Raw genomic sequence first — 72,089 nt, forward strand, 5'->3', positions numbered from 1 at the left:
ATTACAAACAGTTTATTACCATCCAGTCTGCAATCACTTTCATTCCATTGGAGAACTGGTAATTGCTTACGTCCTTTCTACATCAAAGGAGATAATAAGATGAGTATCATCAGCAGATGATATATTTTCAAATCCAAAGGTACTAGCTATGCTAGCTAAAGAGGCCACATAGATGTTAAACAGGGTGGGGCATAAACAAGAGCCCTGTGGTACCCCCTTATCAATCTGCTTGGTTCAAGAATTTTGAGTGCCCAGAGAGATAGTCTGAGTTCTAGTTTCTAAGAAATCTCGGAACCACTGGAGAGCTGTAACAACAATTCCAATCTCATGCAATGTTTGAATCAGCCTTGTGTGGGACACGGTATCAAAGGCTGCAGATAACTCCAGCAACACCAGCATGGATGGCATACCTTTGTCCAGGGAGAGTCTTATAGAATCAGTAACCGCAACCAAGGCCGTCTCAGTACAGTAGGAGAATCTGAACCCAGATTGCGATGGGTCCAAGATCTTAGTTTCCCGAAGATAGGCTGAATGCTGGATATTTAATAGAACTTCCAGTGATTGCCTAGGGGTGGAAGCAGCGAGATATGGCAATAATCTGCTTGATAACTAGGATCAACATTGGCCTTCTTTTGTATAGGTACAATTTGTGCGGATTTCCAAGCAAGGAGAATCTTGCCTGTGTCCACAGAGAGATTAAACAATGCCCAGACAGTTGGAGCAATCTGGTGGGGGAGTAGGGCTGTAATCCATGATGGACATAAATCTAAAGATGAGCCAGATTTGTCTTTTTCCAAAGCCTTTTGAATCTGCTCAAGGAAGAAAGGTACACACTTTTCCAAACTACAAGCACAGTTAGAAGGAGGAGCATTATAGGTTAGGATGTCAATGCTGACCATTGCCCACAGTATTCTCCTTGCTCCCCGCTCTCTAATGCGAACAGGAATCTTGGTGAAAAACTTGAAAAGGTAAAACCTCAGCTAGATGAATTTGGGACTGTATACGACCAGCGCGCCATCACAGTCAGCCTGGACATTTGACTTTGACCCCATCCAGCACAACCAGATAGCCGTGGTTGGTGCTTTATGCTTTTAGGTGCTGTTTTTCACTTAATATATAAAGTATAAAGGACACCACACCAGTTTAGAAGAATACATTATCTTTATCTAGACTAAACAAGACCAAAAGTACACATATCCAACATACAAGTATTAAGAAAAAAGTATTTTAAAAGGATATTGCACAAATAAGCTTGTAGAAACCAAATAGCACCAACTGGGGCTATTGCGACGTAGTGACAGCAATAAATCCAAAGCGCGGCACCGACAGCGAGGAGCGCAGCGTCGGGCACAGAGTCACACAGACCTCCAAACAAACAGTACCTTGGAAACAAATTTTGTGACTAGGCACAGCGCTGAGGAAGTGAGGCGTCGGTGCCGATGTGGAGGCCAACTCCCTGGCTGCCTCGGGGGAGGTGAAGCATTGTGTCCCCGAGGAGGCAACATGTCGTGTCCAGGACAGGGGAAGGCAGTTGCGTCAGCGGTGAGGTGTCAGTTCTGGTGACCATGCGAAGTCAGTGAGTTTGTGGAGTCACTCCCGGCAGTAAACGGCACGCGATAACAGGATGCACGTACTCGTGATGACGGAATCGGTGCGAGCACTGGTGTCGGGCACAGCCGATAACTGCAGGTGTTGGCAGGAGTCAAAGGGCATCGGAGATGCGGAGCAGGCCAGGCGGTGCATCGTTCACTTCACGAGCCGTGCCCCGGGCCTCGCTGCAGGTCACGGCATCACAATGGCGTTGCTGACGGTGGTGGAAACAGGCTTTCTTACTTCTCTTAGGTTTCCATCTCCCAACAGCAGGAACAACCTCCAGAGGCCCAACACTGTTACAGTTGCAGGTACCTCTTGGCAGGTCATAATTCCCAGCAAGGAAGTTCAGGGGAGCTGGGGGTGGAGTCTTTGTGTCCCTGAGACTTAAAAACAGGAGGCAAGCTCTACTCAAGCCCTCGGAGACTTTCCTCAAGCAGGGGACACAGCACACAGCAAAGTCCTTCTCTTTCCCTTGGCAGAAACAGCAACTGCAGGCCAACCCCAGACACACAGCAAGGGCAGTACTTCTCCTCAGTTTCTCCAGCTATTCTCCTTTGCAAAGGTTCCTCTTGATTCCAGGAGTAGTCTAAAGTTCAGGGGTTTTAGTTCTAATACTTATATCCCAAAATTTCTTTGTTCTCTTTGTGCAGAGAAGCCCTAGGCACAGTCAAAACCAGTTCTGTCGGGGAGGAGCCAAGCTAGCGACCGTGATGGCCGCTTAGGCTCTCAGCTCCGCCGACCTTCTTATCCTGCACGCTCATCCTGCACCTCATCCTGAACCCGAGTCACAATTTCGCTGCGGGGAAATGATGCTGCCTCCGGTGGTATGCTCCCGTGATTTCTACCAGCCGTAGGACCGGAGAAATGTCCTCGCTCGGTCTCCGGCCCTGAACAGCCATGGAACCGGGACTTTGGGTGAGCGAGATGGCCGGCCCCTGACGCAACCACAGTGGCCATCTGCTGCGGGGCGGAGTCGGCCTGCCGGAACGAACGGATTGAATTAAACGCCTTTGCCACAGCTAACCAGCTCGCCAAGCAGATCGAGTGCTTGCGTTACACCGTAGACCCAGGTGCTCATATTTCATTTTTTTCCTGCCCGTGTACCGCTCGGACACTCCTTTTCTTTTTCCCGATGTTGTTGTGGGCGACATTTTGGGCATCACGTGGGCTATGCCTGGGCACTGAGGACTCTAGTTTGTGATAGCCGTCCTGGCGTTTGTCGAGTCTGCTTCTACGCTGCTGTATACAACGCCATGGAGTCTGCCGCTCCTCTGGTCACGGCTCGACCGTATTTATGTGGGCGACAGGATGGTGCCCGGCTGGATGCTCTGGAGCGCAACGTCCTGTCTGCTGAATCACAGCCGGCCGAGGAACTACCTGCGAGGTGGAGTGCTGCGGCTCATGATTACGGAGCAACGCCAGAGACTGGGGATGTTATGGCGGCGCTTGGTGCCCTGCGTGTCGCCCTTGATTGCACAGCCCGCGACCTGGGGAGAAGGCTAGATGCCCTGACTTACGCTGCGAGACACACTATGCGGGATTGTCCTCGGGTGCAGGACACTGGGCCACGCCTTGCACCCGGGCGGAGTGTACTGTTTGCTCCGGCGGACATGGAGATGCTGAAGTACCGAGACCACACAATAGCTACTGGGCTGCTTGCTACCGGTAAGGAGGGGCCCCAGGGTTTTGGCCCTGCACCGTGGGTGGGGACTCGGCTCCGGATGCTGCTTCCGACATTCCAGCTGTGGATCGATGGGATGCCCCTCCCTCTTCTCCTGGAATTGGTCTTACTGTGCCAGATATCATGCATTGGGGACTTATGGTCGTGCAAGGAACTTTCCCACACTGATTCTGACTGCACATTGTTGTTTCCGACCGGCTGTCAGGGGCAGTCCGCCGGTTTATCCTGGTCACCCTGGTCTCCCGAAGTACCCAAAATGGCGGCTGGCCAGCTGGACTCTGTATGTTCAATTGATCGCACGGGACAAGGCTGAGGATGTTTCGGTGCTTTCTGGTGTTTGTTTGGCTGGTGACAAAGTGGGACACGTTTATAATGAGTATCACGACTAGCGTCATGTGGCACCGTATGACTTGCATTTCCATATGTTAATTGATTGTTATTCCCGAGATTGATCCGTGTGAAAATCGCAACAACTCATTTGTACTGGAGGGGGTCTTCGAGATGGAACGTGAGGGTTTGGGCTGAACTTGATTGAACAGTGATGCAATGTTTCTTTTGTCTTTGCTGGGTCATATCTATGGGAGCGAGGGCCAGACGTGGTTCTGAGTGTTTGATTTCTTTGTCTGCTGTGTGCGGGACGGGTTTGATGCCTCTGTGGTGCCGGGATTCGGGCGGGATGGTCCTTTTTCTGCTTGCTACTCCCCTACAAACTGTCTCTTGATTTGCTATAACTTGCTTCACGTTACGGTACGGGGTGTCTGCTTTTGGCCGGGGGACGGGAGTCCGGGAGCTCGTACTGATTTGTTATACTCTCCTCCTCCAACATTTTCCCTACCTTGGGGTGTAGTTTAATGGGCGACAGGCACGCTGCTAATGGGGTTAGGTCGTAGCCATCTGCAGGGGTGTATGGTGGGGGGCTGTGTTTTATTTTTTTATTTTTCCTTTGTTATTTTCTATGACCATTCTATTTCCCCTTTCCTTTCTTCGCAAGAGCTGTGGCGTATTCTCCTGATTCTTGACTGAGCGTATTCGGTGTCACGTGTTTGTTCCGTATATCCTGTACTCCTGGTGGGCGGGTGCTGTTGATGGGTGTCTGCTGTCATTGCTATCCAATTGCTTGCTTCTGGTTCGCGCTGCATTTGTTTTTTCTGCTGGTTATGGCTGTACATTATTTCGTCCCTTCATTTGCCCATCTACAGCTATGTTGTATTTCGTCTCCTGACACCTGATATGTCTATGTATATTTTCCTCTTGTGTTATAATAATAAAAAGATTTAAAAAAACAAAAAACTGTTCTGTCCTCTCTGGTGCAGCTTCCTGGCAGGAGGTGGAGACAGCATTGTGGAAAGCAGACCAGCCCCATTCAGGTGAAAGGAAATCTCCTCCCCCTACTCTAAATGAAGGCCAGGCATATTCAACCCAGCCCTGACTCATCAGGCTCGCTGAAGCCACTGCTCCTCCCCACCCTCTGACAATCCAAACCTAGACAGTAAATCCACAACCTAGCGGAGGCACACTGGATTCCAAAACAAACATAAACTACTTTCTAAAAGTGGTGTTTTCAAACACAGAATGGAATAATCACCCTCACTAAAAGATGCATTTTAACATTCTGAGCCCAGCCATACTAAACTTTATTTTCCCACCTTGTTCCCAGGGGCAGTTGTGTTTATAAGATGTTATAAACAAACTCCCCATTCCCTCCTATGGGAGCAGGTAGCCTTGCAACAGTGAAAAACGAAATTGGTAGTAATTCACTATCAGGGCATGCCACACACATCAGGGCATGTCCTACCTTTCACATACACTGCAGCCTACCCACAGGGGTGCCTTGGGACTACTGTAGGGGTGTCTGACGTGAGATAAGGGAAGGTTTAGGGCCTGGCAAGTGGGTCCACTTGCCAGCTCTACATGGCAGTTAACAACTGCACACAGACACCGTGGTGGCGGGTCTGAGTTACCGTTTCAGAACTACCCATGTGGGTGGCACAAATCAGTGCTGCAGGCCCACTAGTAGTATTTGATTTACCAGACCCGGTACACTCAGTGCACTTTAGTAAGGACTGACGAGTAAATCAAATATGCCAATCAGGCAGAATCAATCACAATAACAATTTACACAGAGAGCATATGTACTTTAGCACTGATCAGCAGTGGTAAAGTGCCCAGAGTCCTAAAACCAACAACAGGTTAGGAAAAAATAGGAGGAAGAAGCAAAATGTTTGGGGATAACCCTGCAAAAAGGGCTAGGTCCAACTTGTAGTAATCAAGATACAAATTTAGGTAGAAAAGAAAGGTTGTAAGATAAGGGATCTAACAGTCCTGAAGAAAGCCATCAAAGACACAATATCCGGCTGAAACATGTCGACTTCTCTGCATAATGGAGGGGTGAATGGTGCATAATCCACCCGCTTCACCATCCACTGGTATTGAGATACCTTTTAGCCCTGACAAGGGAAACCAAGAATAAAATAGATATTGGGATATCCCTCAGTTAGTTTTAATTAGTTTGTCTGCACTTATTTCCTTTATGATTCCGACCTTTTCTATATGTCTGTATTGTCTCCCCCACCCTATTGCTCCTCCTCATGTTATTGGTCTGCGCAGAGCTCTGTCTGGCAGCCCAATGAAGAAGCACGCCACACAGGGTGAGGGCAGTTTTTCAAAGAATTGTACTTTGCCAGTTTTACCTCTCTTAAAAAGTGATCTATACTCTCCTACTTCTCAGTGTGTGACTGCTTGTAAATAAGCCCCATTATGTTTTAAAGGTACTCTTACCCATCTTCAGATGGATGGAAGGCTGAATCAGACTCATCAGGATTCCTTCAAACGAGTGACCTGCAGATGACTGCATGTTTGGCATCGAGCATTCAACTCGCTGAGCTATCCTGTCAGTTTGGTGTGATTTATGAATCTAAGAAGGTTAAATGTGAACTATCTTCTGGCCACTAGAAAGACTTTACTAGCATGCCTTGGAATAGAGTTTATTTATTTTGGAGTTTTGTTCAGCTCAGCGCTTCAAACTAAAGGTCCTCAAGATGCTTTTACCAAACACTGGCAGCTGCAACAAGCATGCTGGCTGTTCATTTCATACACTTAATGCACGAGAGATTTATAACACCCGCCCACGCAGGAGGTGAAAGGGCGCCATAACAGAAGGGACATGAGGTTTTTTAAAATCTAGTGGGCAGTGAGTATTGCAGGTTTTTTTTGCAGTTTTTATATAGCGCACACTTGACCCGAAGGTATTGGAGCGATTTACACAAGGACACGTTCATTTTTTGGTAGGCATTCGGATTAAGTGATGTGCCCAGAATCACAGGATGTTGAGCCAACGCCGAGACTCGAACCTGGTCCCTAAATTACAAAGTCGGCAGCTCTGGAGAGTAATTACGCAGGTTATTACTAGTGGACTGAAAGCTGAATTAGAACATTGGAATGTTGGGAGCTCCATTGAAAACAATGGAGTGCTCCGGGCTTATAATGGCTGGTATAAGCCTGGAGCTCCAACATTCCAATGATTCTTTGTTCACAGCTCTGGCTATGAACAAAGGCTTCAGGGAACCTGAGGGGATTCCAATCCCCTCACGCTCCTAAAAGGATTTGTTTTTTTTGTTAGAACATTCTGTCCTCTAGTGACAGAATGTTCTAATAGCCTTATAGCCCTTCGTAGATGGGCTATACCGCTATTAAAGTCCCTCTCCCTTGTTAAAGGCCCTCGCCTTTGGCTCGGGGCCTTTAACGCTGGAGAGGGCCTTTAATAGCCGGTATAGCCCTCTACGGCGGGCTATAAGGCTACATTAGAACATTGGAATGTTGGGAGCTCCATTGCAGACAATGGAGTGCTCCCTGCTTCTACGGGCCGGTAAAGGCCCGCGGAGCAACATTCCAATATTCTACAAAGGCTTCTCGAAGTTCGAGGGGATTTATAGCCCCTCGACCTTTTGTTAGAAAGTTCTGCCCTCTAGTGGCAAAATGTTCTAATAGCCTTATAGCCCTTCGTAGCAGGGCTATACTGGCTATTAAAGTCCCGCTGTTTCGTTAAAGTCCCTCGCCTTTGGCTCGGGCCTTTAACGATTCAGCGTGCCTTTAATAGCCGGTATAGCCCGCTACGGGGGGCTATAATGCTATAATAAATTAATTACTTTTTAGTTAAATCGCGGGGGTGCTTCCCCAGTCGCTTCTGCAGGGTGTCCCTTGAAAGGCCTGCCCTGGAAAACTGCCCACTCTGCCCATGCCTTGAACTGAAACGCCCATGACTAATCATAAACCGAATGGCTGGACGTTTTGTTTTTTTAGGCGAAATAACACAGTAAATCATACCGTGGGGCTGAGACAAGGTGAGATACCAACCCTGGCCGTTGTTTTCGACTTTCTTCAGGGGTAAATAAATCAGAACTCAATGTCATGGACATCACCGCGTCATGCATATTCAGTAGTTCATTACGGAATAATTGCAAATTAACACATCACCTTCATGAATATTGATGCGAAACACAATTTGGCGTCGCGAGAATTAATTCTACACACAGATATCACATTTAAATATTCACTTCATCATAATTAAATAAATTATCAATACAAACCGTATGTAAATATATTTAACTCTTGTCTTCCTCGTACCTGCGGCCCATCAATCATGCTGATGGCTGCGAAATGGGGTACATCCGTTTTCGTATTTTTTGTTAGCAGATTAATAACCTTGACTTTGACATTCAAAAGTTTGTAAGGAGAGCGCGCGTTCGCATAGGCAAGAAGGAGGTGAGAGAGCCTGGTCCATTCAACTAATGCAGAGGATAAATGTTCGGTTTACAAAGTGCTATATTTTCAGGCGCTAGACTACAGAAACTGTAATAGCGAGGCTGTGGTAGTTGGCTCCATTTCTCTTTGCTGCTTAAACAACATGTACATCGGCGTTGTTTTATCTTACCTTTCTTAATTTTCTACAATAATTAGTGCAATGTGATTTGTTTTTTAACTTCTCCTTCATTCTTTTATGGTTGTTTTATACATGCTGAATAAAGTTTCTTGATCTGAACAACAAAATACATTGTTTTTTTGCTGCCTCAAAACAGCTTTCACCATCACCAACTAAAGAAATAGGGCAAAATAGCCCACACATATAAAATGAAACATGTTATGATATTTATTTAATTGCTTGGCAACGCGCCTGCTTGTGACTATCACCATCTCGTAACTTTGATTTCCTGCAACTGTAAAACCCTAAGGCAAACTGCCTACATCATAAACAAGCATTGGCAAAGCCAGCAGGTGTGTTTTTAATGTGCTACGGCTTGCAGCGTAAACACACAGCGAGACACATGGTAGGAAGCCAGCAGGAATGGACAGTCAGATCTGTAGTTGTAAAATCATCCTTCACGCGGTGGAGCACGAGCATTGGCACGGACAGTGGCCAATAGCTCTAGGTGAGACTGGGATAACCCTGAACGTGTGTACCAAAATCTCATCCCACTGACTCTGAGATGCTGATCGAAGGAAGCCAGTGGATGAAAGAGGCAGACCCAAAGCCCATTCTATATATATTGTTAGCAATAGGTTTGCTTGAAAGCTTCTCTGTCAAAAAACAGATCCAAAAAATGTCTGCACAGATCTAAACTCCACAAATGTGTTGACTGTAAGTTTTTTATTCGAAAGCGTGGCTGAAATCAGTCCATCTGCGCATGTAAGACACTGACCGGCAGAAAAGGTGTGTTGCTCTGCAGACCTTGAGGTTCTCCCAGTGACTTGTGTGGGGACCGTGCTCCTTGGATACTGTGGAGTGGATCCCTCTCGGTATCTGGAGATGAACCACAGTTGTTTAAGGTGATCCACCTTCTATTGCAAGCTGTGACGTGTCTTCATTGAAACAACGGATTCCCTAAGGAAAAGAGGAGGGGGATTGAGAGATATATAGGAAGTCCAGGGCCTGTGCTCCTTGGTTTATGACACAATAAAAAGATTAGGGCCACTTTGGTGGAGATCTTTTGTTGGTATGCCGTATGATGAGTGCAAGGTGGAGTCTAGGTGGGGTGGTATGTCATGTGTAATAGTGTGGATTAAAAATGATCAGGGAGGCCTACTTTTAACAACCGTACTGCCCCGTTAGATTAAAAACCTTTCTAAGTAGATGCATACCAACAGAAGATCTCCACCAAAGTGATCCTTCGGGGAACCCGTTGGGCATTGCAGCACCGGCCCAACGAGGGGCAACAGCCCTTTGATGAAGCATGACATCCATTTGGGTTGTATGCGGGCAACATGAAACAGTCCTGCTGACTGCCAACTTAGAGATGCCCCTTGCTTGGACAACCTGTCCGTTAGGCACAGTTGCCCTAATTTTTTGATTGCGTGATGTGTCTTCTACACATTGTCTTATCGTCTTAAGCTCTGAGCTCAACTGACCCCATCCTTTCAGGACTTTTTGAACATTTGCCTGATGTTTTAGGAAATGTTCAGAAATATGCTGTTACAGTAGATATGGGAACTGACAATAAAAGTGATGGATCAAAGGGTGGAGAGAATAACACCAAATACTTGTCCTCCGGGAGTCAGTTGAAAGAGGACATTTTTAGCCACATGATCAACTTGGGAGGTCATGGACTAAACTTTTTCTAAACATGCTGCTACTTACTTCACTCTAAGCCAGTTTCACATTCTAATTAAAAATGTTCTGGATATGAAGAAAAGAGGCCATTTTACCAATATCAATTACTTTTTAGAAGCATTCATTTGATGCCATCTTGTCCTTGTTAACTTTTTGAAGGTGATTAAATATTTTCTAAGCTTGAGTCATGGGTCCTTCTCAAGCCTTTACCATTAGATTACATAATCGGAGAAGAACTAGAAGTATATGTACTGTCTAGTGTTCTCCAGCAAAGTGAGTGAGGTGACCATTGTGGTACTCCACGAGTCAAAACAGAAGGTGTTCCACAAAGGGTCTCAGGCTTGACCACATGCACTCAGTATGCTACAAAAGAGTAAAACCAGCTACTGAGAGTACCTGTGGCTCCTCCAATATCTTGTAACTCAAGCAAAATAGTGGAACTATCCACTGCTTCAAAGGCAATAAAAAGAGGAGGTAAATTAGGCCACCGTTCAATGAGGATCGACATGCTAATCAGTTTGTGCCAGAAAAACACAACCACAGCATCTTTCTTCTATAAATAATCTAAATATATGTTATGGAAACTTATACAAGTTCCTCCCCTCTTTATAAGTGACCTTGGAGGTGGAAACAAGCCTAATTTTGGGATTTTGGGGAATAACATGCAGGAATCAGGTTTTCCACAGTGATACCCATGTCTTTTTGCTGACCAGTATTCGAGTAATTTGGGATTACCACAGTACTGTTAATGAGGTGGTAATGTCATAGCATTGACTGTGCTCCTCTGCAACCTCTGGATGTATGATCAGTCCACTAACACATTAGCATGCTTCCTCAGTCTGCTCAGTGCTTAATTTGAGATGGTGGTTTCCGGTGCTCGGCACCGGCACATAATTGTCAATATTGGCACTAATGATGGTCTGCCACATGATGGCTCTGTCTGTCTAATTTAGAAATGAGCACAACATCAGTGATTTATTGATACAATACACATGAAAAAGGACTAGTGCCTGCTGCGAAAGCCATTCTAATTGCCTTGGGGGCCTGAAATAGTCTGATTTGTCTCACCTGTAGGAGTGTGGTATTTAGTTGTGTTAGTTCTGTCATTGGCACTGCTGACAGGGGCAATGGGTAGTGCAAGCTGCCAGTGGTGCAGCAAGAGGGGGTCGGGGAGGGGTGGTGCGCCCCGGGCGGCACAAGTTTTTGGTGCAGTGCCCCCAGCTCTTACCTGCAGCAGTGAGGGGTGGATGTCGCAGGAATCGCCAGCACACCCACCCCCCTGCTCTTACAAGCGGTCGCCGGGCAGCAAACGCTGGGACTGCCATGGGTGGCACAAAGGCTAGCTACACCACTGGAAGCTGCAGTTGCCTCCTGATGAGGGCCCTGAAACCTATTTTTTTACAAATTAGGCACTGGCTCACATGCTGCGTGGGTTCTTATTCTGTGCTACTAGAGTCCTATTTCCAGTCGTGCACTTCTCTGGAGCTCCTGAAGGATGGGATTTTCTCTTGAAGCATCTTTAGGTATTGCCTGCATGAGTCACAGTGTTTGGCTCCCAGGCCTATAATATTTGATTTGCGTCAGTAAAATTTGATCTGTAGGTGTGCTAGTGCCTATTAATCTGCAGCTTGTGTTATTACCAGTGGCAGTAGAAGATTTCTGTGCTTCGAACTGAACAGTGTGCAGTGCTGAGCTATAAAATTGGTTCCACACTATGGATTCTGTATCAACTTAGTTCATGTTCAATTGGAGAAAATCTTCTAATTGGATTGCTGTTGGGAGTCACTTCCTCTTTCATCTGCAGAGCTGCAAATTGAGGGGCTTATTTACAAGCCCCTTGGCGCAGCCAGAGCATCACTTTTAATATGGGGAAAAGTGACGTACAGGCGGCTCAAGGGGCATGTAAATAAGCCCCTGAGGGCCAGATTTTCAAAAAATACAGGTACCACAGCGCAGCACCCAAAGAGGCCGCGATGCGTGGCAGGGAGGGAGCAGGAGAGAGCCATATCTACAGAGATATACCTAGACAAGTTTAAAAGCTTTCCCCACGGTGAACAGCATTTACAACGAAACTTTTACAACGCACTACCATTACGACGCAACTTTTACAACGCAAACTATTACAACGCATAGCGCTTGGGGGCGCTCTAGGATAGGGAATGGGTTAATTTACTATCCAATAACCTTCCCTAGTGTCCAAGGGGACTGGAGTTGGAATAGTAAATTAAACTATTCACTACCCAGCGCCCAAAAGCATTATGCGTTGTAATGGTATGCGTTGTAAAAAATGCGATGTAAAGGTAGGCGTTGTAAAAGTATGCGTTGTAACATCATACATCCTTTCCCCACTGTGTATGTGTGCTGCACAGTGCAGTACGCATGCAAAGTGGGAAAAGAAAGGAGAAATAAAAATATTTCTCCTGTAAGGACCTCCTTTCCAGTGACTTTAACGTATGGCCATAAACCCTGTCTACAATTCTGTGTAGAGTTTTCCGTCAAAAGGAGAGAGTGGTTGCATGGCAACGCCCAAGTACCACCCATGCAATGCCCCCTTGGAGCTAAGTGACGCAAAGCAGTGCTTTGCCCTGCTTTGTGCTACTTTTAGGGTACTTTACAGCGCCAAACAAGTTTTGTGCTGGAATGTTATTTCCCCCCAAAAACATTTTGTGCTGGTTAGCATCACTTTTGTGACGCTAACCCAGCACTAAATGTTTGAAAATCTATCCCTTAGTCTGCTATTGTTGTATTAGGGGAAACATCCTTTACAACGCAACTTTTACCACGCAGTGCTGTTACAACGCAGGTTTTACAACGAAAACCATTACAACGCATTGCACTGGGGGGCACTCTAGGATAGGGAATACGTTTAATTTACTATCCAACACCCTCCCTAGTGTCCACGGGGACTGGAGTTGGAATAGTAAATTAAACTATTCACTATCCAGCACCCCCAAGTGTAATGCGTTGTAATGGTATGCGTAGTAAAACCTGCATTGTAACAGCATGCGTGGTAAAAGCATGCGTTGTAACGTCGTACATCCTTGTATTAGTGTTTGCTCTTGAGCCGTGCAACTTTTGATCACCCTGGCAAGTGGACTGCCAGCCTGCCCAGGTGGCAAAAGCTCTAGCTTTTACCCCTCCTGAAGAAGACCAACACTCCTTACATAGATTGAGAATACTACATGACTGTTTTGGGGCGTTACTGCATATTATGTATTATATAATTATATCCCCCAAAGCAAAAGATGTGTGTTAAGGAAAATGTCAACATCCTTGACACACAGAAAGTTTCCTCCTGCACAAGAGGTCCATTGTAACTTATCTCTGCACAGGTCCGCCATGACACACCTGATGGAACACGGCAGGGACAAGCATTGACGGTCCTGCTGCTCTCAGTAGAGTGTGATGACCCGGTGATGGCACGCCATCATGTCAAGGCTTCCCAACCTTACAGCCTCCTGAGGCTTCGCACTCAGAAACCTTGAGGTTCCATTAAAAGGGGCAGGGAACCTGGAGGGGGCCCACCTGGACATCTGTCATGTCCTGGCACGAGCCCTCGCATCCACCAAACTGTAAACGATGCCCTAAAGAACGACTACATGGATGAAACAGAGAATTCAGGCACTAGACAAGAAGGTTAATGTCAGTAGTAGATTTGTAGGGTGCTCAAATGCAGATGTATTATCTTGCGTGGAATTGCAACCTGGTATTGAACACTGTTGACGTATGTAGAATTATTGTAAATGTGCCTGTATATGTACATTTAATTTTTTGATTTCTCTGCAGGAAAATTGTGTTTCCATGTGGGAAACCATTCCACCCACCATCGTTAATAATGATTTAATATTCCCTTCCCATTCTGATCCTGAAAACAAACTAACTCCTACCTTAGCCGCAAGTAAACATACAAATATTTGCAGGGCAATAAACGACCTGCAGATGTTATATTACGCTGGTTTGTAGAGCACACTGTCATACAGGAGGGTATCCTGAGGCTGAGCAGGTGTGATCCTAGCCAAACCTAGGGCCTAGTGGGACTACTCGAAAAGCCAGGTCTTCTGCTTCTTTCAGAGTTTAAGAAGTGAGGGGAGGCTCTTATGTGTAGTCGCAGGTCGTTCCACGCTTTAGGAGCGATGTAGGAGAAGGATCGACCACTAGATCTGGTTTTCTATATGCAAGTGATATGCACAAGTAGGAGTCTGAACAGGCAGAGGTATCTGGAAGGTTTGTGAAAGCAGATGCGATTGCTGAGGTATGTTGGGTCGGTGTTCTTTAGTGCCTTGAAAGTGTGGATGAGGAGCTTGAATTGTGCTAGTTTGTGTATGCGGAGCCAGTGGAGCGCCTTGTTTCTTCAGCACTTAAATGTTCTCTACAAAGTACCTTTGAAAAGGAGACATTCTCAGTTAACCTCTGTGGCGGTGATTGTTGAACCTGGGGATACCTTTTTACTCATTGATAATGATCTTGTTGATGAACTGTGCAGTGGCAACAGGTCTCCAATCTTGGGCAACTCTTCACAGACGGATGTATGACATTACAACGCATGCTTTTACCACGCATGCCTTTACAACGCGGTTTTTACAACGCAAACCTTTACAACGCATAGCGCTTTGGGGTGCTGGATAGTGAATAGTTTAATTTACTATTCCAACTCCAGTCCCCGTGGACACTAGGGAAGGTGTTGGATAGTAAATGAAACTTATTCCCTATCCTAGAGCGCCCCCCAGCGCAATGCGTTGTAATGGTTTGCGTTGTAAAAATTGCGTCGTAAAGGCACTGCGTGGTAAAAGTTGCGTTGTAAAGGATGTTTCCCTTCACAGACAGATGTCCTTATGACATGCACTTGGAGTGGAAATACCTGCATTTCAAGTCTGAAGAAGCCAAGTTCACACCATGCTGGACAGCCTAGCTCACTCTCCTTCGGGTCTCAGCAACGTAAAATATTTTCCACAGTTCTGAAGTATGTCCACTTAACAGGAGACAGCTGAGCAGCTGCCTATGGTTCAGTCCTTTTTCACTCCACTGGTGCACATAGCTCCTTGAAGTCAAACAGCGAAATTGAATTCGCAGTCGCATCTTATATTAAGAAACAGTGATGGCTTGACCTGACACAACAGGCCACACAGTTGCAATCTTTGAAGGAATCTAATAAAAAAAATAATCTTTATTTGCTTTTTTACGGTTTACCAAACATACAGATAACAATAAACATATATGAGGCAGGGATCACATAGTTGCAGCATATTCAATAAGTAGTGTAGCACATATTGCTGAAACATTTGAGTTGATTCCACTACAAATTGCATGCATCAGAAAAGTTACAGAGTTATATGTTCTGTATATATTGCATCACGTACAGCTGTCAATAGAAATGTACTTTTAAATCCATTGGAGTGACACTGTGTGCATTCTATCCCGTTTTAATGCTGCATTTTGTCCATTCATCCAACCTGCATTTCACACGCATTCTGCATCTATTTGTTCTATTTGTGAGTACAGGGTAAAGCAACATTTGATACTATTTATAATCAAACAATCAAACTAAACCATCATCAGAATATCATACCTGGGTCGATATATGTATCGGGTATATGCTACCATTTCGCTGCAGCTGTGTCAAATTCGTTGTCCAATCTTCTGCAATGCCCAATGGAGTAGGCAGCTAGACTTCCTCTCTTATGGTGTTTGTACATCATGGGAGCTGTCCTCTCCAATCTTTGGAGGAATCTCATGAGCACAAAATGCAACTTACTGTAGGTCAATCAAACCAGTATTCCAAAAGATGACCAGTAATTTGAGTGTCCTTGGTAATGGCAGGTATCTTTTTATTTCCTTTTTTTTTTTATTTTTTTTATTGAGATGGATCAGAATAAAAGAAGGAAATATACACCTTTACAAATATCAACAGGATAGGAACATGGTAAAATCAGACATTAGTATTACGATTCTGCAGAACTATCTATACATAAATACATCCTCTAAAACCTCCGACTCTTAGCAGGCGTTCAATGGACTGAACAGAGGAATAGCCTTTTAAGACAAATTTACATTCCACACCAACAGAAGTGGCTCAGAGTCTATTCAAATTGTTCATCTCATTTTTCTCCACTTACTAAGAGGAGCCCAGATCCTTTTACCATACTCTTTCCTTTTTTTGCCTTTAAAGCTGTACAGACATTCCTCGATGTTATGAGTCCCGAGCAGTCTCGTGAGCCACATCTGAAAAGTGGGAGCTAGCGAATCTTTCCAGGCCGCCGCAATCAAAATTCTAAAAACAGCAACACACAGAAAGATAAAAGCTTCGGCTTCCTTTACCACTATAAGGTTTTCATCCCTGCCAATCAGAACAGTAGAGGGGATAGAGGAATTTGACACTCTAGCAGCCCCGATAAATTTTTTTCCATTTCTGTTAAAACTGGCTTAAGATTCTGGCAAGAATAAAACATATGCAATAGATCCGCTGGGCCCTAATTACACCTTGGACATCTATCAGTATCTCTTTTACCCCATTGAAACAACTTCGCGGGGGTATAGTACAGGTTAAACACCATCTTATAATGTTGTGCTTTTAAGTTGGTTGCTCTTAATACTTCTCTATTCAATGCCAGAGCATAGTCTACATCTATGTCAGGGTCCCCAATTCTTTGAGCCCAGGCAGTTTCCACTTGTCCAATATCCTCTCCCAAACCCTGTAAAAGGTATCTATACCCTATTTTGATCTTCTTGCCCCCTTTCATTATGTAGTTCAGAATCGGATTAAGCTCTTGGCTAGAGATCCTAGGTCTTTGTGCATTCAGTGTTTGCTCTAATTGTTTATATAGAAACCAGTGGTTCGTGGGGATACCATATTTTTGTTGTAAGACTTCAAACCCTAAAAGATCCTCCTTACACATAACATCCCCCAAACATCTAATACCTAGACTCTTCCATAAGCCGCTATTTCTGTTCTGTCCAAGATGCATGAATGGGGTTGAGTTCCAGAGATCTATTGTAGCATTGATCTTTGGGATCTTGAGAAATTTCAGTATCGCCTTCCATGTACCCCACGCGCTTAACATCACTTTGCTTTTACTTCTTTTAAAAAACAACACATTGATTTCACGTTTTAAAATCCCCCTGGCCCTTTCACCAATTAATAATTCATAAATTGTGGGGATTCTGTGGGAACCTGGCGGCCTCTCAGGAACATCATAATACAATAGATGATTCATATGTAACATTAAGCAAACCCAGTGGTAAAGCCTTAAATTAGGTGCGGATAATCCTCCACCCTCTAATGGTGTTGAAAGTCGGGCTAGTGATCTCCGAATTTTGCCATATTGCCATAAAAATTGTGAAAACACTGCTTCCATTTTTTTCATCAGACCTTCATCAACTAATAACGGTATAGCACGAAATAAATACAGTAATTTTGGAAACATTGACATTTTCAAAACATTTACCCTTCCGATCAGGGAGAGATGTAATACATCAATTCTTCTCAGCTCTTTATCTATTGATGTAAGTAAGGGCTCGTAATTCTCCTGGATAATTTTGCCTACATTTGCGTTTATTTTTACTCCAAGATAGACCGCGGAGTCCACATACCTTTGATCGCTTTTATCAATGTTATTTGTGCAGATTATTATCGTTTTTTCCGTGTTAAGCTTATACCCAGAATACTTCCCGAACTCCTGAGCTAGATGGTTTAATTCCTGTATTGCCGTTTGGGGATTAGTGGTAACAATTGCCAGGTCATCCGCATACGCCAATAGCTTAGTAGTATGCCCGTGGGAAATAACAGGAGAAATTTTATCAGATGCAAGAATCTTCCTAATTAAAGGGTCTATATAGAGTGAGAAGAGTATGGGGGAGCAGGGGCAACCTTGACGGGTGCCTCTTCTAATCACCACCTCGTCCGATTGGAGTCCCATTGTAGTGATTCTGGCTACAGGATCCATATACATTGCTTTAATTGCTTTCCTGCATTTCTCCCCAAAGCCCCTTCTAGCCAACACCTCACACATAAAATCCCAGACCACTCGGTCGAAGGCCTTCTCGGCGTCCAAGAGGACCATGGCCATGTCTCCACCCGCAGCAGCCATAGCATCAAATAGTGAGATTGGCCGCGCTGTATGTTCCGTGGTACCCCTCCCCGGGACAAACCCATGCTGCCAGGGTGAGACCAGCTGACCGATAATCCGTCCCAGCCTTTTAGCCCATACTTTGGAATATAGTTTGGTGTCCGCATTTATCAGCGAGATCGGCCGATATGAGCTGGGATTCTCCTCCGGTTTTCCCTTCTTATGGAATATTACAATATTGGTCTGTTTCCAGCTATCCGGGACCTTGCCTGAGCAGATTATTCCATTAAATAAATCCTCGAGCAAGGGAAGGATTTCATCCCCTAAGATCCTATAAACTTCTATTGGTAAGCCGTCTGGGCCTGCCGCTTTACCCGATGCCAGTTCGTTCAAGGCGATCTTTATCTCCTCCGCTGTTATATCCCGTTCCAGATGGACCCTATCCTCCTCCTCCACCCTTGGGATTGGGGGGCCCTGCTCTTGCCCGGATGGTACCACCCCTGGCTCTTGGTCATAAAGTTTCTGATAGAATTTCTGAAATGCATCCATTATTGATTCTGGATCTGTATACTCGACCCCATTATACTTGATCTTACCAATTTTGTTTCGATTTGATTCTTGCCTGATGCGCAGCGCTAACGCTCTTCCAGCTTGTTCGCCCGTCTCGTACCTCCTTGCTCTATGAGTTTGATACTCACATATCTCCTTCTGCGTGATTATTTTTAGAATCTCACCCTTGATCCGAGCCATGTTTCTAACCGTCACCCCACTATCTTTACCTAACACTATTTCCTCTATATGATATCTCTCTACCTCTGCTAAATCTGATATGAGTTTTTCAACCTTACTTTTATCCTCTTTCCTTAATTTTGCTGCACAACTAATCGTCTCCCCCCTTAATGCAGCCTTGAAGGATTCCCAAACTCCATTTCTGGAAGCGCTATATCTATTACACTCAAAAAATTCCTTCGCCCAATTTTTAATATGGCCTACGAACCTGTCATCATTTAATAATTTCCTTTCAAAGGTCCATCTTGAGGTTTTCCTCTGTACATTAGGAACCTTATAAGTTAAAATCAAAGGGTTGTGATCGGAAACTATTCTCGGTAACTTGACTATATTAACTTTATCAATCTCCCCAGCTGTGACAAAAAAATAATCCAGTTTGGAATATTTCTGTGCCGGGTGGGAAAAATATGTATACCCTCGGTCTCCTGGCACTTTTTCTCCCCATACCTCCACCAAACCATGGGACTGAATCAAGGAGCCTAACGCTCTGTTTACTTTACGTTTACGACCCAAATAATTACTCCCCTGGTGCCAATCTGCTGAGATATTCATATCACCACATACTATCATCGGGGTAGACCAATTGGCCAACTCTTCTTCCAATTTAACATAAACCATTGGGTCATCTTCGTTAGGACCATATATCACACATAGTGTGAATCCCTGGTTCAATTCCACTAATACCCATCTGCCAGACCCATCTGTTTTGGAGCGTTTCACCCCGCCCAGATTACTTTTTGCTAGAATAGCCACACCTCTGATCGTAGATGATTGAGATGAACAAGGTATACCCATAAATTTCCAAAAGCTTCCTTTTAGCCCAAGGAATATGGGTTTCCTGGATACAAACTATATCTATATTATTTGATTTAACCAAGTGGCTCACCCTTTGCCGTTTCTTCCAGTCGTTTAGGCCACCTGCATTAATGGTACAGATCCTAATGTTTGACATTATTGAGACGTTTACTTTTCCTATATTGACTCTTATCCGTGTATCTAATAACAACCCGAATCATACTCCTTTCCATCTCAACATTTTTCATTTTTTTAATCCACCCTTTCCTGTATCTGTTGTATACCGACATCAATCCCAATTCCATCTCAAGGTTTTTTTAATTTTTGTACCCCCCCCAGACTCCCTCACTTCTCCCCGCCTCCCCCCTCCCCTCCTCTCTTCCCCTCTCCTCCCCCCCACAACCCCTCTGAGCCCCCCCTCCCCTCCCCTCTTCTCAGAGGCGCTCAGACCTGTAGGTCTGTGCACGTGATGGTTCGCAGTGATGACCGAGGAGATTTTTTCTGAATACCACATCATAGTGCCTGTGACCCCTATATTTCCCCACATATCAACCCACAACATACCTCCCCACACCACACCTGTGTATACCCTACGTTTTGTTGCATTTGTTACTTTTTGTTAGATTTACATTTTTAGTTATGTCTGCCCAGGAGCTAAACATGACAACTATTAAACGCCTCTATATAGTGTACTACATCCCCTGTGTGTTCAGATATTCCTTTGCTCTCACTTCGGACGAGAAATACAATGTTCTTCCGCCGTTGATTATTTTCAGCTGTGCTGGATTGATTAAATATGCCTGAATACCCTTGTCCCGAAATGGCTTAATCATTTGTCTTAGTCTCCAGCGTCTCTCCACCGTCACATGACAAAAATCTGGGCTGACAAAGAAGGAGAAGCCATCAACATCCTTTTTTCGATCCGGTCTTGCCCTTTCTGAAATTGCCTGCCTCAGGTTAAAGTTTCCGAGAAATACTAAAATTGCTCTGGGCTTATCTCCTTCTTTAGTGTTTTTATTAACTTTGAAGGGGACGCGATGCGCCCTCTGAATCTCCTTTGTCCAATCCCATCCCTTCAACTCAGACAACGCATGTTCAAACAGCTTAACCACGAAAGCTCTCATGTCTGCCTCTTCTGATCCTTCCGGTATCCCAATATGCGGAGATTGTTCTGGCGAGATCTATTTTCCAACGCCTCCAGCTTCCATTGCACGTCTGTCAACTGCTCCGCTTGTTGATCTACTTTGCCGGAAGCAGCCGCCGCCTCAGTTTCTGTTGAAACCACTCTTTCTTCCAAATTGGTGACCCTCTCTCCCAGGTTTGTGCACACCTTAGCCAGCTTTCTTACTGCGCCTAGTATTTTCCTGACCGCAGCCTGTGATTTGCGGCTTTCCTGCCGTGCCTCTTCCCTATGTACAATTATCTCCTGGTGTATTACCTCCAACAACGACATCTGTGCAGCTTCATCTCCTGGGCTCCCAGACACGGACTTACTCGTCGTATGATCACGCTTATGTCCAAGAATTTTTGTGCTTATATTGGCCTTCACAGCAGTAGTTGGGGGGTTGCAATCTTCTTTCTCCGACTCACTATCAGTAGCTGAGCCGCTGGCCTCTTGTTCAAGACTGTCCTCTTCTTCACCTTCGTCTGTCCATTCTCCTCCCTCAGAGACTGAGTAGAACGCCTCACTAGGGGCTTCTTTCTTGTCACCTGTACTCCCGCCGGCCTTTTCTTCCGGCGCCTCATCAGATCCCAAAGGGGCAATATCAGGTTCCAGGTTAGACGGAGCGATGGTACCAATCTCAATGAGGTCATTGCTCTGTGCAGTCATGTCCACTTTCTCCGCAGCAGGATTACTGTTTTTAGAATTGCCAACCTCCCCAGATAGCACCTCCGAGGCCTCATTATTACCATCCTTATCTTTCGTTACCTTTTGGAAGATGTCGGAGATTGGGGTGGTGCCGCTATTAGCTTTGGCCACATATTGTTGCTGCCCTTTTCTCTTAACAGGGGATATCTGATTTTTTTTCCTAGCGCCATCTAGCTCCTTCTCCGCCACTGTCTCTGCCTGCTCTGCTGTAGCTTTCCTCCTTGCAGCCGCTTTAGCGCTAGCAGACATCTTGGGAGCCATGATCTCCCTCCTCCTCTCTTTGTCCCCAAACTCCTCCTTACCGCCAGAGCTAAAGTCCCAGTCTCTCTCCACCTTTTCGGATGCCAGCTCCAGTGCCACCCGTGCTCTCCCCTCCGTTTCTCCGCCCAGCTTCGTCTGCTGGAGTCTCCACAGCCTCCGCCGTCGCTCCCCTATCAGCAGGCTCCGCCCGCTGACCAGAGCTCGCCCTTCCTGCTCGAGGAACTCCGTGAACTCCGCTAGCAATCCTGCTCCCACTACGCGTTTCAGCGTGAGCCTCCTAGCGGTCTGCGCTAGCTCCCGGGTGAGCCGCTTGAGCGGCATACAGCAGGTACAAATCATGCGGCGATTCTTTTCTTTTTGCCCCGCTTTTCCTCTTTTGCGAAACACTCGTTTTCAGTGTTCACATCAGGTGGGTGATGCGGGTGATGTGGGGTCTACAGCCAGGTCCATACGCTATACCAGCATCTCCCCGGTCCCGCTGCTGCCCGGCCGTCCTAAGCGGCCGCCATCTTGCCTCCAGTATCCTTTTATTTCCACTGTAGATATATATCAAACCCAGGTAACAACCAATCACTCAGGTAGCTTCAGGGATCAGCTCTTCTTGACACAGCTGGTCATATGATGCACATATATATCTGGTACACCCCTGGGAATAAGGTGTACCATTCATGAGAGACTAGCCTGATTTTATCAGGGAGAGACAGTAAGCAGTCTCCCCACTTTGGGGTGCAGGCAAACTCACCTGGACCCAAAGATTACCGATCACTTGTCACAGGCCGTTAGCTATGTTATAGCTTGGTCATGGGATGGTAGTTCAACTTGTTAAAAGGAGTTCCGCTCTGGGTGAACTCCTGCAGTCAAGTAGAATCTCAAATTGTGCAAGAGAGAAAGTCAAAAATAACATAGAATACCTGTCAGTGGACCTCTACATGGGTCACCTGAGCAGGAAAATATACCTGGGGGTGCATTATGGAAGTGCCCGGGAGCCCATGGGCATGTGTGCCCACTTTGTGCACCCCAGGGGCACTTTGGTATTACAGAAGGGGCAGCAGATGCTTGTACATCCTGTTCCATAATACCAATAGCACTGGCGCACATACAGGGCAGTCACTTCATCAAAAGGGCATTCCCTCATTTGCATGTGGGCGTGCCCCATGCAAATGAGGGAATCTATTTGTCTCTGCGCCCCTGCCGTATTACAGACGAAGGCACAGAGGCAGGGAAGCTCTCAGGAGGTGCACTGACAGTTGCCCATTTAAATGGTGGCACATTGTCAGTGCGCCCCCTGATAGCAGCCCTCTGGAGGGGCAAAGGGGGTCACATGGACCCCCCCAGACATCACCTTGCAGGCTGGTTCAGTCATTCACTGCACCCACCTACAAGTGAATCTCTAATCCCCTTTAAAAATGCAGGTGGGTTGCAGCCTGCATTGTGAAACACTGAGTGGCTTCAAACCAGCTGCTCCATTGGGGGCAGCGCATTCAACCTAATAGGGTGCATTTTCCTTGATTGCACAGGTGCACCTTTTAAAAGGTGCGCACGGTGCAATCAAGGAAAATGCGCTGCATGTAAAATACGGACTCTGGTCTGCCCAAATGAAATATAGGTTTTGATCCAGGGACTTCAGTTCCTAGGTAGTGCATGGCGCCAATGAAGAAGGCACTCCAAAGTTCTCTGTAGATGTTGTTGACACTGGCAGAAGACTGCTTCATCCTTCAGGAGCTTTGTGGGTGTGGAGCAGGGAATGACAATCACCTCTTTTTCTGCAGACAAATTGCACAGTTTAAAGCTTTTACGTTTTTTTTTTAGGTTTTTATCCATTTATTGGTTCATCATACAACTTTATTATGTAATTATATATGTGTGTGTGTATGTGTGTGTGTGTGGCACCTAATTTGTAAGGGTGGTAGCAGGGGTTGCACATAGGCAGACATTTCGGGGGACTGGACCTTTTATTTTCATCATTAAACCTTGGCCCAAACCTTGAACCATAACTAGTGAGTGAAAGACAGCGGAAAGGGAGGGACAAAAGGAAGAGACATAAAGGAACAGCAAACCCTAGCATATGTCAGTTCCAGTGTTCAGACCATCCAAGCTACGTGTTGGTCTGTATCTCCTTGAAGATGCATGTATTTCTGTCTCCACTAAAACTCAGAGAAGAGGCATAGATATATACCCAAATATTCGAAGAGAAGATGCTCTACTCTTCTATCTCCAGTCCTCATATATTTGGGGAAAGGGTTTGTTTGTGAGCATTACTGTACGTTAGGCAAACAGGAAGGTTAAAAATACAGCACTGTCAGTGTACATGCATAAAATACATTGGCATTGGCTGTGGGACAGTGGCAGATGGGGAGTATAAACCTATGGAACACCAGCAGCAGGCTCCTAAGTAAAAGTGTGGGTCCTTCTATTTTTACAAATTGAGCACTATGTGTACGTGTAAGGTATATGTTACTGAATCTGCAAATGTGGGTCCCTCTTTTCGGTGTTTTTGAAGCAGTTAAGAATCAATCTTTGCAGAATTTGTTAAATGACAATTCACCCACCTTTGTAATATTGTCCTTGAATACAGTCAACGAATGTAGGCATAAAATGATCAAGGCCACTGGGGTTATGCGGCAAAGGAGGGCCTAATTGAGTTGAGAAATGTTTTAGAAAGAAAAAAAAGGGCAATTTAGTGTCGGAATGCGGCACACTTTATGACAGAATTACATCATTATTTTCTCATTTTTCCACTTGTTAACACTGTGCTGGCATTGGTTGCACCTCATTAGTTCCAGTTTAACACACAAATATAGCGATAAGCAACAGAAAGGTGACCAGTACAGCTTTGCTAAGGGCCTTCCACTGCACTGCAACAACTCTTTTAGTAACTTTTGAACCATTTGAGCTCTGCAGATTATGGAGCAGATGGTGGATTATGTGACAAATGTGGCAAATCTATAATTATGCAAAAAATGCCACAACTGCAAGTCACATAATTCCGGTGACCCTGAAAATAATACACTTGGTAATTACGTAATCAAGGGAGTTTGTCCACAGTAGGTCATACTGTAGGTAACAAGAGGTACACTTGCTGTTAAATAATCACAAGGAACTTGGGGGGGGGGGGGGACTTGTTTTACTTAAGTAACTATGATTATCGCATAACCTGTACCAGGGCTAGACTGGCCGGAGTGATCATCGGGAATTTCCCTGTAAGGCTGGAAAGTTGGGGGCCGGTTTAGCAGCGGTGGTGGCCAGTTTTATTTCTGAGGCCGGTTTTGCAGTGGTGCTGCAATAGCGGCCTCCATTAACAAAAGCAGCACACTGGCACAGCCCCACCCCGGGGGCTGGTGTGACAAAATTTCCAGGGCTGCTTTGCATTCCTAGTCCGGCCCTGCACCAATTCACTCATGAACTGATGTGTCAGTACTCACTCAGACTGAAGCCTTAGTGTGAGTCACTGCTAAAGATACGAACGGGGGGGGGTGGGGAGGGGGGGTTGTGCTCAGAGAATAGTTTCCAAAGGATTTTGCAAGTACCCCATGGACTTTTTTGACCTTTCTCTTATTTTGTAGTATGATCTATGTCCTAATAGACCAAGTCACAACATTTCCATTGTTCCTGAAAGGAAGCCTTGCTGTTTTAAAGATAAATCCCATTTGGGAACACATTGAGGGATTAGGCAAGACCACTGGAGAAGGCATCTCAAACGCTTAGTTAGAAAGGCGGAGAAAACTTGGAGAAAAACCTCCTTGGAGGAAGACAAAATCAAATACAAAACAAATCTTAGTACCTATCATAAAGCCATAAGATCTGCACGGAAAAACCATGTCACTGCCCAGTTAGAAGCAGCCGGCAATGACTCAAAAACTCTTTATCAGATTGTCACAACATTTCTGAAACCCAAAGCGTGTGAAAGCGCAGACATGGCCTCACAACATCTTTGTGACAGCATCTCCTGCTTCTTCACTGACAAAATCGATGCCATCTACAATAAAATAGAGGCACATAGTTCTGGCATAAGTAGCCAGGATAACCCTACTCTGGTACAGACTGCATCTACTAACATCTATTCTTTCAATGATTTCCCTGAGATATCGTTAGCAGAGGTTCAGAGATTGTTTACGGACATTAAAAGTGGAAGTCCCGCGGACCTGCTTCCAGCCAGACTTATGGGCCCACTAGGGAGTACACTAGGCCCTGATGTTCAGAAACTGGTGAACCTCTCACTTACATCTGGAGTTGTCCCACAGTGCTGGAAAAAAGCCCTAGTTAGACCTATTAGGAAAAATTCATCTGTTCCTTGGACCAACATGTCTAACCTGAGGCCTATCTCCCTCCTTCCATTCTTAGGGAAAATTATTGAAAAACACACCAATAAGCACCTATCCACCTACTTGGAACAGTCTGGTAGCCTCGACCGATCTCAGTCAGGCTTTAGGCCGAAATTCAGCACAGAAACGGCCTTGCTGTCGGTAACGGACGACCTGCGGCTGTACCAGGACAGGGGATACTCTGTTGTCCTGGTGCTGCTAGATTTATCGGCAGCGTTCGATACGATTTCCCACACCATTCTGATCGAACGACTGTCCAAGAGTGGAATCGGCGGCAGGGCACTGGCCTGGATCAAGAGCTTCCTCTCCAACCGCACCCAATCTGTCAGCATGGGTGAGTTTAGGTCGGAAGAGGTTAACATCACCAAGGGAGTACCACAGGGCTCTTGCTTGAGCCCGACTTTATTTAATACCTATGTGGCTCCCCTGGCAGATGTTACTAGAGCTTTTGGGTTCAATCCAGTGTCCTACGCTGACGACACGCAGCTGCTCTTCCCTTTCAAACATCTCTCCCCGGAAATAATACAATCTTTTTCCGATGGGATGAAGGCAGTTGCTAGGTGGATGTCCTCCAACCTCCTTCAATGTAACGTTGGAAAGACGGAGGTGATGCTCTTCGGGGAAGCCAGGATTCAATGGTCCCCCGATTGGTGGCCTTCAGATTTGGGCCCAGTTCCTGAGCCCAAAACAGTAATCAAGAATTTGGGAGTCACATTGGAGCCGGAGCTGACCATGAAGCATAATGTTAACATCACTGTGGGATCCTGTTTCCATGCGATTGGTCTGCTCCGTAGGATTTTTCCTTTTCTACCGGACTCCCATAGGAAAACCTTAGTTCAAGCTCTGGTCATAAGCAGACTTGATTATTGTAACGGTCTTTTGGCAGGTGCAAATGAGGAGGTTCTAGACCGCTTACAGGTGGTGCAAAATACCGCAGCTAGGCTGGTGTTAAATGTACCTCCTAGATCCCCCTCCAAACCATTACTTCAAAAATTACACTGGCTACCAATACGCCAACGTGTGAAGTTCAAGACCTGCTGCGTTATCCATAAGGGACTTAATCAATTGGGACCAGAGTATCTAGCCAGCAAGTTTGTTCCTTATGCCCCTATTCGATCCCTCAGATCCAGTGACCAGCTGTTACTGAATATTCCCAGGATAACCAAATCCAGACTAGGTGGTAGGGCCTTGTCTGTAGTAGGTCCTAATCTTTGGAACTCCCTCCCACTTTCACTAAGACAGTGTCATAACCACCTCCAATTCAGAAAATGTCTGAAAACCTTTCTGTTTGGCTCAGTTTAGTTGTTTATTTTGCTGGACTCGGAACCTCACAGTACTCTCTTTTTAATTGAAATGCTCCTTTGTCAGTTGCGTTACTGGTTGCCAACAGCGCGGAGATACTCCTTCGGGAGTCTATTCATAGCGCTATAAAAACTCGCAAAAACTCGCAAATCCTGAGGGGACAACGTCCCCTTTGCGAATCAGTTACCTCCTCCCTTGTGGTGCTGGTAACTGATCAATGGTTTGCAAACCCGACCGTGACGTCCCTTCACTGGCTGTCTTTGACAATTGTGCACTGAGCCAGCCATGGGACTGCCCCTTACTTTAAAGGCACTAAATTCCATCTTCCCTTACCAAACTGCTCTTCATACTCATTCGGTCAGTTTTTACTGGACACCCCTAAAACCAGTCCCAGGATACGTGTTTCTGGAGACCTGGCTTGGCAGTTCGGGCTGGGCTGTTCCCATGAGGAGTAGGGTCAATGCTGATTTGCATATGTCTGGTTCTGAAGTGAGCTAAAGAATGAGGATGGATTCAACCTAGATCTGTGACTGGGGGTGAGTGTCTGAAAAGTTTCAGCGCTCCGTCCATCATCTCCTTGTGGTTGCTTCACCCCCAAAACCCAAAAAGGTCCAGAAGCGTCAGAGCTTTCTCCGTGCCTGCAGGTAGGGAAATGAATAATCACCCAGGTAACCTCTGCTCCACCAACCCATTACACACCATTCATAAGTCATTAAACACTTTTTAAAACTGTCTTCATTAAATATGAGTATTTTAAATATGTATTATATTTATAATCATTTACAGCACAAGGAAACTTCGGTGAACCAGTGTTCTGAAAATACCAATATAACATAACTAAACATTGGAGCAAACCCTTCATACATACTATTGCAATTGACATCCTTAGGAAACAGAAATTTCGCCATGCAAGAACTGCACTGTTTTTCTTACAGAAAGCCAGAGATATCCATACCTTATGTGCCATTTTAAGCTTTTTAAAAGTAGTCGTAAGATTGAGAAATACAAGAAATTAATTAAGCCTTGTAAATAACTATTTCTGCTTATGATTTGTATCCTCTCCTCCCTATAGTTTTAATTTTATTTTATCAAAAGTTCAGAAATGTAATTTTATGAAATTTTTACTGTGTAATGTATTTTTATGAGGATTTTTTATTCTTCGAAATAAAGATTTACTGAACTGAACTGTACTATTGCAATGCGCAATTAGGTGTGGGTGCCCTTTTCTCGTCCCCTCCTAATTGCAATCCTGAATGGATTGCACAACCCATTTTGTGAGTTGGAAAGGCTTTAAGTGGCATATTTATGAAGGTTTTGCACCACCCTTGTGCCATGCAAGGGGGCACAAGAACAACGCAAAACCTAAGTAGGATTTATCAAGCCATGCAACGCCACATTGCGTGGCCTAAACTGGCTTGATAAATCTAGAGTAAAGCAATGCAAATCATTGCGTTGTGTTGTGTTTATCTGCCCCAGAGAGGCGTTCCATGGGTAAAGAGAATGGGTGTTCCCATGCAGCCACCCATGGATTATGGTGCATTCCTTGATTTCATCGCAAAAGTTCGGGAGCGTAACTACACTCCCAAACCGGACGCACAGCTTGGCGCTACATTGCAATAAAGGTACTGCTGTTTAATCCAGCTTATCATTTTTATTCCGGGGATTCCAATGTTCCATTCATTCATTCCATTTTTCTCTGTCACATGAGAGCCAGTATATGTATAACATTTCTGATACTGCAGATATGTCCATCCGGACCTTTTTCTGGAGCAGGAAATATACATAAGTCATCCTCTGTAGTCTAATTTTCCCAATGCATTTCGGGCCCATTTCCTCGCCCTTCGTCAGGGGTTCACTACAAATGTTAAACATCAATGTTAGATTCTGTATCAAGCTACACAGTATGTCGCATGTTTGAACAATATGTTACTCAATTCATATTGGACCTTTGGTACCGTGATTAACATTTTCCCTCTAATTATGTAATTGAATCCCATGGGGCTTCCCAACTTTCTTCTCCCCTCATTAATCGCGAATTCCACGCTCTAATGAAAATTCGCATACATAATCTTTCTTTACCCTCACTCTACTCCAATACGACCATCTCCATAAAGAAAAGTTTCACTGAAGTTCTCCCATACCTGCAGTGCATGTCCACGTCATTTCCTTGTAGTTCTATACTTTCACCAAACGCTCAACAACTCGCTAACCCTCACTTCCCTTTTAATCTCGCCAGGTGTAATGTATGTATGTATGTATGTATGTATGTATACTTGTAAAGCGCACTATCACCTTTCAGGGATCCTGGTGCTGTATACCGCTGTGGAACCCTTCCTGGCTTTCCCTGTGAGATGCCCCCTACTGGGCACCCCCAAGGTGAGGCCAGGCATCCTAGCGCTTTCGGGGCCGTTGTGGAGATTAAGCAAGCTATTGCCCAGAGTTGCAGAGTGGGACCCATGATTAGAGTAGGCACAGAGGCGAGAATTATATAGTCCGTGGACATTGAGCCCAAGACCCCTCCCCTACTCGGTAACCTATGGTATGTACCTCCATCTGTCTTGTTCCTACATTTCCCATAACCCACTGTATTAGAATACTCAGCTTTAACAGGCAAGAAAGTCATGCCACTTGAATTGACATTTATCACTTGTTTATGCCACGTAGAACCCCCCGAAATAATAGGTCCATTATCGCGATTACACCGCCCTCCCTAAGAATGTTAATCATTACGTCAATCATGGAATATAACATATTGCGTAACGGCAAATTATACGATAAAATGTCTGTAATTGATTCGACCGTTTATTGCCTGCTGTACTTTGCTGAACTTAAAACAATATCATCCGTCATGTTTTTTACACAGGAGCAGTTCAAAAAAGCTCCTTCTTGTGAGGAAGGCAGTTCTGTCATGTGACTGTCCATTTAAATCCTTTTAATCCTTGTCATCAGTGGGTGCAACTTTCGGGTGGGCAGAAAAAATACATTCCAAAGACAAGAGTGAAAGTGACACCGCTTAATTTTATCATGCTTAGTTGTTTCGGGAGCATACGCTCCCAAAACTTTGCATTGGATTCTTACTTACGTGGTCGTAGGGCGGACTGCGTATCCGGGCTGCACGCTCACACGACTAAGCATGATAAAATTAAGCGAAATGGCAATGAAACGGTGTGCACTTTCACTCTTGTCTTAGGAATGCATTCCTAGACTTACCATTAGTTGTAGATTGGTAATGTATCAAGAGGCTGCACCTGCCCAGGTGAGGCGTAACGAGGAGAAATATCTTCATTTCTCCTAGTTATTTCATCTTTCTATGTGTGCAGCACACATAGAAAGAGGAAAATGCCCCAGAGGATTGCTTTTGTGCAGGAAGGTGCCCCATACTGCACAAAAACAATGTACAACACAGACACTCTTGCTCCATGGTGCAAGGTTGCCTGCATTGGCGCTAGGCAGCACATTCTACGCGAGCGCTGGGAATAGCAGGAATGAGCCGTATATTCTTAAGTACAGCGCATTCCTGCACTTTCCCTATCACGGTGCACAGCACAGAAAGGTGACTCACTGCGCTGCATGATAATTTCATAAATATGCCCCTTAGTCTGTTGAACATAACACTATTCCATTTGCAAACCCGGTTATTTTTCAAATTGCTGGGTTTGCGAATGCAAACGTTTTGGATCCAAATGTGCATGTCCTTAATGTAAGGACGTGCATATCCCACTAGGCCACAACTGTTTCATTATATGGTAATCTCCAAATCACTACGTATTTCCTCAAGCTCAGTGACATTTAAATCAACAGGATTCTCTTTTTTGCAAGTCGAATATGTGTTGCATCTAAGCAGATAAGGGAACAGAACCATTCTGCACGAGTACTCGACCATCATTTTTCTGTTGCTCTTTCATTCTTAACCTTATCCAAAAATGTGTTCTTATTCCCTTAAGTTTCATGGTCCAAAAGTTGTGCTCCAAATGTGTCTTCACTTGTTTAGATTTCCTCGCCACCAATAACACACCTCTGATCTTCCAACCTATTGAAATACAATGCAGCAAAAATAAGACCCCACTTGGTTTTTTTTCTCCTCATTATGCGATTGTGTAAATAAGGAGGCTTCGGGAGTCTGGTGGTCCCATGCCTTCACTGCCCCGTTATTATCGACTGAGTTTGGGGAGTATCCCTTTGGGAGTTGTGACCAATCAGTGTTCTCCATTGCCCTTTATCTTAATCAATAATTCCGGTGATTGAGGGAGGAGCTAGCCTGCCTGGCTACTCGGCAGAAATGATTTCTGCCTGGAATTATTGCCATCGCTTTAATCATTGGAATTTATTTTCCGGTGACCCAGGAGGAATTAACGGCTTATCTGAAAGTGTTGTTCCCATATTTCCCAGAAGTTTACTCTCCTGGAACTTTTCCCTTTCCTATCAAGTTTGTTATGTTATCTTCGGGATATATAACACCAATGAGGTGGGTATGGGTAAGCTAACTACAAAACAGGAAAACCTCCTATTCGTACTGATATTGCTAGCGAGGAGGGAGATCTGTATAAATTGGGTTAAACCAACACCACCCACACACGCAAACTGGTTAAATTCTGTAGTAAAACATAAGACCCCACTTGTTGCAAGTCCTGTTAGCTTCCTTCACACCACCCAAAAACAGGCAAATGAGGCTGTCTACACTAAATTGCAAATCGACCAGCTAATAGTTTCTAATTAAAGTTAACAGTAAAGCTGCCTTTTCAAAATTACTCAGTTTAGAAGTTTGTGGCAATTCTTTAGTAGGCCCAGGGTTACAGTTCAGATTCACTAACCCTCCTCTTTCAGGTCTTGGAGCAGCCATTCCTCTAATTGAAATGCACACAATGCACAGACTAGCTCCCTATTGAATCACCTTATAATGATGCATTATACATATACTGCATTGCATTGAACTCAACTAGCTTTTGAAGTGCATTGCAGAAGCTTTGGCGTCTTATTCCAACAAAACAGAACACAACATGGCAGAAAAAGCCTGGGATGAGCACCGGTTGGGCAGGAAGCACCAAAATGACCCCTTTCTTGCTGTGGTGATGGGCCGCTGGACCAAAGACATGTGGAGGCGGATAGGCAGAGAAATGGAAACAGGCAAAGATAAAGCTGAGAGCTGTGGGGGTCTCCTTCTTTGCCTTTTACACATTCTGCTTGCATTTGATTAGTGCTTCAGAAACACAAAGGCCAAGGAGAGAGAACAAAGAGCTTTCAGCTTATAGAATGTATTCAGAGATGTGAACACAAATCACACCAAGGGAGAAACTTTAATTGCAAGTACAGACTAGATGCTGTGCAGCCATGTGGCTTTCTCAGAAAGTGGTCACTTATACAGGATGGTGGAGAATGCCACTCAAATCTGATGCTCTGTGCTTCACAGTTACAGACCCTGCGTCCCTGCAATTGTCCCTTTCTTCCAGTGTATTCATGTTACATTTTCCATTCTCTTGATATTGGCTGCACTCTGCATATAGACTTTCAGGGACTCTTTGCTGTTTTCGCCAGCTCTCTATCTCTTTCTCACCTGGTTCCTGTTATCTTTAGTACCCTAATTAGTATGGGAGTTTTTATTGTTCATCTCCAATACCAAGGGGGAGATTTACTAAGATTTTGTGTTGTGTTTGCGTCACAAAAGTGACGCACATTTGGCGCAAAATAATTTTTTCCCAACTTACTTTCCACCTTGTTCAGCTCTGGAAATAATGTACAAGTAATACGAAGCAGCGCATAGCGCTGCTTCGTATTACTTTGCGCCATGGGGTCATACTAGGGTGATGCATGGGAGTTCCCATGCAACCACCCAAGGTTTCGCACGCTAAACCCAATTAACTAAATAAAGGGCATTTGCGTTTAGCATGAGAAGACTGTTCCCTTTTCAAGTAGGCGCAAGGAAGGAGAAATGCTTTCATTTCTCCTTCCTTTTCTGACTTTGCGTTTGTGCTGCACTTTACAGCACACATACTAAGAGGGAAAATGGTTACGGTAAGTCTGCGCATAGTATTTTGTACTGGAAAGGTTCTTTCCAGTACAAAACCTATGCTAGACTCACAGAGACAGTCTTGCACCATAGCATAAAGGTGTTTCTGTGGCGCATGGCAGCTGATTTCAGCGCCGGCGCTAGTGAGAGAGGAGGAGAGTGCCTTATTTTAGTAAATAGGACGCTCCCCTCCTCTCTCCTTTTCACATAGTGCAGCTCAGCATGTGTGGCTGCTGCAGTGCGCAATGCGAACAAATAGTAACTCTGCCCAGTAGTATCTGTCTTCATGCTCGTCTCCAAACACCTGCCAACTGATGTGTCCGCCCATACCGTTTCATCTCTTGATGACCTGGCCCCTTTGCGTAAGGTGAGAGACAGGCCTAGAGGCCTAAATGCCTGGTTCAGTGAAGAGCTTGGACAGTTTAAACTTCGCTGTAAACAGGCGGAGCGCACATGGAGGAGAGGATACAGGGAGCAGGATAAGGCGGCTTATAAAGCAGCCCTGCATGAATACAAGGCCCAGTTAAGAATCGCAAAAGCTAAGTTCTTGGAAGACACTCTGGCGAAGGCCTCTAATAAATCTCAGACCCTGTTCAGACTGGTTAAGACTTTGTCTGACCCATCATGTACGGCGTCTACTATCCCGGCCTCGCAGACATTGTGCGACTCGCTGGCCCTTGCATTTGAGGAGAAAATCAGGACTATCCTGACTGGACTTAAAATATCTGATCAGTCTGTAACATCTGCAGTTTCTCCTTCGGATCACTTTGACAATCTAGGATCCGATTGGGCGTCTAGCAAGGAAGGTCTGCCTCAACTGTCCAGCTTCCCTGTTCCCTCGTTAGAGGAATTTGTTATCTTGGCAAATAGTGTGTCATCAGGATCACCGCTTGATCCAATGCCTCATAAGATCTGGAAGGCCTTTCAAGATGAGCTTTTTCCTCCGTTGCACTCCATTTGCTGTCAATCATTGACCACAGCGATAGTCCCAGACAGTTGGAAGATGGCAATTGTAACACCTTTGTTGAAAAAGGCTTCCTTGGACCCTCTCTGTTCGGCTAATTACAGGCCGATTTTGCTATTACCATTCGCGATAAAAATCCTTGAGAGATGGGTCACAAGAACTTTATCCAACTTCCTGGAAATAAATCTCTGCCTCGATGCTGCACAATTTGGCTTCAGGCCAGCTCATGGCACCGAGACGGCCTTGGTCACCGTGCTGGATGATCTGCGAACGCGAGTCGACAAGGGCAAGTCTGCCTTTTTGGTGTTACTTGACATGTCGGCCGCGTTCGACACGGTGGACCATGAAGTATTACTTGGCCGTCTTCGGAATGTGGGAGTGAGCGGTCTGGCCCTAGACTGGCTCGCTTCTTATTTGGACAACCGACAACAAGCCGTGGCATTACCACCATTTCAATCAGCCACTCGGCAGGTGAAACAGGGAGTCCCTCAAGGATCGGCGATTAGTCCGATCCTATTTAATATATATCTCCGACCCTTGGTAGCACTGATAAAGTCATTCGGCATATCAGTCATCAATTATGCCGATGACACTCAGTTGATTTTTTCACTTGAGGGATCGGAGAACATTTCGAGGGATGCCTTTCACCGTTGTATGGCAGCAACAGCAGCATGGTTGCGAGCCAATGCGCTGCAATTCAATGGGTCAAAAACAGAGGTACTATACTGCTCCTTGGACCGAACTCCCCGTACACTTCCGGCCGATTTCTGGCCAGCGTCCATTCCGGGCTCGGTGGAGGCGGCAGTTTCAGCTCGCAATTTGGGAGTTCTATTCGAACCCAATTTGCAGCTTGATGCTTCCGTAAATAGGACGGGAGCGACGTGCATGGGTTTGCTCCGTGCTCTACGGAAAATTCTGCCACTTCTTCCTCGGGGCTCCAGAGCTGAGGTAGTGCGTAGTTCCATTCTCAGTAGGATAGACTACTGCAACGCACTACTTCTGGGTGCCCCGAAGACTCTGGTCCTAAAGCTTCAAAGGATTCAGAACATGGCCGCCAAATTGGCCTTGTCTCGACCGCGGTCTGCCTCTTCATCGGCAGCCCTGGCCGATTTGCATTGGCTCCCAGTCCAGCAGAGAATCGCATTTAAAGCTCTATGCCTTGTTTTTAGGGCCCTGTATGGACTGGGACCAATACCTCTTCAGAACCTCTTTTTCTGGTATCAGGCAGCCAGACCTTTGAGATCGTCTTCGGCGTTCTTGGTAAAAGTCCCTAAAATAAACAGAGTGAGAATGGGTGGTCGTGCCTTTAGTTTTGCGGCCGCCAAGTTGTGGAATACCCTTCCTCTAGCACTGAGGAGTTGCCCTGATTTGCCTATTTTTAAAAAGAACCTTAAGACTTACTTGTTCCCCAGAGTAATGTAGCCTAGGTAACAGATGCATGGATAGGTCTCAGCGCCAGGATACCCTTTGGGTGACAGCCGCGCTCAACAAGAAATAAATACAATACAATACAATACCCACCCTTCATCATTTCTCCTAGATTGAGGGTCAGCCGAGGACTGGGTCATGGAGAGTGGGAAGCTCGGCTTCAAAGGTTTCTGGTGCAACAACAATGGCGACAGCAACAGCCATCTGGGATAGTCAAGTGGCATGAGGTGGGCTGCAGTGTGCTGGATGCTGCGGCACTGGATAGTGAGCAGCGTCGCGTGCAGTGGTGTAACAATAACCCCTACATCCCCTGTGGTGCTGGGTGCCCGCGCATCAGAGGGCCCCCTCCGGCACAGTGTACGGGCGGTGGGCACCTCACATTAGAGCTCCTGACTGGATGGAGCGTAGGGCCCCCTTCCATACAGTGACGGCTTGGAGGGAACAGGGGTGGTGAGGCAGGGGGTACTGGGGGGTTGAAAATATAATTAAAAAAACACTTACCTTTTCTGCCACCTCTCCTTTTTCTCGGCTTCTCTTCTCTACCTGACTCGAGTCCGGAAGAAGCTGCAGGAACCACCGGGGTACACAGTCTCCCCTGAGTCAATCACAATGCTGCAATTCAGCATTGTAATTGGTCTGAGCGCAGTGGATTGGCACTCAGATGGGGACAGGGAGCCTGTGCATATTCCCCACCAGCTTGTGCATTACAGCCTGGTGGGGAATATGCAAAGTGCGCTTGACTGTTTGGCTGGTCCAAGACTAACACAAGCCCACAGTAACGAAAAATAAAAGAATAATAACGCTATTATCATTTTATTTTCACTGCTCTAAGAGCGACCGACCTTCTAACACTCGTACTTGCAGCTATGGCCATGAAACCAACTAAGCATGAAGTTGCAATGCAAACAAATGTCAGCCCCCTGGCTGCCCCATCAGTTAGACCAGCAAGAGATTCCTGTTCCCCTCCCCCCCGCCCTTTTTGTTAGTATCTGGAGGAATTGTAGAACCAGGGAAAAATACATGTCAGAAAGAGGTCCAGGAAACTGAGGTGAAGCTTAATTGCAATGGAATGCCCAAAGAGGCGTACTTCAATTCTGACACGTGCTGTGCAGTGAATCCCAGACAAGATACATCATTGGCCAAATTCCTGGAAGCCAAGCCATCAAAAGACACTGACACCCTTGGTATGACTACAAAATACAACATCTTTTGCCAGGTGGAAACCAACCATCGGTTGAGGAAAAGAAGACTAAAAGCTGAGTAAAACAGTTGCTCTGTACCAACATGCATAGGGTCGTAATCAACAAGTCACCTCGGGGCATCACAGGGACAGGCAACAAGAAGAGCAAAAAAGAAGCCTGACCAAAGAAAAAGCCAACACAAAGGAGGGGGGGAAACACGCAAAAAGACACAACAATGGATGTGGATGAGATCTTCAGTCTAAGTGACCTCTTTACAGAACAAACAGGTAACGAGGAGGACGTGTCTGTATCCATTTGTTAGAAAGATAATTTCAGCCCCCAAAAGTCCCCCACTGTGATTGAAGTTGTGGACAAGATTACACCACAACCTAAATTGGCTTCTGAGAGGAAAAGGAAAGTCAAAAAAGCCAAAACAAACCGGAGACATCTAAAAAAAAAGGAAAGAGGGGTCGTGCAAACCCAGTCCTCTGAAAGGAGTGAGCCCAGGAAGCATCGCCATGCAAGCAGCAATTTCCTTAGGCACATTGGCAGAAGGAGCCCCTGGTTCCACCACTGAAGAACCAAGGATCTTAAATTAGCGCGTTTCAGGTTATTCATTCCCTCTCCATGATATCATTTAGCGACAATATAGAGACCACGTGATAATTCCGCTATGTAGCAGACAACGCTTTGATAAAACAACTTTACTTTTACATGCTAAAAAGCATATAACTAATTCACAAAAGTGAGCTTTAAAGTTCATCAGGCAATGAGAGAGGTGATGATTTTGGGGTTCCCCCTAACCTAGGGGGTGGACCAAGCAGATGCCTTGAACACAAATAGCATACCATTCTGAAAAATTCGATGGTGGGCCCATCCTCCTAGGAGCACCCCAAGCAAAGTTATGCGCAAAAATACAATGCCAACCAAAGGCCCAGCAAAGCATTAATGGGTGAGATTCTAGAGTGCAGTGAATATTATAGTATTAGCTCTCTGCTGAGCCCGAGAGCCCTGCTGCTGCTTGAGGAATGTTTTGATATTGGCTACAATAATATTCACTGCACAAAGGTACACAAGAACAATGCATCAATCTCCACCTCCTGGTCTCGAACTATACGATAGCCAAGCAGCGCTATATGCATCTCTGCTGTCAGACTTTAGCAGTGCGATTGACCTTATAAATAAAAATAAATTGTGGAAAACACTGGTTGAAATGGGCACCCCAGAAGATATTGTATTATTTTTTATCCTAGATGCATGCTTCATTAACAGCTCATGTGAGATACGGATTAGAGGAAGAATGTACCTTAGGCTTTAGAGTTACCAGAGGTATAAGGCAAGGTTGTGTTTTAGCCCCACTCCTAATTTCTCTTTATATAAATGGTGTGGATGGCAAGTTGCAAGAACTGGCAGCTGAAGCACCCAGTATTGGTCCCATCCCCACCCCAGTGCTCCTTTATGCCGATGATGCGATTTTACTATCTAGAACCGTTAATGGACTTCAAAAATTGATCAATCATTTTGCTGCTTATATGGAACAGAGAAACTTAAAAATGTATTTGGCAAAAACTTTTATTATGGTGTGTGGGAGAGGGAGGACAAAGAAGAAAGTCCATACGATGAGGCGCCACAGATTGAAGGAGGTCCAAAATGTCTCCTATTTAGGAGTGATATTCTCAAATACTGGACATTGGGGATCACATATAGATCTAGACAACCTCATACTTAGAAGGACAATCGAGGCACTGTTTCAATTTTCCAGAAAAATTGGTAACAAGTCTATACATGAAATGTTAAAGCTACATAAGGCAAGTGTATTTCAACTACAACATATGGGGCAACTTTGTGGGGTATGGGTAGGTGTCGGACCTTGCAAGCACAAGACACATATTTTTTGTGCAGACTCTTTGCTGCCCTCAGATCACCATCATCATGTAATGTACATAGGGAACTGGGTATTAATTTTCTTGAGGATACAATAGATATCTGTACACTAGTGGGGTGACATAACATCTGGGGGTAAGGCTGGCACTAAATTTACCAGAGAATTGATTAATGATTGCTTAGTTTAGAGTCACTATGATAATAGTCCCTGGTTGGCACATGTAAGAAATATATTAATGGAAATTGATGAGAATGTTTCAATTGAAAGCCTAGGCAATATCTTACAGTATAGCAAAACTGAATAAAAGTTGATTTGCCCCAAAAAAGTGACATTAAACGGTAATTTTAGGAGACAAATAAACCTACTGTATCCCAATATCTGGACGGGCCTTTATGCCAAGGGCTGCTGTTATACTTATTAAAAAGGTGATGGATGTGCAAAAGAGATTTTACCTTACTAGATTAAGGATGGGCATTCTGCACCAACTAGTTGCAATTCCGAAAAGAGATGCCTGGGCTGAACAATTTGCAACATTCGCAAGTGACAGGAAATCAAATCAGTCTATGCTGCATTTTAATATCCTCTTCTGTCAGTTTTATTCTGATATCAGAAAACGTTTTATTCGTCCACTGTGTTTAGGAGAAAGATATATATTCCATTAAGAGGCTTATTATTTCCTGCGTAACCTTGCGACTGTCAATATCTGCTGTGTAGTTTCGGCCTTTATTACCAGTTCTATCATTAAAAGAAAATCACTAACAATGTATGATAGTTTGGTAGATGAACAAGACCAGGTTAGTATGAACTGTTTATTTTATCATCTTAGTATCAAGTATCAAGATATAGTATTTGATTTTTGCACATTTATAAATCTATCTAACTTAACTTGATGCAGACTGTGGTTTCAGCTAATTTTAATATATTAATTGTCTTATGAAGTTATGATTACATATGTTGAATTAGAGTATTTAAAGTTCTTAAATCTTGTATTTTTACTGAGAAATATGTGTATATTAAATTTTTAAGTTACACATTTTTCTTTCAATAAATTCTTGGCTGGTTACTATCCTTATCTGTTCTTTTGTGGTTGCTGTACATGACTATTGCACTTCAAAAAATGGATGTATTTATCTTTGTTGTTGTGATTTTTGTCTTTTATGGATTATAATAATCCAAATAAAGATTGATTTGAATTGATTTGAACACTATTTGTCATTTTTGCTCTTCCAGTCAGTCTCACAACTAATCCTCTAACATTATTGTCCTCAATGTCTCCATTTTCTCTTGCTTTATCTACATACTCTCATTTCCATTCCTCCATTCCACCCCCTCTCCTTCCTTACCCCACCACACCTCTCTAAATACAAGACACTTCATCCAGGCCTCCCAGAGGAGTAACATAGGGCCACATGCATCAAAGGTAGTAATTGCGAGTCCTTAATAGCAATTATTAAGGAATCACTATTAAGGAGTTGGTTGCAATTACCAATGCATGTAGGTTTTGCAAAAAAAATTGTGATTCCTACAGTTTTCTTAATTGCGATTCGCTATTAAGGACTTGTGCCCCATGCATTCCTATGGACCTAGAGGCCCATAGGAATGAATGGGATAGCATTTGCAATTTGCGAGTACCAAATAGGTACTCGCAAATCGCGCAGGCAATTTCAAGGAAGCAAGGGGGCCAAAAGGCCACCCTGATGCACCCCCAAAAAAGGTAAGTATGCACATGTGGTGCACACACATGTCTTAATTGAAAAATGCATATTTCGATGGAATTTCAAATTATCATCAACTTGAAGTTGATGGTAATTTGTGTTTCCAAATAGCGAAAACGCAATTTGCGAATGCATAATGCATTGCGTGTAAATTCCCTAACTGCATTCGCAAAATAGGTAATCACTAAATTTGCGATTACCTACTTTGGCAATTGCTTTTGGGTTGATGCCTCCCAAATGGCAAAATACCGGTCACAAAGGGGCTGATTCCGCAAATCAGCCTGTTTGCGACCGATATTTTGATGATGTATGTGCCCCATAGTCAGTTAACCCTTCGTTGTCTACTCCTGGTAAATTCCTTGGCAGAAGGTGGGAGAGACCTTGCCATGCTAAACAGCGCACCAGCATGTTAAAGTAGGTGGCAGAAGGGGGTGCCAGGGCCTGTTTCGTCTCACCCTCCCTCTTAAAACCACCTATGGACTGGGGTCTTCCTGGAGCCATATGACCTTGAACAGCATAGATCCTCCCTGTGCTTTACGGTGAACAATCTGCTGAAGAGCGGCTGTGCAAGATCACACCGACTGTCAAAGAAGAAGCTGAAACTTGAACGCACTATCTGCAGTTTCCTGACCCCGTGTTCTCACTGGTATCACCCACACTGGCACACGATAGTGCAGTAAAGTGGGCACGGCAACAATGTAAATGTTCTTTAGAAAATACATACATCCAGGGCTTGAGTCGGGGTACAACGCGGGTGGACGGCGTCCCCCCACTTATTTTACCAGGATCTCGATTACTGGAGCAAATGGAGCCACACATTCACTCTTTGGCCTCTCTGGGGCGAGATCGTAGCTCATTCAGAACGCTGCTCACGCGCTGGCTTCTCTGATGCAATCGCATCTAAGGGGTGAGCGAGGGGAGGCAATGAGTCTGATGGTGCAAGCCACCTTTCGTGACGTCACTTCCTGTCGCGACGTCAGCGTCCCCCCCACTTCTTTTTTTTAGGACTTGTGCCCTGCATACATCTTTCCCTCTGTAACATTGTTTGCTATTTTCTGTACCACAGTCCGGAAGACCCGTGTTTTTCCTTTTGTTCCTAATTACGTGCTGCTGGTTTCATTTCTCCAGGCGGCCCTGTGCAGCCTCAATGTTTCTGATGCCACGTCATCCTGTTTTCGCGAGTTCCTGAGAACATTTTAGAAGCAATTTGGCCCGAAACCCGGAGAGCAGCGAAGGACACCGGGGGATTAGGATTAAAGTTGTTAAAATGAATTAACCCTCCTGCCAAGCGAGCCCTACGTGCTCAGTCCCTTTAATCGTGCTCAGACCTAGGCCTCATTTGTTTGGATGTGTTGATCAGCTGGACGCTAATTCTAAGGGACTTCATTTCTTGATGTCTGCCAGCATTTCGGCATCATTTCCGCAGCATCAGGGCCGCATTAGAGTTTATGAGCAGGGGGGGACTTAATTAGAACGGCTGCGTCCCCATGTCTGCTGGCATCCCCGTCCGCGCGCGCTCGCTTTCGAATGGGGTGATCCTTCCGCGCGGTGCAAGGGCAGCACGCGCCCCGCGCATTATTTGATCACATCAAATATGATTTCTGGAGCTTATCGCAGATTGATTATTGCAGGAGGGCCTCTAAACCATCCCTGTGCACTGACTGTTTGACGGCGAGGCATTAACATTAATGAAGTAATATAAAGTCTCGCGGCGGCGGGGGACGCATCGCCACAATGTAATAATAACATCAAGAAAATGAAAGACATAAAACAACTTCTAACAATATTTAGCAGAGTAGCACTGAACCATTAAAGCTAGTCTCGCCGCTGCAGGCCCAGGGCATCAGGAAGCCCTTGTGCTTTTATTATTAACGGCAGGTAGCACCCAAACTCTGGACAGAGCTCCATTTAAGGAAATACCAAGGTTGAGGGACAGTAACCTAAAGGGAGTTTTGAATGTAATGTATATTCACTGATGTATTGACACAGGGCCCGATTCACAGAATGAATTTAAGACTCAATCCTAAACTTACTACTATTTTGGTATTCACAGAATGCACTTACTACTTTTGGCATTCACAGAATGAATTTACTACTTTTGGTATTCACAGAAGTTAGGATTTTGTCTTAAGTTTGTCAAACTTAAGTTAGGATTTTGTCTTAAGTCTGTCTTAAGTTTGTTTTAAGACAAACTTAAGACAGAATCCTAAATTCTGTGAATACCAAAAGTAGTAAATTCATTCTGTGAATACCAAAATAGTAGTACGTTTAGGATTGAGTCTTAAGTTCATTCTGTGAATCAGGCCCACAGATCCTATATGATGCTGCAAAGGAATGTGCCACATAAAGGAATGTGCCACATTTCCAGACTGACAGTGCGGACCTTTCCATTAAATGAGAGAAACAGGGGTGTTGAGAATCATCAATCTCTCCTCTTTTCTTAAATTCACTATTGTATCCTGCATGAATGTTCAGTATCATTACCTCTAAATTTACCCTTATAGAAAATCCAATCCTTGTGGAGATCTTTTATACAGCTGATATCCAAGGATTGTCTTAATGGTGCCATCCAACCAGCCTAATAGGAGCGAGTGAAACAACTCCAAGAAAACCTGGGGTTCTTTTGCAGCTGAACCCCAATGTTCATCCTAAAGGTATTAGCGCAGCACAATATTGCCCTCCCTTTACACATCACAAAATACGTCACCAGATACTTAACCGATACTTCACAAATGTGCACTTAGCACACATTTCTTGTATGATTTAACAAACAAATGTATTGTATTGTATTGTAATTGCATTTATATAGAGCTTACTACCCCTGACGAGGCGTTGAAGCGCTTTTTCGGCAAGTAGCACGCTACTCCGGAACCCAAAAAGGATTAGTGTTGAGTTAGTATAGAGAATTATGAAAGTAATTTGAGTGGTGGATAGGTTAGTCAGTTATTTGGATTCAAAAGGGAGAGGTGTGGCGCCGCGGCCAGGGTGACTGACTTCGCAATCTGGGGATCACGGTTCGATCCCCGGGGCCGGTGGCAGATTAGCCCAGCACCATGTGACTCTGGGCAATAGCTTGCTTAATCTTCCAGACGACCCCCAGCGCCTAGAGACCCTAACGGGTGAAGATTCGCGCTTTACAAATGTGGATTATTATTATAAGGATAGCGGAGGGATAGAACAGGGAAAAAGGTATGCATTTATATAGCACTTGTTTCCCCTAATTGGGTTTTAAAGCACTTTTTCAGCGAGTAGCACGCTACTCCAGAACCCATAAAGGATTAGTGTTGAGTTAGTATAATGAAAGATGAAAGTAATTTGAGTGGTGGATAGGTTAGTTAGGTATTTGGATTGAGAAAGATAACGGAGGAATAGAGGAGGGGAAAAAAGGTTAGCATTTATATAGCGCTTGTTTCCCCTAATGGGATGTTGAAGCACTTTCTTGGCAAGTAGCACGCCACTCTGGAACCAATAAGGATTAGCGGTGAATTAGTATAGTGAAATATGAAAGTAATTTGAGTGGTGGATATTAATCAGTTATTTGGATTGAGAAGTAAGTGTTGCACTTGATGAAGGAGAAATATTTCAAGACCACCTTACATGACACTTTACCGATTTAGACAGAAAAACCTGAATGTCCACATTGAACAAAATAAACAAAGTGATACAGTAATAGGAACAAGTGAAGTAACAGCACCATAAAAGCATGCTTGAAAGAGTTAGAAAAGGAGAAATATGTTGCTAAATAGTTATAAAGCTTATTAATAGATTTTCATAACAAGATTACTCATAAAATATGTTTTATTATTCATGTACTGATGAAAACGAATAAATCTAATGAATGAGGCCTGACTGTTCTATTGCCTTTCATTGAAAATGCATTATAAGTAGATTGTGGTGCAATTATGCGATATAGTTAGCTAGGAAGTTGAAATTTACAGATTGGTAGCGGCGGCCCCTCCATTAGGGCGGAGGAGCGTCGCTCCCCTAGCACCAAAAAAATAAAACGATAACAAAACAGGTTTTAAATCTGTCTTATCATCGTTTTATTTTAATCCACCTGGACCTGTCCCCAGGACTCTGAGAAGTCTTGGCAGCGGGTCCAGGGAGATGACACTGTGGTGGGGGAGCGGTAGTGTGCTCCTTTGTCCCTTCTATGCGCATGAGGGTTTGGCCGGCCTGAACACTGTCAGGCGGTCAACATCGTTTACAACGAAAACATTTCCCCACAGGGAATTACAACGCGGTCATTAAAAAAAACGCATTGTAACCACGCATACCATTACTCTGCAAGTCGGAACAACGACTTGCGAGGGGGCAAAAGGTGTTGGAATTGAAATCCAACACCTTCCCTAATGTCCGCACAGACTGGAGTAAATTATACTATTCCAACATCCAGCGCACCCGCCCCCTCCGGAGGTTGTTGTTACGACTTGCCGGGTAATGGTATGCGTGGTTACAACGCGGTTGTTGTAACAACCACGTTGTAATTCCATGCGGGGAAAAATGATGCATAAATAAGCGGTATATTCCGTAAGGCGCAGTGAAGCTTTCTCCAGCCCCAGCTTCAGTGCTGGGGCTGGAGAAAGCAGGCACAGGCACATAGTCTGCGAGCGCAAAGTCCCAGCGCTCAGACCAATCCTGACGCTGCTTTCCTGCAGCATCAGGATAGGCCGTAGTGCATTCTTGGAGCCTGTGCCCGGATGAGCGTGATGCAGCGGACAGCAGCTCTGATTAGGTAAGTACATTTTAATTATTTGTATTTTATACCCCGACTCCCCCCGACCCTCCCCAGCAGTCTCCTCCAGTCTGCCCCGCTACTTTGGCAGGGAACGGGCCACTACTGCAGATGGGATAGTAGAGACCCTAATGATTAATAAAATGTGGAAACGATTTTAGTATGATTGTTTTTAAGAATAATTTACATATATGGATCTTTTAAATTTGTGGCAGTAGACTATAGTTAACACTAATATATTTTGTGTAATAATACATTGATGAAACATTTCTTCTTCTTTTATTATGAAGGGATGATTTGATGCATTATATTTGATTCCAATTAAATGTAATTAATTTATAGCTGATGTATGCATTTTAAGCTTGAAATGTGTTCTTTCTTGAGCTGAAACTTTTCCTTAGCAAGCATAATAATGAATTGACATTTTTGCAAATGTTGCTTTATTTGTTCTGTGCATGTTTCATTGTACATACCAAGAACATTCTTTCGAAGTCCATTGTGGGATTGCTTGGTGGGAAAGCCAACACCTACCCAATGCCATAGACTGCTACATTGTATATTTCTTAGTTGACAAACCTGTGAGGTCCGGAAAGGTAAAAAGTTCACATGAAGTGCTTTGGAAAGAATGCAGGAGTAACTAAATTGTGTTTGGTGACTACATTTGTAAACTAATCATACGATGAACTGACTAGTGGAGTTACAGTAAGTCATTAAGGTGTCTTAAGGACTATAGAAGAATAAACCCTAAAGGAGGAGCAACACTTGCAACACCATTATTTTTCTTTTTCCTCTCAATGCAAGAACTCGAAGCATCTCTTTATTTTTCCTTTCCTTGGGAGAAAACAGAACATGTTTCTATGATTTTATAATCCATCCTTTAAATTTCTATCTTGGATTGCCTTTTGTTGATGCTGCTGAATTTATGCAGTTGACCTGGAATCCTTCTTTGCCGAACGAATTGATTTTTGTTTTACATTACTCCTTGCCTATGCTTATGGACTCACCCTTAGAGGACTAAAAACTTTTTTTTTCCAGTTTAAAAAAATCTTTAGATGCTGTTAAAAAGAACCTAACTATCCTTCTTTCCTTAAAGGTGGCATAAGTCTGTAGCCTCATATCTAATGTTTGTTTTGAACCATCCTCCTAGGATTTGAAATTCTGACTAAATGTGTGGTCTAGTACTACATGCTTTAATATTCTTGACTGAGATGCTTAAGAAGTTGCTTACCTGAATCAACTTTGAAAAATTAATACAATAACAAACTATCTAATTTGCCCGAGTCTATTATTGTTTCCTGATGTTCTTTATTTGAACTGTACTCTTTTAAACTAAGTGAGTTGGTCACCAATTGATGGTCCTCATTGGGGGGCTTACATTGTTGTTCTGCACACCCTAATTCCCACCCCTCCCATTGGTGGAGACAGATCCATCAGAGGACCATTCACCTCTGTGGTAAGGGAGATACTGTGATCCGTCTAACTGTAGGGGGCCCAGTGCAGTTAGAGGGACAAATGAGTAAAAAGTTAATTGAGCTTAAAATGTTGATACCACTTACGCTGGATCACGCTTGACATCATTATTAAAGAGTGTATGCACTGTAGTATAAGAGAATTTACTCACATTATGTGGTTTACAATAACCGATTGTTTTATTAATCAAAGTCTTAATGAATCTACAACCATCCTTACATAGTAGATAATGTAGGGGCAAGGGACAGGAAAGGGAACTGGAGTAGCCGGTCAACGAATTAGAGTATAAAGAAGGCAGCACTGCATGTGAAGGAAGGGAGGCATCAAGAAGAGGGATCAACTCCATAAGGGGTGGGGGTTCACTATTACTTTAGGTCAGCAAGGAGGTAAGAGTAAGGTCTCCTTCTGTTCAATCGCCTAGTAAAATAGGTGGAGACCATGAAGTCAGGGCAGTTAGCTTAGATGTTCAAGCCTAGATATGTAGTCAATAAGGGGATGTCAGAGGCGTGTAAAGTTCTTGCCAGCATTAGCTAATTTGTGGGTCAATTGTTCCAGTGCTAGGATGTGCCAGAACTTCGTGTACTAGGAGGCTATTGGAGAGGCGTCGGGGACTTCCAGGCTAGTGCAATCAGCTGTTTGGCAGCGTTTGTCATATGTGGGGTCAGGAACCAATCTTAATGTGTCATTGCTTTGAGTGCTGAAGGACGCAGTCCTAGAATAACAGTGCTGTAGTAGGCCAGGATTGGATAGCCCAAAGTGTTTTCAATGTGGCGTAATATTTCCTTCTAGAAAAGAACGATGGGGGTGGCATATCCACCATATGTGTTGAAAGTCTTCCTTTTGCTTCCTACAATGCCAACAGGTTGGCAATGCGTTCTGGTAGATAGAGTGTAAGCGGGCTGGGGTTTAGTACCCCTGGACCATAACCTTAAAGGCCATTTCTTGTTGGGGGGATGCTCCTATAATCTTTGGAATGTTGCACCATAAGGTTTCCCACTGTTGACCCGTTATGTCTTGGGTACAGCCTAATTCTCACATCCATTGCTATTAATAGCTAGGTGAGTCAGGACTGTTGTAGTAGTGCATAGGTCTTGGACACCAACCCGCTGGTACTCTCGATGTTGCAGACAAGACATTCAAAGGAGTGAGGGGGTTTGTAGCCACTAAAGCACTGAGGAGGGGGTGTAGGGCCCAGTGGTGCAACTGGAAATCTTTGTGTCTGGTGGAATCAGGTAGGCGCAACTCAGTCCTGCAATGATCAAGAGATTTTAAGGATTCACCTTGGAAAAGATCTTGCAGTATTCTGCATTCACCCTTGACCCTACTGGGAAGGAATCTCGAGAGAGTGCAGATGTAAAATCCAGGTTGTGTGCAATGGGGGTTTCTGGAGAGGGAAAAGTGGTGAGGTTCCTTCGAAGTGCAAATCTATCCCACACCTGTGACCATGTGCAGCCAATGTTTTTCACTCTCCCTCACCATTCCGAAATAAAGCAAAGGTGGTCAGCCTGAAAATATTCATGGAGGTTGGGGCACGCCAAGCCGCTCCTCAGTCTGGGGAGCATAAGAAGGGCATTAAAGATGCAAGGTCATTTCCCCATCCGAATGAAGGTGTGCAGGTCCCCTTAATATCATCCACAGGAATGTGTGTGGGCAAGAACTGAAATAAATATAAGAGTTGGGGAAGAATATTTATCTTAACCACATTGAGGCATCCTAGCCAGTAAATTTGGCGAGGGCACCATTGTCATATGTCTTCAAAAACTGCTTTGCGGAAGCTAGGCCAATTGACCTTTGTCCACGTGTTAAGGGTGCTGGTAAGGGTAAGGCTTAGCTATTGGATGGAGTGCGTGGCCCACTGGAATGGGGCGAGAGTCTGGAGGTGTGGGAGTCATTCCAGCGGTACAGTGAGGTTGAGTGTCTGGGACTTGGGCATGTTGTCTTTGTATCCCAATACCGATTCAAAGGCTTGAAGGGCTCCTACCACTGCAATTTGGAGGACTCCGGCCACAGACAAGGTAAAGAGTAAATCATTTGCGAACAATAGGACTTTGTGGTTCTGCTTGCCAAATGGGATGCCCATAATATCACTGGTTTCCTGGAGACCAACGGCTAGAGGCTCAGCGGCCAGGGCAAAAAGTAAAGGGAACAGAGGGCAACCGTGTTGAGTGCCTCAAGCAATGGGGAAATCCATGTTGACTGGTCAATAGGGAGCCATTATCTTAGACAACATATTGGGGCCTAGTCCCAGTTTGTGCAGGCCGCTCGAAGGAATTTCCAGCTCACCCTGTCAACAGCCTTCTCGGCATCTAGGGACAGCAGGAGAGCTGGAATATTGTGCCTTTGGGCCTTCTCAACCAGATGTGCGAGTTGACTAATGTTATCTGGACTTTGCCTGTGTTTAATGAAGCCCACCTGGTCTGGATCTATCAGGTCAGGCAGGAGTGCTTCAAGACGGTTGGCTAGCATTTTTGTGTACATTTTTGCACCTGTGTTAAGGGGGGCTATCGGGCGGAAGGAAGAACAGAGAATCTGATCTCCACCAAGTTTCGGTATGAGGACAATTTCGGCAGCAAACCTCATGAGCGTAAGGCCAGTGGTTTGAGAGAAAGAAATGTAAAGCTAGAGGAGATGGTTTCGCAGCTGGGGAAAAGAACTGAATAAGAAACAGGAGCCTGGCCATCCAGGCCTGGTGTCTTCCCTTTCAGGAGTTCTTTGAGGACTCTCCAGAGTTCGTCCAATGTGAAGGGTTCCTCCAGATCGCAAATTATATTGTTTGTCAAAGGTGGCCACAGGCATTCTGCCAAGTAGAAATCAAGGGTGGTTTGTCCTTCCCCACCCTCCATATATAGGGTTTGGTAGAATATTCAGAATGCCTCCTGATTCTCAGGCTCCATCCCACTCCAGCTCGAATTCTCCAGTCCAATCTTGGAAATGTGAGATCGGACATGTTGTAGTCGCAATTTGCACACTAAGAGAGTTCTGACCTTGTTGCCCCCTTCATAAAGTTTTTGTTTGAGTGCTAGAAGTGACTTTTCAGCCTTGTTGGTTCGTAGTACCTGGAGTCACTGGTGTAACGAAAAGTGACGGGGCCTCCCTGCACGGTACTTAGGGGGGCCCCCTCCGGGCTCAATCAGGAGCTTTCCCGGCCAGAGTTCAGTGCCGAGGAGGCCCCTTGGAGCTAGGGCCCACCCGCACCGCGTGGGCTGCAGGGGCCTGTGTTACGCCCCTGCCTGGAGTTGGCCCATCAGGATGGCTGATTGCCAATTAGTGCGTTTGGTGAGGAGTTGCTTGTCTATTTGTTCAAGGGAACTGATCTCCTTTGTGAGGTTGGTCTCTGTTAGGCGAGTTTTGCGGGCCCTGGCAATGGAGGATATGACTCAGCGGATGTTGGCTTTAAAACTGTTCTATAGTGTGTGAAGGGGAGTGTCAGGGAGCGTATTAAGTGTGAAATATTCAATGATGGTCTCTTTAATGGAAACCCTGTCCACTGAATCCCAAAGAAAATGGAGAGGGAGGTGCCAACGTAGTGGAGTGCGGGGACCGTCTGGGCGTTGTGCCCAGGTGAGTTCAATGGCTGCGTGGTTTGATATTGAGATGTCAGATATTTGGGCAGATTCCAAGCCTCTCAGGAGGGAGTGGGAAACTAAAAAGTAGTCAATGTGGGAATAAGAGATATGTACATGCGAGTAATAAGAATAGTCTCTCACATCAGGGTGGAGGTAGTGCCAGGCGTTAACCAGTCCTGCTTCAGTTAACTCCTTTCTGAGCAGTCATGACGTGGGTCTAGCGCCTTGAAAATGTGTAGCGCTTCTGTCGAGGTCAGGATCCCATACCAGATTAAAATCACCCTCCACCATGAAGCCCCCTCCTGAATTGCCCATTTGGTTCTTGAGCACTTGTAGGAGGAAGGCATCTTGTCTAGTTAGGGGTGTAAATATTAAGGAATGTCAAGGTGTCCCTGTTCCTCTCAACCGTTAAAGCTAGGTATAGCCCATCTGGGTCCCTAGAGAGTTTCACTACTTTTGAGTAAAAGCCTCGTTTGAAGAGGATAGCAACCCCCAATGCATAAGAGTTTGTGTAAGCCCAATGATGACAAAGATATCTAGGGTGAAGCATGCAGTGACAATCTTCCCTGCAAATAGATTAATTCGGGGTCCTGCTGTAGCAGATATCTCCATAGTTGGCAGTGCTTAGTAGGAGAGTTGAGTCCCCGGACATTTAGAGAGAGGAGTTTAATGGCAGCAGTGGTGCTCGTGTGTGTAAGAGTAGAGCGAAGATGAATCAGGGTGTGTGTCCCCCTGGGTTCCGGCTCTGCAGCGAGGAACCAAAACCCACGATGAGCTGCCTCCTAGTGTAGCTGGAATCATTGGGCAACCTACAAGGGAAGGGGAAGTATTAGAAAAACTAAGGGCCAACAGGGCAGAACCATGAGGAACACTCCGTCCAGAGATGAGTGAGAGGGACCACCCTAATCTCTTCCGAGGTGTAACCGTCAACTGAGATTGATCCAGTAAAGGCCAGTAAGCTCACAACCTGTAAGGGGAAGGAATGGTCAACGACTGCTTGGAGTTTGGGCTGTATTGGGTTGATTTGGGCTATATTCGGAGCTGAGGGTATATATGGGGACATATTAGGACTCCTGCCACCATTTTGTCTGGGTGACATGGTGGCTGGTACTAGGAGTGCTAGCACGTTTGCAGTTGCCCAGGCATTGCAGCTGTTAGGGGGAAGGGTGCCTCAACCTTTTAGTGGCAGGAGTCCAGCTGAGGGACTGCCACTCGATGTGTAATACTTTCCGACTGGATCGGGGTGCTTGCACGTTCACCACTGTGCTGGACCCCAGTATGCCAGCAAAACAGGTAAACCATCGAGGCATCTCCCACATGAGGAGAGGGGCAACTACTGGGAGCGATGCGGGACACAATACTGCCCTGGTGTCCAAGCGGCTCATTGTGGTTGGAGGCGCGGTATCCATGCCCCGCAGGAAGGCCTCTAATAAAGAAGGGGCCTGCACTGCCTCTGCATAGCAACTCAAGATGGCCCTATATGCTGCAGAGGCCTCCCGCATGTGGGCAGTGGGCGGGGCGACAAACACTAGAACGGTGGAATGGAAAGGGAGGTGATGGGGAAGAGGCATCAAAGTTAGAGGCCAATAAAGGCCCAGCTTTAGCATGTGCCTGAACCCTTAATAACCGCACATCCACCCCGCCCCCACTCAGCGCCTTGAGACCCCCATGGGTGAGTAGTTGCGCTTTATAAGAAACCTAATTGATTAGGCATGTGTGACGGCTATGCCTGTCTGGACTGAGGGGAAAAAGGGAGCAGAAGGGTGAGTCAGGGGATTTCCACTGGGGCCGAGCCAGGTGAAGGCCAGAGGTGGAAGAGGGGAGACCCCCAGAAAGTTTAGGCTACAGTGAGTCGGCTGCAGGCAGCCACAGAAACAGCAGGAGATGGTAGGAGGCTGCAAAGGGTAGAGCAGCATTGTAGGTCAGCCCACTGGGAGCGATGCAGGACGCGATACTGCCCTGGTGTCCAAGTGACGGACCCCACAACGCTAAGGATGCCTGGCCTCCACCTTGGGGGTGACCAGGAGTGGACACCTCACAGGGAAAGCCAGGATGGGTTCCACAGCGGTATTCGTACAAGAGCCTTGAGACCCTTGAGGGTGAGTAGTGCGCTATACAAGTATCAATTTACATTTCACTGTGTGAGGCAGGCAGAGAGCAAGCCAGGCAGCTTGAGAGACCAATCAGCTTAGGTTGGTGGTCAGATGTGGGGGGCATCCAGTCTAGTTATGGGGCGGGTACCAGCACACTGGGCCTGTCTTCTTTTCTTTTGCAGAGAGAGCATGTAGACGAGGTGGCGGACTCGGGAAAGCACAGTGCGACTCCAAGGCACTAAGGTGAAGAGAAGGCAAGGCCCCATGCTCCCTGATGGACTGCAGCGATGTACAGTCAGATTACTGCCTCAAGAAGGTCTGGTGTGGCATCAGTGGTGCAACGGGCGGGAGGATTCGGTGCAACTCTGGGTAGAAAGACACATGGGATACTGCACCCTGCATTGGTGGAGAGGTTGATAGGACAAGGTAAGACCCCTCAACACAGCTCAGATTAGAATGCGGAAAATACACCTAAGATAGCAGTGAAATGGTGGGAGCAAAGGGCACACCACGGGCTGGATCAATCGAATTGATTGATATGTCAATACTGGATTATGAGAAAGAAAGTATTGAGGAAGGTCAGTTGAGGGTAGAGGATGAATCTCAAAGGGAAGAGTCAGGGAGTGACAGCAAAGGGTGGGGAGGACATTAATCAGACTGTACATCATGTCTTACTGACAGAGAGGTCTGTTTTGGCTGCACAACAGGAATGGATGGTGTAGCGGCAGACTCCGGAGCGGGCACCAACCTTGGCGCCAGGTAAGAAAATGCGGGAAGCCCCACCTAAGAAATGGTTGTTATGTGAATGCCAGGCAGGGCAAACATTGCCAAAATGGTATCCATTGATTCGGAGGTGAAGAAGCCTCAGGAGAGCAGGGAGGCCCCCATAAGAAATGGGTGTTATGCGAAGGACACTGGAGTTGGTAGTGAAGAGCAGAAGTGGAGAATAAAAAAGAGCTAGCCTCAGGCCCAAGTGGAGGGTGAACGGGGAGACCCAGGGCTGGTGGAGAAGACTCAGAAGATAGAGAGCACTCTTGGGTGTCCAGTGCTGCCGCAGACAAGAGAGTAGGTGGGGATGCAGGGGGACTGAAGTGGGTAACAGATAGCGGGGGAAGGCAGACAGGCTTGAAAGCAAAGAACTGAAGACTAAGAAATGACAGTATGTGGGGATGTCCAAACCGTTAGGGCAACATCTCAGGCTTGTGACTCAATAAAATATATGAACAGGTGAATATGTAGAGATGCATAGAGCACGGAGGGCTAAGGAGGGGTCCAAGGAGGCAGAATATGAGCTGTGTCAACGGCCAAAAGTGCCCGTGACTAGTAAGAACTGGACGGTGGCCTGTCTCAAAGTACCAGTTCCGAGCCCGCAGGGTTTTAGTTCCGGAGGTGCAATGGGGCGAAATTGCCAACAACTTGTGGCAAACTTGGCGAAATTATTTTTACTGCCAGTGGCTTACCCATGGTTATATCGGCCCTTTCAGGTGCCTCCCATCTGAGCATGGGTGAGGGGGTAATGGAAAGGACAGAGTAGCAGGCAGGAGGACAGAGTGGTCAAGCGGGTGAGTGCTGGGAACTCAATTTGACCATTATCAAAATGGGGTGACCCAACGAAAGTCGGAGACCTGGGTATTAGTGCTATTCAAATACAATGGTCCCTAACTGTTATTTCCACCAAAGACAAATCAGTACATATTCAATATTCTACTAAGTTTAGGGGTATGTCTCACAGATCAACCCAATACACTAAATGTGTTTGCAATTTTTGAAACAAAAAACATATAACAGCGAGAATTAAACATTCAGAGCAATTTTAATTCATTGCAATTTGACTGTCTCCATATAAGAAAATTATTTCGGTTGCCCAAAAGAGAGCGTGCAGAAAATGAAAAGTCAAGTGCTTAGTAGAAAAGGAAGAAAAGAGTATAGAAAATATATATACAATTTAATATTTACAATCCATCAGTTAATACAATGTACCATTCTTTGATAACCTGGCAGGTAGTGTAAATTTTTATACACAATTTCCATAAATTAGAGACTTTGCTTCTAAGATTGTTGCACCAGAAAATGTGTCACACCATCCAGGAGTTAAGGGGAAGGGCGTCGACATTTCGACTCGTCTTAAGGCCTTCAGGTAATTTAGACCGTGGCCATGCGAGTCTTCATCAGGACTAAAAGAGTTGGGCAACCTGAAGAGCAGTATGGGCCCCAATAGTATTGATGGACCGAGTGGCAGTTTCTTCACTCTTTGTGTCCCATGGTTATTCAATAAAACCTTGTCCGCTGGAAGTGACTGCAGTATTAGGCTAAATTGATGTTGCAGGTTATTAATCTCTGCACACCAGATTTCAGTTCGACATCATCCCGTCAAGGGATGACACAGCGAGTAAAATTACACGCAGGGAGGAGTTCGCCGTTAACGAAGTTAATTCCAGGTTTAAACGGCTCGACCCAAATTGAACAGCAGGAAAGAATCCCCAGAGAAATATTCTGGCTCAGTTCTGAAACATACAGCGTTCCATTTCATTTCAATTTGGGCCTATGCAACAAAGAGTTTGGAAAATTCTGGCACAAACACTCAAAGTGCGCAGGAATATTTCCTCTTGTCAACTGTTATGGGGGTGCCGGTTTCACAAGTCAGACAGCAGGACGTTGGCAGCAACAACCAAGAGCCGCAGGGGCACAGCAGCATACTCAGATGGCGGGTCCCTGGGCAGGAAGGGGGCAGAGGGACCGGGGGGCTGGGGCTCATAGCCCACTGAAATGGGACAGGTGGGAATTTTGAATATAACTCTGATAAGAAGGGAGGAGCCAGGCTATTAATAGAATGATTTTAAATGTAAATGTAAATGTTTGTATTTTATATAGCGCACTTCTACCCGGAGGCCTCGTAGCGCTGTATTCATACCGCTGCGGAACCCATCCTGGCTTTCCTGTGAAATGTCCACTCCTGGGCACCCCCAAGGTGAAGCCAGGCATCCACAGCGCTGCTGGGGCCGTTGTGGAGATTAAGCAAGCTATTGCCCAGAGTCACACAGTGGGACCCATGATTAGACTAGGCACCGAGGCGAAAATTATCAGGTCCGGGGAAATTGAGCCCAAGACCCGCCGAGGCGGGAATCGAACCCTGATCCCGGGCCAGACCTCTGCATCAGAGTCTGCCGCTCTAACCATTGAGCCACACTTCTCCACAAAGAGTTTCAGAATACGATACAAAGGCCTGAGGGTGCTTTGGGGGTGAACAGCTTCAAATTTGTTAAAGCTTTGGGCTGGCGGTGCAAGAGAAGTTGAGGAAGGAGATCCAGGAGGGCAGGAGGGCAGTTTCTTGGGCAGATTGGGTTTTGTCGCACATGATTTTGTGCCCTATTGGGGTGGCGGCGCTCACCCCCCCCCCCAAAAAAAAACAAAGGCAATTTAGGTTGATTCATCACTTATTGTGGCTGGAAGGGAATTTGGTTCATGACCTTATCATAGAGGAGACGGGGTCAGTGTCATAGTCATCTACAAACATTAAAATGCCTTTAGTGGAAAGAGTCGGACAGAGGGTACCGATGGGAAAAAGTCACATAAATTCCTCTTTCCATTTGTTGCCGGTACACAATAGTGACTTTCAGCTCTTAGGTATTCAGTTCGAGGCCAGTGGTAGGTTGACAACGGCGCCCCATTGGTTGTTCAATCTATTATGCACTGCTTGAGTGATTCTGTACATTTCTGCAGTGATGGTTTACTTGGCACATAGGACATGAGTATGCCATGATTTGGATGGATGACATAATTTTGTGGGCAACCACGGTTCCTCGGTCTGCCAGCATATGCCGGTAAGTTCCTAGGGGCTCATGGGGGACCTCTTGGGCCAATTGCTCTGGAAAAGACAGTTGGACCCAGAGCGGTGCTGTCATTTTTAGGCGTTGAAATTGATTCAGGCCATGGAAGCCTGTTTACCAAAAATACAATGCAGCTGCTATTGGAGGCTATGTTGGCTAAGGCCAAAGAGATGGTTATAAAGGTTCAGGTACTCTTGGTTCAATTGAACTTTGCCTGTAGGGGGGTGAGAGCAGGAGAAACATTCTGTAGGAGACTGGGGTTGTTCCTGTCTGGCTTGCAATGGCCACCTCATCATGTGAAATTGTCGACGGGTATCAAAGAGGATTTAAGGATGTGGTGATTTTCCTGAGTCAGCTTACAGAGCTCCATGGTGGCGTAGGTAGGAGAATTAATAGGAGTCACAGATTTTTTCCGATGGTGCGGGTAGAATGGGATTTGGGCTGCCTTGGCAAGGGTAAATTAACACTGGATGGGACATGAGGAGGGCATAGTATACCATTTTAGACTTCTTTCCCTTGATATTGTAGGGGGAGCAATTGGCCCAGAGGATAGTCTTGTGTAGGATTGACAATGTGTCAGTTTATGTTTATATATGTTTATATAGCGCTCAATTGCCGTGGTGCCTTGGCGCTGTGGTGTGTGAACAGGATCAATGCACTGTGTTAACCAAAGACCGGTAGTAAACAACCATGTTTTCAGGCCCTTTCTAAAAAGCTGCAAATTGGGTTGAAGTTTCATGGCCAGAAGCTTTTTGTTCCAAAGCTTTGCCGCACATTGTGATATCGCCCTGCCTCCCCATCTTGCCTGTCTGGAATTTGTGATCCTAATAAGACCCAGACTAGCAGATCTAAGAGCACGTGGGGGAATATAAAGTGAAAACAGTCTTTGAATGTCCTCAGCACCACCACCGTGTATTGCCTTATGCACAAGGCATAGAGATTTAAATTCCACCCGCTGTTTGACAGGAAGCCAGTGTAGCGATTTAATTCCTGCTGAAGTTGACTATCCTTTGGGTATACCCAGAAGTAGTCTCACTGCGGCGTTCTGTAAGGATTGCAATTTTCGCATTTGGAACTTGTTAATGCCCAAAAATAGGCTATTGCAATAGTCTAGCTTGGACAAGAAAAGTGCTACCATCAACGTGTTTTGCAACTCTTGTGAGATGAATGAAAAGATTTTTCTCAGAGTTTTTAGTAGAAAAAAGCAGGAGGAGGTGAGACTATTAACCTGGGCAGAGAAGTTCAATTGCTCATCAAAAATGACACCAAGGTTCTTAACCTTGGTGACAGGGTGTGGGCATTCTCCAGCCTCAGTTGGCCACCAGGACTTATTCCATAAGGGCTGGCCCGGACCAAACCTCATAACCTCCGTTTTTTTGGTGTTAATTTTAAGGAAGCTATAGTTCATCCAGGTCATAATCTCAGTGAGACAGTTATGAAATCTGGCAGCTGTGTTCTCAGGCTGGTTGGTAATAGAGATGACAAGTTGAGAATCATCAGCATAACAGACCAGGGCAAAACCATGCCTCCTGACAAGATTGGCCAACGGGGTGACGTAGATGTTAAACATTGTCAGGGAAAGGGTTGATCCCTGTGGGACACCGCATGGGAGTTGGAAGCTATCCAATTGAAATCCGTCCCAGAACAGCCTCTGCTCTCTTGGCTCCAAGAAGGAGGATAGGAGGGCCAGGGCAGTAGCCTCCACCCCCACATCCCTCAACTGCTGCACCAACGCCGTGTGGTTCATGGTGTCGAAAGCGGCCGACAGATCTAGGAGCAAGAGGATCGCCCGCCCCCCCATCCACCACCCTGCGGATCTCTTCAGTTGCGAGGATCAGGGCTGATTCGGTGGAATGGCATGAACGGAAACCATGCTGTGAAGTTTCCAATAGGTTGTTAGCGTCTAAATAGTCAGTCAGCGCTGTATTTAATGATTTTTCCAAAATCTTAGCCACTATTGGTAGGCCGACAATGGGACTATAATATTTTGGTTCGGTTGGGTCCAGGTTTTTTATTTTTAGGAGAGGTCTACTAGATGCTTTTTTCCAAGTTTCTGGATAGTAACTTGATTCCAGAACTTGGTTAATAAGGGTTCTGAGATTATTACAGATCTTCTGGGTGGCCAGATGCATAATGGTAGGGGGGCAGGGATCTGTGGGTGAGCCACTTTTTATGGAAAGAAGACGTTTTTGTACTTCGTCGTTTGTGAGTGTCTGAAAACAAGATAGTCTACAATGAATGGAACACATTGGTTGTTCTGTTTTATCCTGAAACCCCAGAGAGCACAGGAGGCCATTGTAGATTCCTTGCACCTTATCTTGGAAGAATACGGCGAGTTTGGTACACATAGCTTGATCAGGCTTAAATACATTGTCCTGTTGTGATTTAGCCAGCAGATTGACGGATTTGAATAATTCTTTGGTGGAGTTTCCAGCCTCCTTTATTTTTGTTGTGAAAAAAGACTTTTTTGCGGCAATAATTGCCTCCTTATATTGTTGAGTAACTAAGTTATACATTGATTTCATTTGATTACTATAGTCTTGTCTCCAGAGACGCTCAGCTATCCTGCAATTAACCTTTAGGCACTTAAGCTCTGGTGTGTACCAAGGTGGCGATATTTTAGCTCTCTTTACCATCACAAGTTTTTTAGGTGCAACACTCTCGGCTGCTGCCAATAGCCAGCCGTTAAACTGCAAGGCTGCTTCATTATAGTCCCTTTCTGACGTGGCAGGGAAGTGACCAAGAGCCGACTCTAGGTCGCTGCCTTTAACTTTATTCCAGCGCCTAATTTGTACCTTAGATGACTTAATCTGAGTGCGAAGGTTTGGCTGCGTAACTTTAATGTTAAAAAGGACAGCCTTTTTTTTTTTTTTTTTTTAAAAAGGACAGCCTTATGATCCGTTCACGGCAGGGCTAGTATTTTAGTCAGATTAATGTCAGGGCTGTTTGTAAAAATTCCATCTAACGTGTGTCGTGCCTGATAGGTAGATTCAGTTATTAGTTGGTTTAAGTTAAAAGCCTCAAGATTGTCTAGTAGTCTAATTGTATCCAAGTTGTTTTCTAATTCTAAGTGATAATTAAAATCACCCAGGATTGTAAGGGAGCGAGGATCAGTGTATGATTCTAAAAGCGTCAAAAGTGCTTGGGAGAAGGCCGCTTTGGGTCCAGGTGGGCGGTATATTAGTATTCCCTGATAGGTCGAGAGATTGTTTAATTTTATACTGAAATGCAATGCATCTGCAGGTAGAACAGAAATAGCTTCAGCGCGCACATTTAAATAGTCTCAATAGATAATTGCTATAGCCCCCCCCTTGTCTTTCTCCGTCTTGCGAAAAGAGAGCATAGCCTGTTGGTAAGGCAATATTGTCAGTGGGCAAGAGGTAAACCAGTAGTCAGCCTGGGATACAAAGGTGAGGAGGCTTTTGTGAGTTTTTCATACTGGGGTGCTTGAACTTTGGAATATAGGTGAAAGAGGTTGCTCCAGTTGGTGGTAGAGTCATGGGCGGTGTATATGCGGACAGCTTACACTCTGACCTGGGTCTTTTAGGTAGCAGGGCGCATGAGAGACACGAAGTCTAGGCTAGAGCAGGAGACGCTGTTCAATTTCTACTGACATTATTAGAGAGCGAACAGTTGTGGGTAACGATCTCAAGGACACTGTCATGCATTGCCTTCATGGGTAAACTTTGTGGGGTTGGGCGCTGTCGGTTGGCCAGCTGGGGAGGCAACGGGTGGCAGGCGGGGTTAGGCAGATAGATTGAGTAGGAGTGAAGAGGAGGCATTGTGTCTGCTGTGTTCAGTCCCGTTGGAATTGCTTGGGGTTTGCCGGGGGAGGAGGAACCGAGTTATTTTTTATTTTATTTTTATTTTAAAGGTTTTAAACCTTTAGCGCTGGCTAGACCCGGCTAGACCCGGAGGTATCTGAGCGCTTTACATGAGTATCAGACCATAGTTGCAGGTTTCATTGTTACAAAGATTACACAGTTATTAGAGCATGGCAACATAGTTACATGTAAGGTCAAGACAAACAAAAATGATATATACAGAATGGAAAAAGCAGGCAAGGAAAGAGATTCAGGGGAGGGTGGTATGAGACAGAGAATGAAGGAGGGAAAGTGGAGGGGAGGGTGAGAGACACAGCATGGAAAGAGGAGGGGGAGGGTGAAGGGGACACAAACCGGTAGACGAGTCAAAACTGCGTCCAAAGTCCAGTAAGCTGTGATCCCAGGGGTAGTGGTATCATTTCCCCATCTCTGTTGCGAGAGGCTCTCTATATGCAGTGGACTCTCTCAGAGGGGTCTCTGAGACTCCAAGGCCTACATACTGGATCCTTCCCCAAAAAGGGGAGAGGGAGTGCTTTAGCAAGGGGTGCCATACCTTACCTCAACTGTGAGTGGCTCCCTTAGCGCTTTGGACTCTCTCAGCGGGTTCACTGAGACTCCAGAGTATAAATATTGGATCTTTCCCCAATAAGGGGAGAAGGAGTGCTTAGTCAAAAGGCACAAAAGGACAGGGGGCTAGGCGGTGTAGCAGGCAAGGGGAGAGATTCAGGGGAGAGGGGATAGGAGCAAAGGAAGTAGACAAAGAAAGAAAGTGTACTAAATGGGAACAAACAGCATCAGTATGGGGGACAGATTATTTTCTCTCTGTGGCCATGAGTTTGCCCCATCTCTAAGGTAAAAGCCTAGCACAGGTCATTCCAGAAGTAGTCGTGCAAGAGTAGGGGTTGAGGTGGCCAGCGGGGGTGTGGGGTCAGCAGGCGAGCAGAGAGGCAAATTGCAAATAACCCAGGCAGATCATGGTCCAGGTGATCAAGGGGTTAACAAAACTAATAAAGCAGAGTAGACAAACTTTGAGGCAGGCAGAAGGGGGCAGCATGAGATGGGAAGTAAACAGTAAACAACCCTGGCAGACGTCCCGTCCGTGGTCGGAGTACAGCACAAGGAATTGGTGAAGGAGAAGAGCAGAGCTTATTTAACTTTCCAATGGTATGGATGTTCTTCAGTGGGTTTGAGTATCTGAGCTTTTAGGGGGTAAAGGGTGACATGGGTTACTCTGGGAGGACAGGGAAGTGCTTCAGATTTGGCTACGCAGGTCAAAGACTGATCTGAGGGGTCAAGGTAAGGCCATTTCGCATAGGTCCTATACAGTGGACAGGTATTTCACAGTTCGCCGTGGGCTACACTGCAAACACAGTAGGAGTTAGAGGGGTAGAGTCTTTCACCATCAGAATGGAAGGCAAGTGACACAAGGCACTAGTCACATTAGGACTGGATGCAAAAGATGACATCACATATTAAATATGTATTGGTGTGGCGATAGAAGATGGTCGGAGAGGTTGGAGTATGGACAGTATTATGGGTCTGGGTAGATGGTCTTCAGACTGTTTTCAGCGATATGTTAGAGAGAGGGTGAGGACTGTTAATTCTTTGCTAGTTCTCAACTGTTTTGTTGTGTTTTTTCAGGTTCAGTGGTCAGCCTGGAGGCGGCCGGTATGGTCTTGTGGATCGGTGGGATTACTTTCATTAAGTGGGCGGAAAGGCAGGCAAGACACAATAGCCGCAGGGCAAATCTGGGTTGCGATTCCAACATGCATCATGTGTGATGACAAGGAAAGGGACAAATTGATTGGTGGGAACTTTAACCTGTTTGAACAGGTTGTCGGTGGGTGCCTGCTACTCTGATGACTTGCTGTTGCTTTTAAATGACGTACAGCCATATGTATGAAAGTCACATTTTGCGATTCTCAAATTGTGATTTTTAGAGAATCGCTATTTGAGAATCACAAAATGCTATGTATGTAGGATTTGCAAATAATTTAGCGAATCCTACATATTACTTAATTGCGAATAGCAAATTGCAATTCGCAATTAAGGAATACCTCCCCATTCATTCCTATGGGCCTAGAGGTCCATAGGAATGAATGGGAAGACATTCTCAATTTGCGATTCTCAATTAGAGAATCGCAATATCAAGGGTGCCAGGGTGTCAAAAGGACACTGTGTTGCACCCCTGAAATGTGCATGAGTGCCCATATGGCAAATGCAAAAAAGTAAATTTTTCAAAGAAATCACAAATTACCACCAACTTGAAGTTGGTGGTAATTTGCGATTCCTTATGGCCAAATTGCACTTTTCTGGGCCTCATACATTGCATTTAAGGAATCGCAATTTGCGATTCCTTAAATGCAATCGCAAAATAGGTAATCGCAAATTTGCGATTTCTTATTTTGCTAGGCTGTTTTGCTTACATACATACCACTTAGCTATTTTGCGATCGCAAATGCCGAAATTCTGCGAATTTCGGCGTTTGCAATCGCAAAATTGCCTTCATACATATGGCCCTATGACCTGTGAAAAGGTCTGGAGTTAATGAAAGCTATGAAGGAGAATTTGAAAGATATTCAGCATCAGTGGGCAGGGTGCCATATCATTTGGATGGAGATTATTACCTAACATAGGTGAACAATTTTGTATAGTGAGGTTATTAGTTTTCTAAGGCGTAAGATTCAAGGTTGAGCTATGTGACGTGCATTTGTTTCAATAAAGCGGCCTAATTCACACAAATCTGTTGTAAGTGGTCTGTGCTACTCCCCCTATTACCCAATTAGGTCATGATTTATATGTCTTATGATATTTTTGTCAACGATATTCTGACATTGAACCGAAAACCTGCATGCATGTTTTAACTGCTTATATAGCTATGTTATTAATGCACATTTATATGCGATACCAGCCATGTCCTGAAAGTCAAGTGTTGAAGACGCCAGTTAAATATCCAGAGTTGTAAATTGGTAGATTTAAGAGGGAATCCATCGTAATTATTGAAAACTCAGTCAATCCCCTGAATAGTTACTTGTAAGTGCTTACATTTCAAACACACGATGGAGGGGATTTTGGATGTCCAATGGGAGAAATTAGATAATTCATTTGGGAGAAAATTAGCGAAATTTGCAACACAAGTGATTCGGCATGATCTCTCCAGACTGCAATAACTAACCCAAAAATGCATGCAGTTTTACAGTCACTTTAATGTTGGCAGCAAAATGCTGTATTCGTAGGAAACTGGAACAGAGTTTATGTTTAAACAGATATAGGATCATTATCTTATTTTCAAGGGACATATTACACAAAGTGCCACAAGGTTGCAAACAGGGCCGGACTGGCCATAGCGGGCACTAGGCAATCCCCCAGTGCACAGCACGGGTGGGGGCCGGTTTTGGGCCCCTGAGGGCCGTTTTTGTTACAGGGCCGTTTTTGCAGCATAGCTGCAAAATCGGCCGAAAACCGGCCACGGCAAAGAACTTGGCGGCACCTCCAACCCCCCCAGTGGGGAGGGGGGCCGGCCGAGCACTTTGCCAGGGTCGGTTGTGGTTCCCAGTCCGGCCCTAGTTGCAAAAGGCATTTGCACCCATTTTTTTAATCCATGGGGCAATTCAGCATTACCGAGTGGACTGCAGACACTTATGCAGCTCCTACTTTAACTTGGAATGCACCAGCACATATTTTGCACCTGTGCGATTTCAAGCCGATGTTCCCTCATTACTGTGGGGGCGTGGCCTCTGCAAACCAGTAAACACCTGTGCCCTTCATGCTGTACTACAGATGTGAATGTAATGGCAATAGGCCAATGGGATGCAAACAGGTTGTAAGCCACATATGAAGTAGTGCACAGTCTTTGCACCACCTGAGGACACCTCATGGGAGCAAGGAAGGGGAAAAATGACACCAGAGCCACCCCCAGAGTTGGGTGTAGTTATTCACTGCACCTGCTTGTGGCGAGATTCACGCCTGTGCTGGAAAAACAAACTCCTTCTCTGCCTTTTAGTACTATGTTGCCCCAGTGCAGACACATTTTGGTTTTGTAATATGGTGCATGAATCTGGTTAGTGCTGGGTGCACCCACCCAACATGCTAGTAGCATACACCATAGAAAAAATAACTTGTATGAGCACTGCAAGTGTTACCAGTAGATACATATTGCATCTGCATGAACCTCAAAGACAGTGGGGCATGTTTAGAATTAACTGGCGGAGCACGGTGTTACTCCAAAATTGGTAAAGCTGTGCTCCAACGGCTTTAAAATGCAAGGATGTGCCGTATTTATAAAAATACATTGCACCTCTGCATTTCCCCTAGCGCTAAAAAAGCTGCCTATCACCAGCGCAGGCACCCTGGCTCCATTTTGCTATGGTGCCTGTGCTGCAGGTAGATCGTTTATGTGCAGTAAGGGACAACTTTCTGCACATAAACAATCTTTACAGGCGGTTTGCTCTATGCATGTGTGCTTCAGAATTCAGCACACGAGGAAAAAGCAAAATACATGGAGAAATAAAGCGTTTCTCCTCATATCGTCTGTTTAAGACCAGGTATTTCCTGGCCTTATTTGGCGCTGCCCCATACCATGTAAATCTGGCCCAGCATCAAAAAGCAATGGGTGTTGCGGCAGAACACCCACTGCGATACCCATTGCACGACCCTTTCACGCTAAGTGCTGCATGAAAAGGGCATTAGTTACAAGGCGGCGTTAAGCCACGTTAAGTGACCTAATGTCACTTTGTACATAAGGCAAAGGAGTTATTGTCACCAGAACATCAAAATAAATTACGTTCTGGTAGCGTTAACTCCACGTACATATGCCCCAGTGTTTTCAGGGATGGAAATCTGTGTTTTTCTCATTGATAGGGAAGGCAACATGTCCACTGTCAACGTCAGTTTGTTGTACTATTAGAAAGTTTTGTCTTTCTTTTTGGTTGTATGAGTTTGTTTCTAATTTCATTCTGAATATCTTAACATAACTTTTTCAATTACTGCTTTATAAGTAGATAAACTAAAATATTGCCAGGGCCATACAGTTGCATTCAAGTAATGAACAAAGACATTGCTTAGAGTAAAATGTGAGGAATGTGCAGTATGCAAAGGCAGAAACCATCAGGGAAGCAATGGAAAAGGCTATTTACCTCTGAAGAGGCTGTTTTGGAAAAAATGTCATAGGTTATTCTAATTGTATATTGATTTTCATGCTTTGCAACAGAACCGTCTGTTCCCGGAAAAATGTACATGCATCTGTATAAAATCTCAATACAAATGAATATTGAAAATGAAATGCATTTGTCTTTCAAGGACTCATCATTTGGGACCAAGTGAGGCACATAATCAAACAGAATATGCAACATCATAGTTAGAGTTATAAGAAAAAGGAGTAAACAAACAAGGAGGAGTGCGAGGAGAAAAGGTTAAGAGAGTTAAAAACGGAACCAATGAATTTAATGAGTTTAATTGGTGCTTCCCAGCAATATCAATAAAAACCAGGACAAACAAGGGTCTTGTACTATGCAGATCCTTGATATGAATTGAGTGTATACATGTTTCTGCCCATATGATAGACCAAAGGGGGTTCATGGCATTCATCAGGACAGGGTCAATTTTTGGAACAAAACTAGCTAGTTTTCTATGTACACCCTAAATTCCTATTTTTAAAATGTCTATTGAGGTCAGGCAGAAGAATGAAAATCATTGAATTACATTCTTACAAGCCTGTTCAAATAATACTGTGAGAACATGAAGGAAATGAACATAGATGAATAATGTCGGCATATGTAATTCTTCGGGATGTACCCAAAGGACAACATATATGTAGTACGTAGGCTGGTTAGTAACCCAGACACGTGATCACTGCACAACACAAGTGCCACTGTGTGAGACTGCACAGCAAACAAATAAATGTTAAGTCCAAGTATATCATGTCCCGCCTTCAACTCTATGACTCCTTTAATAATAGGAGTGACAGAAGGAGAGACCTATAATTGCTATGGATGTCTCTATAGAAGAATGCACGTATACTAAGTAGAAAGTGGGCCACTTGGCTCAGTCAGTTTACGAGTCTGGTACCTTTATCAAGCAAGTAGCAGCATTCAGTTAAGTGTATATATTGATTGGGGTCCACAATTTGACAGAAATTACCATTATTATATCATGAGTTAGAATTATGCCTGAGGTTGGCACCATCATGCCCGGGTCAGCGTCGTGGTTGAGGATGGTATTGTCATATAGATTTGCACTATATGTCAGGAATTACTATCACTTTTCCCGGTCAGAAAAAAGGGCCACATTATAACATGAATTCACACCATTATGTGAAGCCAAGTAAATTAACCCCTTCGGTGCTGATGACGAGCTCAGCTCGTCATCAGTTGCACCGCTCGCACGCTGATGACGAGTAGAGCTCGTCATCTAACGCGGCTTTTTGAAAAAACTGCGTAGCGCGAAAATCGCCGCAGCGCGCATGCGGTTAACAACTGCTTGCATTAGCCCGTGGATTTCCAAAGGTTGTCAAGAATTACCCCCATTGTTGTAGGGCCAGCATTAACACATGTCTGAGCACCATGTCATGGATTCCCACAAGTTGCCAAAAGTAATTATATGAGGACAAGAATTTAATCAGGGGTGGCCATTACATCTTGGAAGTCTACATGTTGCCAACAGTTACTACCATTACATACAGCATTTTTAGTAAAAGACACTCACAGGTGAATAGTTGCGCTTTATAAGATTAATGATTGATTGATTGATTAAGGATAGACATACCCCTATTGTCAGCTTTTATTAGAGGTGGGCAGTGAGGAGAATGCCCAACCCCCCGAATGCATGCCCATACTTCCACACAGATGCAAACACACAAAGACATGCACAGTATTTGAGATTTGTTTTACATTTACCTTATGCTGCCACTGACTCCTGACTCCTGCTGAAGTTCTACTGCAGAAAACCTCTCATCTACCAGGGAGGGAGATGGGATCAACCCTCTTCTGAAGAAACCCTCGGCGACCCCACCGACCTCGAAAACTACAGATCCATCTCCCTGCTCCCGTTCCCAGCTAAAGTCATTGAGAAAGCCATCAACAGCCAACTCGCCACATTCATCGAAGAGCACAACATCCTCGACGCTTCCCAATCCCGCTTCAGAAAAAAGACACAGTACGGAAACCGCCTTCCTCGCCGCAACAGACGACATCTGCACCTTACTGGACAAAGGAGAAACAGCAGTCCTCATCCTCCTCGACCAACACATTCTCTCACCGCACCCCAATACGCAGACTCCATGATGCAGGGATCCAAGACAAGGCCCTCGACTGGATCCGCTCATTCCTCTCCGGCAGAACGCAGCGGGTCAGACGCCCCCCTTCCCTCTTGGACCCCACACTTGCCACCTGCGGAGTCCCGCAGGGGTCCTCCCTCAGCCCTACGCTTTCCAACGTCTACATGGCTCCGCTCACCCTCAATCATCAGAACTTACAGACTCAACATTGTGTCATACGCAGATGACACCCAACTCATCCTCTCCCTGTCCAACGAACCCAACACCGCTAGATACAACTTTCGAGAAGACATGGAAGCTGTCGCCAAATAGATGAAAAACAGCTGCCTACAACTAAACACCAACAAAATCCAAGTACTCATCATGGGCCCAAACCCCGATGCCTGGAGCGACACCTGGTGGCCCCCCGCCCTCGGAAGCCAGCCCACCCCCATGGACCACGCACGCAAACTGGGAATCATCCTGGACTCTGAGCTCAAAACGGACTGCCAGATCAACTCCTTCTCGTCCTCCTGCTTCCACACCCTCCACCTCCACCTCCTACGTAAGACCTTCAAATGGATCCCCCTCAAACACAGAAAGACCGTCACTCACACCCTGGTCACCAGCAGGCTCGACTACAGCAACACACTCTATGCCTGAATAAACAAAAACCTCACATGCAAGCTACAGAACATCCAAAACGCCACCTCAAAATTGGTGTTCAACCTGCCAGGACACTGCCAAATCTCCCAGCACCTGCTCTCACTCCACTGGCTCCCCATCGAAGCTAGAGTCACCTTCTAGATGCTAACCCACGCTCACAAAGCCCTCCATGACACCGTACCAGCATACCTGAACATCCGACTCAAATTCCACGTACCCCAAAGGACCCTATGATCATCCCAACTCTACTACGCCGTGGTTCCCCACACCAGAAAGACCAGATCAGGAGGCCGCTCCTTCTCCTTCCACGCGGCCTTGGCCTGGAACGACCTTCCGTTCCACCTCAGACAGACCACATTCTCTCCGTCTTCGCAAGAAACCTCAAAACCTGGCTCTTCGACAGACCCCCTCCTTGAAGGACTGGAACCTGCCCCCCCCCCCCGCCCCCCCCAGTGCCTTGAGACCCTTATGGGTGAGTAGTCGTGTTTAACAAACACTTGATTGATTGATTGATTGATTATCCACTTTTAAAAGTAAATGCAGACAGAAAACATTTTGCTTTCTATCCGTATTTATCTGTAAAAATCCATAAAAATGAAAAACCCGGAGACTTAGTTATGGGGTACAGTGGTGCTGCAGCAGTTTACAGAGAGGGATGCTGCCATCACCGTTGCATCAAAAATCCAAGGGTTACACAAAGACCACAAGGGGCACATTAGGATGGCGGGCAGACTTTGTCCACCCGCCATCCCGTCGTACAGAGGGACCGCCGGCCATAAGGGCGGGGGTCCCGTGCCTGCCATTAGGATGCAAATAAACAAACAGAATCCACTCGTTTTAGGGTGTTTCCTCACAAGTTGGGGAACACCTCCATTGTTTTTTGGTCCCCTCACACACCAACAGGCCCCTTGGTGTCATGCTTCATCATCGGGGTCATCGTACTCCTCTACGGAGTACGGTGTGCTGCGACCTACGAATACGCGGGAGCACTGGATAGACTATATGTGGTGTAGGTGAGGGATTTTAAGTGAGTGTGTGGTGAGGTTTAGTGAAGGTTGTAAAAAGTACCTGGCTCGTGGGGAAACTAAAAAACTTTTTAATAAGCCCCCGGGCTGGTGCTATTAAAATGAAAGTGTGGGAGGTAGTGGTGCAGACAATGTGCATTACCTCCTTTCTGTGTGCGTCGACATGTTTCGGTGTAAAAACACCTTCTTCAGGACGGGGTGACACAAATCCCCACCTTACTCACGTTTCTCTAACTTATATTAGGTTGTCCAATAAAAAGTGAGAATTACTGTGCAGGTAAAACAATGCACCTAACAAAAATGACATTTTTTGGTCAACTGTTTTGAAGTTGATGCAAGTGCCTCATGAGTCCAAAAACGTCGAGGTCTGGTGTGCTATTTAGCCCGATTTCAGCAAGGAAATTCCTCCCGATCGACCCCTCCGTGACTAGGATACACCCTAAAACGAGTGGATTCTGTTTGTTTATTTACATTATTTAGGGAGAACGGATCCATTCATTTCTCTCTCTCGCTCTTGTGTTATTGATATGCCATTAGGATGCGCCCGCCACAGTGGCGGGCGCATCGTGCATCCTGCATCCCTAACATTGTGGCGTGCGGTGCACTCAGCACCGCCCGTCACAATGTTAGGGATGCATGTTGTGCACTTCCATGCAAAACATGGCAGGCACCGCACGGTGCCTGCCATGTTGTGCATGGAACTGCAGGGGGCCATAGGTACCCCCCATGTGCACCCCCCACACTCCCCGGAGTCCTTGGGGGCCCGCAATGGGCCCCCCTAGCAGACTCCGCAAGCCTTTCCCGGCATTCCTAAACGCACATTGTATTATGGCTGGCTGTGTCTGAAAGACACCGCCACCATATTGCAGCCTTTCTGCCCCGGTCGCAAGTCGACTGGGGCCGAAATGCGGCAGACAGTCTTTCCGTCCGCCTCGGACCCCCCAGCCATAATAATATGGCGGGGGTCTTTTCAACACGGATGGCGGGCGGATTGCCCCCGCCGGGCCGGCGGGGGCAATCCGCCCGCCATCCTAATGGGGCCCCAAGTGTTGCCCGTGCATTCAGCAGGAGAGTGGGAAGGGTCTAGCATGTTTTAGTATGTAAGGCGTAGAGCCAAGGTTTGGCATTGAGGTTTGTGGACCTGTTTTATGAAAGCAGCCTTTTTGCACACTATTACGTAGTCAGTCGTTCTTGGAAACCCCATCCTTTTTTTTGCTGGCCCAAAATTGATGAGTATAATTCTAGCAAGTTGATTTCTTAATATTAAGCAATTAGTTTGAACTTTGTGGCGGCTGCTGTGTTCTGTCCAATGATGCAGTTACTGCGCTTGAACTTCCCGCGACTCCCCGGGGTCTCCGGCTCTTATAATCCATGCTTCTCGCATGAATTATCTATTCACGGGTCCCTTCCTGGGACTTAGTTTAAATTTGTTTCCTTCTGCCCTTCAAAAGTTGGCAACGTTTTTAAACTTTAATATTTATTGCATGTCGCTATGCCCTGTTCGCTCCCTTGATCAGTGTAATTTTAATTTCTAAATATCTTTAATAAAATTCAGTTTTAAGGTTTGATATTGGACATAAGTATTTCCTGTTGACTGTGTGTGAAAATACTGCCTTCTTGCTCTTCTATTTTTTTCCCCTTTTGCCCTGAACTTTACCAGCTGTACCTTTGCTGGGTACAATCAAAAGCATATGACTCTTTGTTGTGCATCTAACCATTGACAGGCCCTGTTAGGGTGACCAATCCAAGGTAGGCTTCCCCAACCTCTTCCAGTGAAAAGGGACACATGAAATGGGTTGGACTGTTTTAATATAAAAGGGCAGTGGAAAGAAATCGAGAAGAACTCAGAGCAGTGCTTAATTTGGGCAGGTGGTTGCAGGTGGGGCTCACCGGTACCCATTTTTGGGCACCGGCACGTCTTTTTCTTCATCAGATTTTGACACAGATCAAGAGAGAAAAAACACAAAAGGGAGAAAGAAGGAGGAAGAGAAATATGGGAAACCAGTGATGAATGAAGAAAGTAGGAATAAAAATTAATGTGCAGGAGTGAGAAAGAGGGCCAGGGAGTGTCTGGTAATGGATTAATACAGAGCTGTCCAAGATTGCCAGGTCCATACTTGATGTGCTACTCTAATCCAGATTTTCTTATTTAAGTTCGGGGACTTTTAGACCTGTTTTACAATTGAATAACAAAATACTACAAGTCCCAGAATTCAAAGAGAAAACTGGACTGGAGCAGCACATCACGCATGGATCTGAGAAATTTGGCTGGGCAGTTTAAGATGCTTAAAGTGGAACCAGGACTGTGGTGTGTGGCACCCTGAACTTCTGCACCACCAGTTGCAGCTTCTGAGCAAAAGTTTGGACTCAGACACTTTTTATTTTACAAATTAAGCACTCACTCAGAGCCTGATTAGGATTTGGCAGACTGACTGCCAAATTTGAGGTACCACAGCTCCGCCTTTGCCAGACTCTTCCCAGCCTGTGCGCGAAATCTGGGAGTTTCTGATACTTTGGTGATTGATGATTGGTGGGTACTGGGAGCTGACTGATCCTCCTACTGTTATCATTTCCAGCATCCAGATAGGTTACTCTACCAGTGAGGCATTTAAATGCCCTTGCCTCCTTTATGAAAAGTGATGCATTGCTGCGTCAAAACAGCGATGCGTTACTTTTCATTGCGCCCTCCTTACGACACCAATATTTACAGTATGATGCACCATTGCGCAAGGAGTTACAGATACGTCAGTATTTCTGACGTATCTGTATGGCGCAAAAGTGGCGCATAGCTGGAGTGTGTCACAAAAGTGACGCAACTCCAGCAATGTGTCCTTTCACATGGGGCAAGCCCCATGTGAAAGGGCCTGCGTCAGTCTTATGCCTGCTGTGAGGCAGGCGTAAGAAATTGACGCATTTGCGTCCTAGAAGTGGCGCAGTGAAATCTTATAGATTTCACTGCGTCACTTCTATGACCTTTTCTTGCGTCAGAATGCCCCCCCTGCATACATTATACCTGGCGCAGGTATAATGTAGCGCAGGGGTTTACAAAGTGACGCATCTACCTAGATGGGTCACTTTGTAAATTTGGTGCAACAAGGCACATTTTTTACGCTGCTCGTGTGTCACAAAAAGTGACGCACCAGTGGCGTAAAAGTGACGCCCAGTACTTTGGAC

Source organism: Lissotriton helveticus, chromosome 10, assembly GCF_964261635.1.
Source record: "Lissotriton helveticus chromosome 10, aLisHel1.1, whole genome shotgun sequence".
Classification (NCBI taxonomy): domain Eukaryota; kingdom Metazoa; phylum Chordata; class Amphibia; order Caudata; family Salamandridae; genus Lissotriton; species Lissotriton helveticus.